The sequence below is a fragment of the Sorex fumeus genome, unplaced genomic scaffold (genome assembly GCF_029834395.1).
Source record: "Sorex fumeus unplaced genomic scaffold, SorFum_2.1 ptg000197l, whole genome shotgun sequence".
In the NCBI taxonomy this organism is placed as follows: domain Eukaryota; kingdom Metazoa; phylum Chordata; class Mammalia; order Eulipotyphla; family Soricidae; genus Sorex; species Sorex fumeus.
In genome coordinates this window covers 1,075,551-1,147,639 of record NW_026606254.1, presented here as the reverse complement: position 1 = coordinate 1,147,639, position 72,089 = coordinate 1,075,551, and the positions used below count along the sequence as shown (strand labels likewise).

The 72,089-nt window shown below is 45.9% G+C and overlaps 1 protein-coding gene across 1 annotated transcript; it reads right to left on the bottom strand.

Annotated features, from left to right (window-relative positions):
- Positions 1–12,505: 12,505 nt before the first annotated feature.
- Positions 12,506–50,045, bottom strand: LOC130017471 (targeting protein for Xklp2-like). The gene is made up of 16 exons (XM_056108174.1): positions 49,943–50,045; positions 44,682–44,801; positions 42,025–42,148; positions 39,102–39,180; positions 38,965–39,026; positions 37,888–37,989; positions 36,354–36,452; positions 33,811–34,027; positions 32,134–32,206; positions 21,807–21,838; positions 20,622–20,717; positions 18,595–18,807; positions 18,088–18,234; positions 16,945–17,053; positions 15,800–15,951; positions 12,506–12,616 (listed from the first exon to the last, which is right to left on the bottom strand). The coding sequence occupies exons 1-16, from the start codon at positions 50,043–50,045 to the stop codon at positions 12,506–12,508; spliced, it is 1,839 nt and encodes a 612-aa protein (XP_055964149.1).
- Positions 50,046–72,089: the final 22,044 nt, after the last annotated feature.

Genomic DNA, 72,089 nt, shown 5'->3' with positions numbered 1-72,089 from the left:
GAATCCCTCTGTTCTCTGAGGGAAGCCCAGAGCACGGGTCCTCCCCCCTGCCCCGCACCTGTGTCGGTTGCCTAGGAGACGGGCAGCATCCTGGAGAGCGGCAGCTGCGCCGCGGCCCCGCCTCCTAGTTCTCCGGCTCGTAAAGCGCCTCACCTGGACTCACCTGGGCTCGCCTAGTCGCCGCTGCGTCCCTTTCCGCCCCGTGGCTCTGTCTCTCCCGGTCCCGCCAGACTCCAGGCTGAGGCCAGCCTCGCACGCGCTCGCCCCGGACCGCTCGGAACTGCTACCGTGGAGCCAGCGTGAGTGTGAGGCGGCGGTGCGGGGAGGGTGCGCGTTGCGGGGTGCGTGGTGCGCAGTGCCGGGAGCGCGGTGCGAGGTGAGGGGTGCTCCTGTGTGGGTGGGGATGCGCGGTGCGGACTGGGGGGTGCGGGCTGCGAGCTGGGGGTGTGAGGTGCGGGTTGCGCGGTGCGGGGAGCTTGGTGCGGGGTGCGAGGTGAGGGCTGCGCGGGGCTGGGTGGGGGTGTGCGGTGCAGGGTAGGGGTGCGGGGTGGGGTGAGGTGGGGGTGCACCGTGCGTCCCGGGCCGGGTTCCCGTTAGCCATGCCCCGCGCCCGTCCCGTGGGTCCCCCCCATTGCACCTTCCAGGCTGTCGCGGTGCGGGGGTCGCAAGGGGGCTGAGTCCCAAGTTCCCGGCGCGCGCCGGGATGGTGGGCGCCCCCAGTTCTTGGTGTGAAACTCGATTCCCCTTGAGGAGAGCCCCGCTCGGGGTTGCGGGGCGGAGGTTACTTTTGCTCTAATTTCGAAAGGCCGGGGCGCCCCCGGCCCCAGCGCCCATGCCCACATTCCCCGCTGGGTCACTGACTTTTCCGCTGCGCGGGTCAGTGGCCGCAGCCGAGCTGTGGACGCGCCCGGGGAGGAAAAGGGTTTTGGCCACATTGATTCTTACCAGCACCACGAGGAATCACTCCTGGTGGTGCTCTGGGAACCATATGGGGTGCCAGGGATTAAACCTTGGTTGGCCACATGCTAGACAAACTCCCTTCCCTCTGTACTCTCTCTCCCACTCCAGCTGGTACAGCTAGTAAGGTGCTTGCCCTACACGTGACTGACCTGGGTTTTACCCCCAGCATCACATATGGTCCCAGCAAGCGCCACCAGGAGTGATCCTTGAGCACAGAGCTGGGAGTAAGCCCTGAGCGCTATGGGGTGTGGCCCCAAACCCTAAATAAATAAAAATGGAAAGTTATGCATTTATGTATTAGAACATACTCAGTATAAAATTTCATGTAGGAAAAGGTAGTCCCCTGACTTAGGCTTCTCATATTTCTCAATCCATATATTATTAATATTTTTGTGTCTCCTTTGTGATTATGTATGTATGAAGGTACCTATGAACAATATGTTGGCTTTTTCCCCTCATTTTAAAAAATATCTGATTTTGGGGTGGGTGCTTCCTAAGCAGCAAACAGGGGCTTTGGGGGCCATTCCTGGCAATATTGCCCACCTGTACCAGACTGCTCAGTGCTAAGGTTTGGCATTGTGGCTCTAGCCTGGTGGCACGTGGAGCTACAAGGGCTACCCCAGCAGTTCTCAGCGGGCCTCTGAACTACACCTGGGCGTACTAGGGGGTGGCAGTACTAGACTTGGATTCCTGGACATGCAAGTCTCCTACTCCAGCCACTTGAGCTATCTCCCCAGCGACTTCTCTCTCTGGAGTGTGGTTTGGGCCACACCCTGCAGAAATGAGGAGCTATTCCTGGCTCTTGGCTGTAGTGACCCCAGGCGGTGTTCAGAGAATTAATTATATGCTAGGGATCAAACTGGGGATCAAACCAGGCCTGGCCTCATGCAAGGGTGTTTTATCTCCTGGTACTATCTCTGTTTCTTCTCTGTTTTGTTTTTGGGCCATTCCCAGTGTTGCTCAGGGTTCACTCCTGGCTCTGCGCCTAGGGCTCATTTCTGGCAGGTACAGGGGATCATCTGGGGTGTGGGGAATCAAATAATGCGCTGGCTGTGTGTTGTAGTATCTCTCTGGCCCCACTCTCTGTTTCTTTTGAACACAAATGGAAATGAGCTCCAGTGAACTTTCTTTTACTTACATATGCATAAATACTAAGCCTCTCAGAGAGCCTGGCAAGCTACTGAGAATATCCTGCCCACCCGGGCAGAGCCTGGAAAGCTCCCCATGGTGTATTCAATATGCCAAAACCAGTAACAACAGCAGGTGGCATTCCTCTGACCCTGAAAGAGCCTCCAATTGTTGGGAAAAGTTGAGTAAGAAGAGGTTGTTAAAATCTCAGAGCTGGGAGGGATATTACTGGCACCCACTTGAGTAAATTGATGAACAGTGGGATGACAGTGATACAGTGATGCATAAATATATAACTAAGGTAAATTTCTGTGTTTGACAATATCTATCAAAAGGAAAAATGTGGGGGCTGGAGCACAGCAGGTAGGGCTTTTGCCTGGCACCTGGCCGACCTGGGTTTGATTCCCAGCATCCCATATGGTCCACCGAGCACCGCCAGGAGTAATCCTGAGTGCATGAGCCAGGAGTAACCCCTGTGCAACGCCAGGTGTGACCCCCAAAAAGAAAAAAATGCAAATTGCCATTTGGATGAGCTAGAAGTATAGTTCCATAATTGGGAATTGGGAGGAAGGGTATGAGGTATTAAATTTAAATACTTTCCAGTGGTTTTCAAGCAGCATGTGGGTTTTTTGGAATTATTTATTTATTTTTATTTATTGAATCACTTGGGAAAAGTTACCAAGCTTTCAGGTTTAAGTCTTGGTCATACAATGATCAAACACCTTTCCCTTCACCAGTACTTGTTTTTCACCACCAATAACCCCACTATAACCCCCTCCCACCCCTCCCGATGCCTGTGAGGTAAATGATTTCTACTTTATCTACTTTGATTACATTCATTATTTCAACAAAAGATGCACTGTTATTGTTTAGCGTTTCCACCCAACAATCAGAACTGCTGAAAAGGCATTGTGAAATAATTTGTTTTCTATAGCTGGTTATGAGAATCATATGATGTTGCGCGGCCGCAATAGTGGCCTGCGATTTTGGATTTCTGATATTTTATTTACTAAGTCTGGAGGGATTTCTGCCAAGAGCCAGATAATTACGAGATTGGTTTCTGTGGCTCTGGAGCCATGGCCGTGCCGGAGAGCCCCTCATGGGGGGCAACTCGTGACCTCGGTAGGGCCAAGCAGCATGTTTTGGTGCAATTATGGTTTTTAGGAGGCGAAGTAGATTGCTCATATTACATTCCTGCCTTTGCTCTCCCCCACTTTTAGTTGTCTTCGTACATTCCTGCCTGGGAAGTGTTCCCAGTGACCTGGGTTAGGAATGGAGATCATGGAAATCCAAGATTTTCCCATGTCTTCTAGCATGTTTGTTCCAGAGCAGGGGGATTTTATTTATTTACTTATTTAGCCTCCTCTTTGTTGATGACTCGGGGCTGTACACACATGAGGTTGTGGTGCTCACACACTTGGCCTTGGAGACTCCTTGGGGGTCACATGCTTTAGTTGTGTTTGCTGGGGACTGCACATTTTCTTTGTGGCTTGTGGATACATTGCTCTCCAGGGGTCACACTCATTAAGTTTTGGTGCCGGTGTACATTCTGGTTGAAGTGCTCGCCCTGATTTGTGATGCACACACACATAATCTTTTAGTAGGGACGTACACACACTCCTGACTGCAGTGCTTGTACATTTTTCAGTTACAGTACTTGTTGGGGTTCAGTACTTAGCTTGTAGTACTTATATATGCTTTCCTTATACCAGGTGCATACTCTTTTGTGGTACTGGGGGTCCCATTCAGCAGAGCCTCTAGTATGTGTGGGGGGCACCAGGGAGCAAACTTGAGACTCCATGCTTTGGAAAATTGATCCATTTTTCTAGGCCTCCAACAAGGAAATTTAAATCATTACTTGCTGGGAAATCTTTCATTAAAGGTTCTTGAGTAGAAGTACGGTGAGGGAAAGAAAGGTATCAATAGATGCAGAAGCAGTGTTCATACCACTTGAAATACCTCTTCTCTTTGGTTTTTGAGAAGCAGATAGGCAGAGAGGTTGGTAGACTTGTGTGTTGTTATATACATCGAATGAGTGCCAGAGATAGGTCAAGAATTTTGGACTTCTTAGCTGGGTTTATTTTTGGCGATATGTGACAGAAAAATGTGACTAATGACTTAAAGAGAAAATTATTAGCATGTGAAACATTTGCAGATAGGTTGTTAATTTTTTAATCATTTAATTTTTTTTTTTTTGCTTTTTGGGTCACACCCAGCAATGCACAAGAGTTATTCCTGGCTCATGCACTCAGGAATTACTCCTGGCGGTGCTCGGGGGACCATTTGGGATGCTGGGAATTGAACCTGGGTCAGCTGCGTGCAAGGCAAACACCTTACCCACTGTGCTATCACTGCAGCCCCCAATCATTTAAAATTTTTTAAAATTTTATTTTAATTTTTTGAAGTAAACTTTTTAAAAAATTTTAATGTTTGATGATGTCAGGTATAATATCTGTTATTTTCTTGATGATCCACTCATACAAAATTTGTGCTATAGCTCTGCTATTAAATCTACCTTCAATAAAAGACAAATAGAGAAGGGAAAGGGGCAGGAGCTAGGCAATAATGACCAAGAAAATAAGAGGTTTTCCTCTGAATTTCTTAGCGGGTTCCTATTCATTCTTTTTGTTTTTCTTTTCTCCTACTTTATTCTTATTGGCCAAAACTGTCTGTGATTTCTCCAAGTGTAGAGAGTTTCTATCCACGAGATTTCCTCAGTAATGGCAGTGCTGAAGTATACCTGTGAATCACCTGTGAATCATGTTCTGTAAAGCTCTTGAGTCACATCCCTCACCCCATTTTATGGACTTTGCTAGGGTATATTCTTTTGCTTGAGATGGTGTTTGAAATTTAAGTTTTTTTTTTTTTTTTGTCAAATTGATTCTTTGTTTTTTTGGGCCACAATCTGGTGGTGCTCAGGACTTACTCCTGACTCTGCACTTAGGACTCACTCCTGGTAGTCTTGGGGCACCATATGGGATGCCAGGTATCAATCTTGGGGCCTTAGGTATGCAGTGATACCTTGACCGTATCACTCTCATTCTGGTGTTCATCAATTTACTCGAGCGGGCACCAGTAATGACTCCATTCGTCCCAGCCCTGGGACTTTAGCAGCCTCTCCTTACTCGTCTTTCCCAACGCTGTGGTATTGGGAGCTCTTTCAGGGTCAGGGGAATGAGACCTGTTGTTGTTACTGTTTTTGGCATATCAAATACTTCACGGGTAGCTTAACAGGCTCTGCCATGCGATAAAGCAGTACTAACCAGAAATATTTATTGTACCTTCGTCACTGGTGTCATGTACCACCATTAAAAGATCAACCTTACCATTCTATTATTTCTCCAGCTCCTGACTTTAAGGGAATATTTTTCTCTTCTTGGGGGTCATACCTGGTGGTGCTCAGAACTTACTCTTGGCTCTGCACTCAGGTATCACTCTGACAAGGCTCGGGATCAAGAGATGCTGGGGATTAAACCCATGTCAATTGCATGCAAGGCAAGCACCCTACTCACTATGCTATCATTCTGGTCCCTCAATTTAAGTGGATTTTTTTTTTTTTTTGCTTTTTGCGTCACACTCGGCGATGCACAGGAGTTACTCCTGGTTCATGCACTCAGGAATTACTCCTGGCGTTGCTCGGGGGACCATATGGGATGCTGGGAATCGAACCTAGTTCAGCTGCGTGCAAGGCAAACGCCCTACCCACTGTGCTATTGCTCCGGCCCCCTCAATTCAAGTGTTTTAATTGAATTTTTGGTGGCAAGCTTTCCAACAGGAAGCCTCATAGACCTGACAACGGGTCTTGGTGATGTTTGGCCTGGCATTGTGCACCACCCAGTAGTATTAAGGGCCAGGTGGTAGTGGGGATCAAACTTGGGATCCTAAGCATGCAAGGTGTGTGCTCTACCCCTTTGAGATATTTCCTCAGCTCTTTATATAAGAAAATATTTCTGAAGAATGAAAATTTAAACTAGCAAAGTTACATTGAGCCATTATACAAATTTCTAAATACCTAACGAATGTGGTATCTAAATAAAGTTGAAAATTCATACTTCCCTTTAGGAACTTATAGTCTACAAAGAGTGATTTTCATATTTAAATAATAGATAATTGGGTGGTCAACAAAGCATGATGACTTTGGAAAGCAATAATTATATGGAGAGAGGAAAATTGAAATAAAATACCATGTAGCCGAATTGGACTTTGATGAGTAAGATTTGGGTTGGTAGGGTAACAAAAGTTAATGGTATGTTTTAGAAATTGGATTATTGAGGGCAGAACAAGCAAATTAGATGGGACTGAGACTAGAAATGAGAAAATGACAGATTAAGGGAGAATAAAAATAATATAAAAACACCTACCAGTACAATCAATGACATCGTGAAGATACTCAATTAAACTTTGTATCTTTGGATTCTAACTCAGAGTGTCTTCAAGTTACCAAAAAAGCAAAGTCAACTTTACTTTGACTTGAAAAGTAAATTTTGTTATTGAGGTGCATTCTACACTGGCCATATTTAGGGCCTGTTCTTGTCTTGGTGCTTGGGAGTCACTTCAGGGATACTGTGACGTTCCAGGAATCGAAACCAGGCTCTTGCCTGCAAAACAGATGCTCTAGCCTATTGCGCTCTCCCTTTGACATCCTCCCACTCCCTTCCTCAGTTCATTTTTAAGTGGAGGGATTATAGATCACTTTTCCAAATGTAACCCAGTCCCCGGACAGAGTGATAGGACACAAACCATAAGACTGGGCTAAGAATGAATAGGAATATGGTTTGGTTGTTTGTAGTACTTTAGAATACTATAAAGTGAGATCAGTGCTAGCAGGGTAATAGTTGATTGGGATATCTTAATTTTAGCTTGCTTTCTCTTTCTTTCTTTCTTTCTTTCTTTCTTTCTTTCAACAATGTAGGAGTACTGCTATTTGTTCTGCCATTGATTATGCTGAATAGGGCATGAACTCCACGTTACTTTTTTTTTTCCTCCTGGATCTCCTACCGTTTATTTTTATTTTTATTTTTTTACTTCTTTTTTCTTAATTGGATCACCGTGAACAGAGTTACAAAGCTTTCATGTTTGAGATTCAGTCATACAATGACAGAACACCCTTCTCTCCACCAGTGCTCATTTTCCACCACCCACTTCCCAATCCTCACCCTCCCTCTGTGGCAGACAATTTCCCCAATACTCTCTCATTTTGGACATTATGTTTTGCTCAAAATTTCCCACCACCATTCCAGCCTACCTGCCAGGGGCAGACGCTAGATAATTTATTCTCCGTTGCTCGTTTTTAGTGTCCTAAGAGTTCGCACAGCCACGATTGTAAATGTAAATTTCTAGATTGTAAATGATTGGGTATCAGGGACATCTCTGTATGGCACTAATACATATTTTGGGATTCACTTGGGACACTTGGGAGTCTCTGGGCCAGGGCTGTTGGTGCACTAAGATGGTGCTGGAGGCAAATTGTGGGCGTGACAGTCTGAATGATACTTCAAGAATGGTTACTTGACAGAGCACATTATGTATAAGATGCTGTATAAGACTGTGTTCTCTTATTTGATCTTTGTAACGTGAGTTTTAGGTAATAAGCTGAAATTTTTATGTAAGGACTAAGGGGTACTAAGCTGCTCATTAAAGGTAAGTTTTATTTCAGAGCTATGATTCACCCCATCGATTCGATTTCAAAACCTTTGTCTACCATTAACATGTTTGCAATTGTACATTTACTTTAACAGATCTTCGTGGATCAATATTAACTGTTGTATGTTTTAAAAATTGGAATTGTCTATAATGTTCTTTTATATCTCATTATTCATTCTCCAGTAGATCGATAGTTGAGTTGTTTCCATTTTGGACCATTATGGTTAAAGCTGATATGAATACATGCCTGTAGGTCTTTGTGAGGGCAAGAGTTTCTCCCGATTGAATTACTGGGCCATCTGGTTAAGTGTGTCTTCATAAGGAGCAGCCGGAGTATTTTCCAAAGTGACTACCACTTTCTACTCCCACTAGTGCTATATGAGAGTTCAAGTTGCTTCACATCCTAGCTAACCCCTTGGTATTCTCAGTCTCTTTAATGATAGTTTATTATATTTTATTCACATACTTATTTTGTCTTTTGGGCCCCACCTGGCTGTGTGGTCTGGAGTTGCTCCCAGCAGTTCTTAGGGATCCTAGGATTCTGGGGATCAGATTTACCTGCTTGTAAAGCATGTGCTCAGCTCATTGAACTTTCTCTAACCCCTGTCCACTGTCCTCCCGTTGTTCGTCTATTTGCTCGAGCGGGCCCAGTAACATCTCCATTTTTGAGATTTGTTGTTACTGTGTTTGGCATATTGTCACAGGTAGCTTGCCAGGCTTTGCCGTGTGGGCAAGATACTCTCGGTAGCTTGCCGGGCTCTCTGAGAGGGGCGGAGGAATTGAACCTGGCTGGCTGCACGCAAGGCAAGACAAACGCCCTATGGCTGTGCTATTGCTCCAGCCCTCTCTAACCCCTAGGCATGTTTATTATTGGGTTGGGGGGTTGGTTGGCCCATATCTGGCGGTACTTGCCAACTCCTGGCTCTGCATTCAAGGATCTTCCCTGGCTATGATGTGTGACTTCAAAGGTGATGTGTGACATAATACAAATAGGGTTGGTTGCATGCAAGGCTAATGAGTGCTTTATCCCCTGTACCATCTCTGGTCCCCTTTAGTGCCTTTTTTTTTGAGAAAGGGAGATTAGACTGCATCCATCTGTGCTCAGTGATTACTCCTGAGTTCAGGGGCTTGGACAGGAGGTACAAGACAAGTACTTTATATCCACTGTACAGTATCACTGTACTATCTTTCAGCCCTGTGTCGAAACTTTTTGAAACAGAAAGAGCACCCTAGCGGTCCATTATATAATTTTTGTTTTCCTTTTTTGGGTCACACCCAACGTTGCACAGGGTGTGACTCCTGGCTCCTGCACTCAGGAATTACTCCTGGCGGTACTTGGGGGACCCTGTGGGATGCTGGGAATCAAACCCAGGTCAGTTGTGAGCAAGGCAAATGCCCTACCCACTGTGCTATCACTCCAGCCCCACATTATATAGTTATAGGAAAAAGACTCGTATATACAGGGGCCAGAGCAATAGTACAGGGTGTAGGGCATTTGCTTGCACACAGCCAGTCCAGGTTTGATCCCTGGCACCCCATATACTCCCCCGAGCACCACCAGGAATGACCCCTGAGCACAGCCAGGAGGAAGCCCTGAGCACAGCCAGGTGTGGCCCAGAAACAAAACAGAGAACCCAAACAAAAATATTGGTGACACTACATCATGTTTATGGATTGGGATACCCAATACTGTAATTAAGTTCTCCTTAATTAATCTATTGATTCAATATTTTAAGTGCTTTTTATTTTGAAGTACTAAGTTGATGTTAAAATATATAAACAAATGCGAAATTTTGAGAATGGTTAATTTTTTTTTGTTTTTTGTGGGGCCACATATCTTCGACCCATTTTTAGAGTTTTTGACATATGTAATTTAATTGTAGTTTCATGTTTCCCAGAACACTTTTCTGTTTGTGGTAGATATATTTGTTACAGATCATGGTCATGGTCACGGTCATCCTATTGTTCATCGATTTGCTCGAGCAGGCACCAATAATGTCTCCATCCTAGCCCTGAGATTTTAGAAAGTGCCATATTCAAGGCCCTTTGAGGGTCAGGAGAATGAGACCCATCATTGCTACTGGTTTTTGGCATATTGAGTACACCATGGGGAGAATTTGCCAGACTCTGCCGTGCGGGCAGGATACTTTTGGTAGCCTGCCAGGTGCTCCAGAATAAGAACTAGATAATAAGATGTTGCATGGCTGCAAATGCGGCCGTGCACTTCGGGGAGCTGGGTTTTATAGTCTCTGAGTCTTGGCCGTTGATGGGATTACCTGGTGCTGGGGGCAGTTGGTGGGTGTAGCGCCTACCTCCTGGAAGATGGGGGTCTAGGTGGAAGAGGCCCAGTCCCAATCCGAGCAGGCTTGGAAATCTCAGCCCCGGGACCCGCATGCCTGGGTTCCTCTGCTGGTTCCTTCATGCATGAGGCTTGTCCGAACGTGTGGAGAGTGGTCTTAGCATGGCTGTGGCTGGTTCCGGAGGTCTTTGGCTGCCTGGGCTCTGCTTGGGGTGGGGAGGGAAACTCAACTCGCCCCCCTCAAAGGGGCCCAGGTGAGGACAGCCAGGTGCAGGGGAAGAAGACTCTGTGCTGTTCTCTTCCGGCATAGTTACAGATAAATTTTGTCAATTCCTCTATCATAGAAGATCTGTTAGACTCTCTGCTCAGAAGGCTTTGGAGCAGAAAGAAAAGCAACATGTTAAAATGAAAGCCAGGAGTGGAGTTCATGCCCAATTCAATCAGCCTAATCAGTGGCTGAATAAATAGCAGCTCCTGGACGAGACCAGTGCAGTCTCCTGCCCCTGCGCCTGGCTGTTCCTCACCGGGGTCCCTTGGAGGGGAGCGGGTTGAGCTTTCCTCCCCGCCCCGACCAGGGCTCCGGCAGCCGAAAACCTCCAGGACCAGCCATCACCATGCTGAGACCACGCTCCGCACACATGAAGGTACTGGCAGAGGGACAAAGCCACGCGGGTTACGGGGCCGAGATCTCCAAGTCTACTCGGATTGGAGTCGAGCATCCTCCACCCAGATCCTCCAAATTCCAGTAGGCGGGGGTCACACCCACCACCTGGCCCCCTGGCGCCGTGTAATCCCATCAACGGCCAAGACTCAGAGACTATAAAATCCAGCTCCCGGAACCGCGCGGCCGCATTTGCGGCCGCGCAACATCTTATCAAGACATCTTTTTATGACATCTTATTATCTCATTCCTACTTTGGACCAACTTGCAGGCTATCAAATGTAGCCTGCCCACAGGGCAGAGTCTGGCAAACTCCCCATGGTGTACCAAATATGCCAAATACCAGTAACAATGATGGGTCTCATTCTCCTAAAGAGCCTTGAATATAATCTCAGGGCTAGGATGAAAGAGACGTTACTGGGGCCTGCTCGAGGCAATCGACGAATAGCAGTACTCCTACATAAAAAAAAAAAATGAAAGCCAAGAGATGTGCTACTCCTGTAATCCATGAAATTCCACCCTCCAAGAAAATGAGAGTGTAAGTAACTACAGCTTTTGTCAGCTGGCATAGGTTTAACCCATTAGTATAAGTGTCTAATAGCAAACAGAATACATGATGTTTGTTTTGAGTTTTATTAGTTAGGAATGTATTTTGCTTTAATAGCCTATTCAGCTAGAGGTTTAGAGAACAGTGATTTATTTGCTTCGCAGAACTCTAAAAGTCTTTTCCCTTGGTTCAGTCTTTGAATAATGCCAGAACAGTATCTCTGAGTCTTTTTCTTGTTGGAGGGGGTAATGGTGTTAGGCCACACTCAGTGATGCTCAGAACTTACTCCTGACACTGAGCTCAGAAGTCACTCTTGGCAGTGATTAGGGACCACTTCTTGGAGGGCTCATGGGGACCATATGTGGTGCTGGGAATTGAACATGGGTTGGCCGTGTGCAAGGCAAATGCTCTATTGACTGGACTACCTCTCCGGCCCAGAAATGAGAAAATTTTATTTTTTACTTTTTTTAGTGAAACAAGGTAGTTTGTATTAAAATTTATTTAGAAAAATAGCCTGATTAGAGAGAGAGAGACAAATATATTTTTTTCCAGTCTGGAGCACTGGAGGACCTACAATGCATACTGCACCATCCCATTTCTTATTAGTGTCAACAAGGAAGGATGGGACATCACAGGAGCTTTGCCTGAAACTGCCAATAGCTGAGAGGTCACTATTAGTCTATGACCTCTTCCTCTTCACTGGTGTGGCTCAGGATTTTCCAGCACTCAGTGAAGACATGCTCTTGAACTCTATTTACTTTGTGCAGAGAGAGGGTAGGAATCTGATAGACTAATTAGACCTCTCCAAGTCATGACTTAAGTTCTATCTTCCAATTTAAGTTTATTTTCTGATTAAAATAAAAAAGGGGACAGGGTAAGGAGAAATAGAAATCATACTATTGATACAAAGGACCCAGGAGATAGTTCATCAGTTTGAAAACATGCAACGGTCCCTGAGCACAGAGCTGGGAGTTGCCCTCAGCGACTCACCTGGTATGGCAAAAAAAGAGAAAAAAAACAGTAATAATAAAGGTCAACTGATGGTTCAAAGCAAATAACGATGTGAATCGTGACCAAAATAAATGAAGCTGAGTCTTATTTGCCTCAATAATGTAAACAAACAATTCTCCAAAACTGGAGTCCAGAGTTGTCAGTAATGCCCCACTGGTTATGCAGGTAAGTTTGCAGAAATGAGCTTTTCACACCGGGTAACGTCGGAAGAAAGCGCCAGATCGGATGTGAAGAGCAGCTCCTGCTTCTAGATGGCTTAGCACTGGAATCGAGTAGAGAACTTGGGAGACAGTGGCATAGTCAGAAGCTGGCCACTTGACTTTATCTTCACACCCCAGTACTTGCGTATTGGATTAGCTTTGTGTACCTGCAGAGTACAAAAATAAAAGTCACCACCCACTCACCTAGAGTAGTGATATTGTTTTTTTGGGGGGGAGAGGCAGGGCGTAGTGGGAGGGTGTTGGGTCACACTCAGTGATGTTCAGGGGTTACTCCTGGCTCTGCACTCAGGAATTACACCTGGCGGCACTCGGGGACCATAGAGGATGCCGGAGATGGAACCTGGGTTGGCTGTGTGTAAGGCAAATGGTCCTACCTGCTGTGCTTTCATTCTGGCCCCCAGAGTAGTGATTTTCAACCTTTTCTACCTACCACTGGTGGTTGAAAACCATTGCACTAGTCTGAACCAGATAAGTGGCTTTCAAATTTTCACACTATTTTCAACCAGCAGTTAAAAAATATGATCTAGAGCCTGGCTTCTTAAACTGTGAGGTGCAGCAGTTTGGAAAAACATCTACTTTTGTAAAGATTATCCGAAGTAGGGGGGTCATACTTTTTCCCCCTCATCCAAATAGCAGATGGTAAATAGAATTTTTCCCTTGAACAGTTTGTACCTAGAGCCACCAACACTCCTGCCAACACATGTATCAGTAGTGAGTCTAAAACTTTTACACTAACTCTCAAGTACTTATATATTTCCAAAGTCATTCTTTTAATAATCATATGAAGTTTTATTTAAAGCTGTCTTTTTCCCCCTCATTAATGCACTAATACAGTTTGCACCCTTTTTACTAATGAAAAAAATCATTATTAAAAATTAAGCTTCCTGGGGCTGGAGTGATAGCACAGAGTGTAGGTCGTTTGCCTTGCATGCGGCCAACCCGGGTTCGATTCCCAGCATCCCATATGGTCTCCCGAGCACAGCTGGGAGTAATTCCTGAGTGCAGAGCCAGGGGTAATCCTTATGCATCACCGGGTGTGACCTAAAAGAAAAAACAACAACAAAAAATTAAGCTTCCTGGGGCTAAAGCAATAGTACAACAGTTAGGGGTTTGCCTTACACATGGCATATCTGTGTTAGATCCCAGTATCCCATATAGTTCCCTGAGCACCACCAGGAGTAATCCCTGAACACCAAAAGGCCAAAAACAAAGGGAAGAAAAAAAAGAATTAAGCTTCCTTTTGAATAATATCTAAATTATTAAACATGCATTAGCATGTACAATTACCTTGACTGATATGCTCTATAAATTAAAAAAATAAAGTTACAAATTCTCATGTCCTTTACTACCTCTGTATACTTGACTAATTGTAAAACACCTTTTTTTTTTTTTGGCTTTTTGGGTCACACCCAATGAGGCCCAGGGACTACTTTTAGCTCTGCACTCACAATTACTCCTGAAGGTGCCTGGGATCAAATCCAGGTTGACCACATGCAAGATAAATGCCCTACCTCCAGTTCTAATGCATTGATTTTTTTTTTTTCGCTTTTTGGGTCACACCTGGCGATGCTCAGGGGTTACTCCTGGCTCATGCACTCAGGAATTACTCCTGGCGGTGCTCGGGGGGACCCTATGGGATGCTGGGAATCGAACCTGGGTTGGCCATGTTGGCTGCATGCAAGGCAAATGCCCTACCCGCTGTGCTATCGCTCCAGCCCCAAATGCATTGATTCTTAACTCCCACAGGAAATAATAAAAGCTAAATTGAAAGGGATCCAAGGAATGCATCACTTTGCAAGGTTATATCACATAATATCCTCCAGAGGAAGACACCTCGGAGAAATTCAATATGAACCCAATAAAAGATAATATATTTTTAAACTTTAAAAAAATTTGCTTATGGGCACACCAAGCAGTGCTCTGAGCTCACCCCTCTGATCTCTGTGCTCAGGAATCATTCCTGAGATGCACTGCACTGTAGCACTGTCCTCCCGTTGTGCATCAATTTGCTCGAGCGGGCCCAGTAAGGTCTCCATTGTGAGACTCTTTGTTACTGTGTTTGGCATATAGAATACATCACCGGTAGCTTGCCAGGCTTTGCTGTGCAGGCGAGATACTCTCGGTAGCTTGCCGGGCTCTCGGATAGGGGCGGAGGAATCGAACGGGGGTTGGCCAGGTCGGCCGCGTGCAAGGCAAACGCCCTACCAGCTGTGCTATCGCTCCAGCCCACTCCTGAGATGCTGGAGATCAAACCCGGTCTGCCGAGTGCAAAGCAAGTCCTGCACCTGCACCTGCTATACTGTTGCTCCTGCCCCACAACTTTTTTATATCTTATAAAAATTTTTAAGCTTTATAAAAAACTTTTTATAGTCTCTGGCCAAGACGCAGAGACTATAAAAACCAGCTCCCGGAAGAGAACAGTGCAGTCTCCTGCCCCCGCGCCTGGCTGCCCTCGCCGGGGCCCCTTGGAGGGGAGCGGGTTGAGCTTTCCTCTCCACCCCGACCAGGGCTCCGGCAGCCGAAGACCTCCAGGACCAGCCACCACCATGCTGAGACCACTCTCCGCACATGTGAAGGTACTGGCAGAGGGACAAAGCCACGCGGGTTCCGGGGCCGAGATCTCCAAGCCAACTCGGATCGGGGCCGGGCATCCTCCACCCAGATCCTGCAAATTCCAGTAGGCGGGGGTCACACCCACCAACTGGCCCCCTGGCGCTGTGTAATCCCATCAACGGCCAAGACCCAGAGACTATAAAAACCAGCATTTGCGGTTGCGCGACATCTTATTATGACATCTTATTATCTCATTCTTACTTTGGAGAAACTGGCAGGCTACCGAATGTAGCCTGCCCACACAGCAGAGTCTGGCAAACTCCCGGTGGCGTACCCAGTATGCCAAATACCAGTAACAATGATGGGTCTCATTCTCCTAAAGAGCCTTGAATATAATCTCAGGGCTAGGATGAAGGAGACGTTACTGGGGCCTGCTCAAGGCAATCGACGAATAACAGTATGGTTGTGATTCGTGATAAAAATTTTTGATTTTCTAACTTTGGTTTGGTTTCTAAAAAGGGCTAAAATCATGACATAAGTAGCAGGTACAATGAGTACAATGTATATACATCTTTAGCCTTATTTATGACTCAATTGTCACCATTTTTGGTTTATTGAAGAGAACACCATAAATTTGTGACTCCCCCCCCCCCCCCCCCCCATACACTGGACTTTGATGTGCCTTGATAGGACACATCTTCTCTGGAAAGAGGCATGAATAGAGAAAATACAACAGAAGATCTCTTGGGTTAGTTAGTGCTTGGGTGCCCGGTTACCAGTGCTTTCCGGATCCTAGCCAGCTCTTCCTTCTGTTGTCTGGCCTCCTCCAACGGCTGGCCTTTTTTGGCTTTGTCCTCCGCCACTTTCTTCTTCAGTTTCTGCCACTCCTTAGCTCGCCTCTCTGTGGCCAGCTGAAATGGTTCCTGAACTAGAGAACCAGAAAAGCCCTCTAAGTACAAGAGAGGAAAACATTGATGCACAAACAGGATGTGTATAATCCATGCATTAGTGGAGGTAGCAAGTAACACAGACATGCATAGCAAGCAACAGAGAATCTGAGCAACTAAAGAGTCCCAGTGAGAGACAGCATAAATCACACATAAAAACGCCTAGACGTTTAATAGCTAGGAAGATCTAGTTAGGAAAAAAGCAAGACTTCTCACAGCTTAAACAGCTTGCTCAGAATTACCAGGCTAATTTTAAACAGATGTAGGAGATGAATCCCAATTTTCTGATACCTTTATCTGGTATAGAAATGTACTGTATCTGAAGTTTGCTTCTAGATAAACTTCAGAAACAAGTCCTGCCCCCACCCACCTCACCCCATCCCCCATTTAGGTGCTATTCTTTGGGCAGGAAAACTTTTTTTTTTTATTAGTGAGACATCATGAGGTACAGTTATGGACTTACAAATTTTTGTGCTTGGGTTTCAATTATACCATGATCGAGTACCCATCCCTCCACCAGTGCCTATTTCCCACCACCACGGATCCCAGTATCCCTCCCACCCCCCATCCTCCCCTGACTCTGTGGCAGGGCATTCCCTTTTGTTCTCTCTCTCTCTTGTTGGGTGTTGTGGTTTGCAAAAGAGGCAATGGGTGACAATCATGTTTGGTCTATAGTCTATTTTCAGCATGCTTCTCCCATCCTGGGAGGATTGGGCAGGAAAACTTTTAACTTATTGAAATGCCAGATGTTTATGCCTAGGTTCTTATTCTATGAATTTGGCACCAATAAAATCTAGATTTCAGTGTCACTACTGAGTCCAAGAAAAGCAAAAGAATTGTACCAAGGAGGAAAAAAAAATTAGATCCTCTCCTCTAAAGGCAAATGTTTCCGTTTAACAGAACTGAACCCTAGGCACAGCCCTGGGAAGTCTGACAATTCTGTAATAATCTCCTAAAAGTATATATTATAATACCAGAAAGGTTTTTTTTCTCTTTCTTGGGAACAAAGGGCTCCTGGGAAGTGATGTTGTTTGGCCGAGCCTTAAAGCAAGTTGCTTCTTTCTGCTGTTTCAGTTCTTCCAGCTATTGGAAAGAAAGATCAACAGATAAACCACTACAGAATTTCCTCGGCTACCACCTCAACGACTCAAGTAATGTTTTTGCAATACTTATCAATAAAGATCATTTAATCTAAATTTTCTTTAGATCTGCAGATGATTTGATTTCAACTTTAGCTAGAAACCTCCGCTAGGAGGACATCAGACTGACAAAATCTAAATGCTCTGAGAACTAGAAGATATTAAGACTTATTCTGTATAAAAAGGGGGAATGAGCCTATGTTGATGCAGAGACAATAAGATCTCTTGGGCTTCAGCAGTGGGGACAGACCATGCGAAGCCGGGGATCAAATCCAGGCTCCTATATGAAGAGCGTGTGCTCCAGCCCTTTGTGCCATCTCCCCAATCCCTTAGGGTGACTCTACAAAGATTAGCTCCAATCTCCAAGATTCAGGGGATTCTTCTTTCTAGATGGGGCAGAATTAGATTCCAATTGAACTAGTCAACAATAACCATCCCATTGTCTTTAATTACCTGGCAGCTATATAAATAGCATACTATATCAACAGCACAGTAGTTCCACATTGAGAATCCTGCATGAGAATCTATTCTCTTATTACTGCTTCTACTTGATCTCAAATAAACCAAACAGGTGAGATCTTAAACTATGATGAAGTCAGTTCTCATGTTCCACAGATGATTACATAAGCAAGAATCAGCAAACTTCAGCAGATAGATAAAATCCAAATTATAGCCTTTATGCACATTCCTTGAGCTAAGAATGACTTTTTTAAATTATCCCCTATTAAAAAAAGTCTTCTCTTTTTCTTCTTTGATTTTTAATTTCTTAAAAAGGTCACACACACAGAGAAATATGTGACAGAGACCAAAAGTCACCTACAAAGTCTAAAATATTTACAGATAAAAACTGCTGACTCAATTTTTAATAAGAACTCCTGACATTATGTAGTGTGTTAACTCCCAGGCAAATTTCAGTGGAGTGGGACTACCTAGTGTTAACAAATCAACAATTTTTTAACTATTCTCTTCAACTCCTACCTGATGTTTCAAAGTTTGTGCCTTCAGAGCACCTCTTTTGTCTGTCTTCAGGGAGAAGGGCTCAATCTGGGTCAAGTTCTTCACCTTCTTCTTTGGTAGGTTAACAGTGTCAAAACGAGGCACAGGAAGTGCCTTGAACTTGGGCATCTAAAATGGAAAAAAAATACCCTTAAATTAAGGCCTCTCTGAAAATAAATCAGCAGATAATCCAGATATTTGAAAGACTAAAAAATAGGATCGGTTAGTTTTCAAAGCAGCATGTTCTAGAAGAGTAATGCACTCAAGGAAAAATATTTTCTCCTCTCAATATTGCCAATAACTGGCAGCACTGTTATGAGCAAGTCACTTAACCTCTTCATGCCTGGAGCAATTATTAAAATGAAGAACCCTGCTTATACTTTGTAAGGTTACCAAAGGAATCAATGTAGGGGCTAATTTCACGTAAAAGATTATCTTTGAGAAATCAAAAAGCAGCATTTGGCTACTGGTAGATATGAAAACACCTACCTCCTTCCCTTTTTGCAGTTCTTTAATTTTCTTCTCTTTCTGTAACTGACGTTCCTTGTCCCGAGAATCAAAAGAGAAAGGGCACATTTTCACCGTTCTTGCCTTTGGAATTTGGGGCTTAAAAGGCACCCCAGAATGAGGCACAGTTTGAGCTCTTGTTACTCTTCTTCCTCTTTTAGGAAGAGCTAAGACGTTCTTAAGAAGCTCTTCTTCCTAAGAGAAAAATTGTGCTTTAAAACAAACATCCCTGGGCTGGGGATCTGGATCAGGGCCTTGTTTATGTAAGACCCTGAGTTCAATTCCCAAAACAAGGCCCTGATCCATATCCCCAGCACTGTTGATGTGATGCTATTGGTCCTGGAACCACAGTATAGCCCTATAACAAAAGGAAATCCCTTTTTTCTCTCACCTCCTCAGAATATCAAGTCAAAAGTAGTTAAATGAGGTCTGGGAGATAACCCAAAGGGCAGGAGCACATTCCTTTCATGTTAGAGGCTGGGGTTCCATGTCCCCCAAACAACACTAGTAGTGACCCTTGGGGCATTGAGCCAGGAGTAGCTTCAGGGAACTGCAGGATGCAGTCCCAAAAGCCAAAACAAAAATTATTATTTTTAAAAAGACACACAGGCTGGAGCGACAAAAGGTAGGACATTTGCCTTGCAACTGGGTTCAATCTCTGGGACTATATATGCTTCTCCAAGCCCACATGAAATGATCTCTTGAGCACAGAGCCAGGAGTGAGCACTGTTTACTCTGGTGCAACCCCATCCCCCAAATTTAAAAGACATTATATGAGAGAAGTCAATCAAAGTCTTAGGAATTTAACTTTCTTTTCTACCAAAAGGGATAAAATCTAAGCCATCTACTGAATCAAAGGAAGAGACCAAAAAGAATGATAAAGGATGACAATTACTCCAGGTTTTGCTTTCTGTTTGTGAGGGTAGGGGTCTGAACCAAACTGGAGGTGCTCAGAAATACTCCCAGCTCTGTGTTTCGGGGACCAGACCAGGGTCAGTGGCATGTAAAATAAATACCATAACCACGTTATACTCTCGGTCCCCATAATAACTCTAAAAGGAGCTGAGGTTTGGGGAGTTTTTTCATTTTTGGTTTTGTTCTTTTGGCTGCTTGGGTCACACTGAGGTGTTACTCCCGGCTCTGCACTCAGGAATTACTTCTGGCATTACTCAGGGAACCACATGGGATGCCGGAGATCGAACCCAGGTTGCCACTTCAAGGCAAATACCCTCCCCGCTGTACTATTGCTCCGGCCCGGTGCTAAAGTTTTTAACAAGAAGGTTGTAAGAATCAGTGTGAATAAAATGATAGGCATAAAAGGGTAATACCCAAACTTATATCTTAGCCTCTTGTTTGACCTGGCCTCTGACTATGGGAAAACATGTGACTGGGAAACAGAGTTGCTAAATCCAGTAAAATAGGATCAAGTTGTTTGGGTAACTGGTAACATGAGAGTACCATGCATTCAGTTTCAAATGAACCTCTGAAAAGGTTTAGGCTTGAGATTTTATATAAAATCACCCAAACTTTGGGTATTTATAGATAAAATGAGAGATGTAACAAGAAGCTGGCCTGATCAGTGACAGTTTATGTATTCAACTTTCATGACTATCACACCATTAACTTTGCAACCCTTGGGTTAAAGGACCTAGGTCAAGGTGAATCTAACTGCCTACTGAGAATTTGAAATCCCCTCACTGAGCAGGGATGTAACTCAGAAGAAAAAAAAAAGAGGAAAGGGCTTGACAACTTTTTGACTCAAGTAATAAAGACAGGCACATTTTCAATTCAGTAATAACAAGTCTGCAATAAGTCATGACCAGTTACCACCAAAAGCCAGAAGACTGATACTCTTATCAGCTACTCTGTTCTTGGAAGAGCAAAAACAATGATCAAACATTCATACTTCGGCTGAAGACAACTCCACACACGATTGCCTTTGGATCCCATTAAAGAAAAACTATGTTCAGAGAGTGATTAACAGATAAGAATTTCTACTATGGACTCACTTCAACTTCTTTAGTGGGCATTCGAATTTTGTTCTTTAATGCAAAGGCTGGTGACCTGGGAACTGTGATTGGAAGGACTTTCTTTTCAGGAACACCCTGGAAAGAGTAAGTAACTGTATTAGATATCCCAGAACAACATCAGGGTATTGTCAGATTAAATTCCCTTTTTAAAAAGACATACACATAGCACTGTAGCACTGTCCTCCTGTTGTTCATCGATTTGCTTGAGCGGGCACCAGTAACATCTCACAACAAATTGTGAGACTTGTTGTTACTGTTTTTGGCATATTGGTTATGCCACGCAGAGCTTGCCAGGCTTTGAGATACTCTCAGTAGCTTGCTGGACTCTCTGAGATGGGCGGAGGAATCAAACCCAGGTCGGCCATGTGCAAGGCAAACGCCCTACCCACTGTGCTATTGCTCCAGCCCAAAAAGAAGTACTCATACCAGGAAAAAAAAAAGACTAGTAGTATTTAGGACATGCTATTTATCTAATGGAGAAAAAGACTTACATGGGACACAGTGGGACTCTAAAGCTGAATTATGATGGACAAGGCAGCAAATGATGAGAACATATACAGAGTTGACTATTTAGTAAAAATCTTATTCACCACATTTTGTTTTATGAAAATTATCCACAACGAAAAAATGCCAGGGCTGGAGCAATAGTTCAGTGGGTAGAGTGATTCCCTTGCAAACAACTGACCTAGTTTGGATCCCCAGCATTCCATATGGTCCCCCAAATCCCACCAGGAGTGACCTCTGAGTGTAGAGCCATGAGTAAGGCCTGAGCACTGCTGGGTACAGCCTAAAAACTAAAAATAAACTCCCAAAAAGCACCTAATGTTGATGTTCAATTTTTTTAAATCTTCCTTTTAATACCATTTCTCCTAAACAAAGGGAAATATATTTGGTTAGTACTAGTTTACTTTCCTTTTACCAAATAAAAGAATAAGCAATTCACAAATGTGTATAAGAGCTCAAATTCGATAGCACAGCGGGTAGGGCGTTCGCCTTACAGGCGGCCAACATGGCCGACCCGAGTTCGATTCCTCCGCCCCTCTCGGAGAGCCCAGCAAGCTACCAAGAGTATTCGATATGCCAGACACAGTAACAACAAAGTCTCCATTGGAGACGTTACTGGGCCCGCTCGAGCAAATCGACGATCAACGGGAGGGCCTTTACCTTACCTTTACCTATAACAAGATGTGTTTCACCTGTAAGACAAAATATATTTAGGACTGGGCAGTGTCTAAGTGGTATAGTACATGCCTTGCATGTGAGACTGTGGGTTCAATTCCCACCACAATAAAAGAGAAAGCAAAAAGGCCAAGTAGTGCTTAAAAGACTGATAAATACGTGTAAGGCTGATAAATACATGTGTTGGCATGTATGAAGAACACACAGGGGGAAAGAGCATAAGTTGGTAAACTTCAGGTGATTATTAAAATTTTTATATTGTTCATGCATTTTCACCCCATATTATATTTTCTAATACTTGATTTCTAGCTTTTGTTTTTATTTTTCGGGGGAAGAGAGTAGAAAGAGGGTGCTTGGTCTATATCCAGCAGTGCTCAGGAATCACTCCTAGCAGTGCTCATTCAGAGGGTTATATGCAGTGCTCGAACCAAACCAGGGTTAGCAGTATGCAAAGCAAATGCCTTAACCCCTGTACTATCTCTCTGACACCTAGTTTAGTTTTTAGGTTTATTTACATATAGCTTTTTAAAAATAATGAGAACTGCAAATTACTTGTCATGAACAGTTAGTTCAAATTAAGTCCTTTAAATTATGGGATAGCTAAACAGCAGGCTATCAGTAATTTTAAAAAGTGTTCACAATAATGAAGGGGGGAAAGAACAAGTTACTAAAGAGTTTTTAAAATCTTATTTTTATGGTTTTTGGATCACACGTGGCTGTTCCCAGGACTTAATGCTGGCTCTGTGCTCAGGATTCCCTTCTGGCAGTGATTAGCCAGGGATCAAGCCAGGGTCAGCTGCATGCAAGGCAAGCTCTTTACTCACTGTACTATCTCGCTGGCCCCAGAGATTATTTTTGAGTTTTACAAACTTATACACAAGGCAAAAAAAGAGATCAAGTGAGAAAACACATGTGTAATCTGGGCTAGGCCCTTAGCAAAACACCTGCCCATCCTTTAGCAATACCATTGGGACCACATCGGTAGGTCAAGCAATACCCAGTTTCCCCAGCAACTACTAAAAATTCCTCCAGTAGAAATTATATATAATTAAATAGAAAATGAAATCTGAACCATTTCTTGGTTTTTGGCTACAATCAACTGTAGAAAATACAATCCAGAAAGAACACCAAACAGCTCATCTCTTTGAGAATGGCTTGAGAGACATTCACTTTCTCTAAATCTAAGTCTAATAAATAAAATTACTCTGAAAATTTGTCCTTATTCACTTGCTATCTAGCACCAACTTAGAATCCATATGCCAATACGGTACACATCATTCGAAGCAGTTACAATTTAGGAGAGCTCTCCAGTGGAGAGCTCAGTGACTTAGAGCACGGATCTTGTCAACACAAGGCTATGAGTTCAATTCCACCTGGCCTCACAGAGCTGACCACACCACAGTTAAGTGTGTGCAAGCACTGGGGGATAAAAGCATCACAACTAAAAAAGATGTGGAAGCACCATGACCAAGAAGTGTGACCTTGGCATCAAGGCAACTTCTGGTGCCCACTACTGAAACGTGCATAAGCACAAATGTTGCACAGTCCCTAGTGAGCTAGTGACTGAATCTGGGCACGCCTGATGTTGGAGATGCAGCAAGCAGCACCACTAACTCCTTTTTTATTAACACATATCCATATGCTGTCTGGATCAGTCTTAGGTCCACATTATCTATTGCCCATGACGTTTCCTTTACCTGGTCTTCAAAAAGTCTTTCAGTGTCTCATCTTATTTCTCCCATGCATCTTTACGATGTAGTTAGAACTACTTCTATCTCACTTCCTTCTCCCTCAACCCCCTTCAGAGTAGTGAGAGTACAGTGAATAGAATCCTGGCCTTGCATACAGGACCTGGAACTTGAGGAATAGCTTGGCTTCACAGCACAGAAACAAATTCAGCGTGCAGCTGCCCATAGAAGTTCTGCAAAGGCAGCAGAAAAATACACTTTCCATGACTGCTTCCCTTTGGAAAACAGGTCTTTTCCTAAATATGTGTATTAACAAGAAAATGTGCTTTGAAAATGAATTAGAGCAACTTATAAGCAGAGTCTCCTGCCCCCGCGCCTGGCTGTCCTCGCTGGGGCCCCTTGGAGGGGACCGGGTTGAGTTTCCCTCCCTCCCCGACCAGGGCTCCGGCAGCCGAAGACCTCCAGAACCAGCCACCACCATGCTGAGACCACTCTCCACATGCATGAAGGTACAAAGGCAGAGGAACAAAGGCATGTGGGTCCCAGGGCTGAGATCTCCAAGCCTGCTCGGATTGGGGCTGAGAATCCTCCACCCAGGTCCTCCATATTCCAGTAGGCAGGGGTCACACCCACCAACTGGCCCCCTGGCGCCGTGTAATCCCATCAACGGCCAAGACCCAGAGACTGTAAAACCCAGCTCCCGGAAGAGAACAGTGCATTTGCAGCCACGCGACATCTTATTATCTCATTCTTACTTTGGACAAACTGGCAGGCTACCGATTGCAACCTGCTCACACGGCAGAGTCTGGCAAACTCCCAGTGGCATACCCAATATGCCAAATACCAGTAACAATGATGGGTCTCATTCTCCTAACCCTGAAAGAGCCTTGAATATGGCACTTTTTAAATTATTTCAGGGCTATGATGAAGGAGACGTTACTGGGGCCTGCTCGAGGCAATTGACGAACAACAGGATGGTCGTGATCATGATAAGTAGATTAACAGGAGGCTGGAGTGATGAAACAGTGGGTCTTGCATGCGGCCAACCCAGATTTGATGCCTGGCATCTTATATAGTCCTCAGAGCACCGCCAAGAGTAATTCCTGAGTAATTCCTGAGTGCAGAGCCAGAAGAAAGTCCTGAACATCGCTGGGTATGACCCAAAACTAAAAATAAATAAATGAATAAAATAAACAGGAGCCAGAGAGAGAACTCAAAAATATATAATCCTGAGTTCCACTGGGAGAGATTCCCAAGCACAGAGCCAGGAGTTGCCCCCAAGCACTGCCAGGTGTGGTCCAAACACCATTTCTAAATAAATTAACAAGATAATATTTAGTAAATAAAACACATCCAGTCGTGGTACTTTCTAAATTTCTCATATCAATACCTCTGCTTGTGTTCTTGCTGTCTGATAAGCCCAAGTGCTCTGAAAGCCCCTAACTCATCTTTTTAAAGCCTCCACTGAAGAGCTGCCTTTTTAAAAAAATTTTTATTAGTGAGACACCATGAGGTACAGTTGTAGACTTACAAATTTTTGTGCTTGGGTTTCAATTATACAGTGATCAAATAAGAGCTGCCTTTTAAGAGAGGCTTTCAAAAGATTTCTCCACCCAGAGAACTGACTTCCCTTTTCTGTATATAACTTTATCACAGTTTATACAAAATTTCATTGCACTTATTTAAATATTTTCCATGTGCTAGGATTTGTGTGTGTGCTTCAAGAATAGGGACAGACTTTTACCCCATAAATCCCTAAGCTTGGCAACCCCAGACCTTGGCATTGTAAGGCATTCAGTAAATATATGCTGAATAAATATAGTAATATTGAATAACAGAATTATACCTTGGACTCTTAGGACTCTTCGTTGGACTCTTCAATTTTTTTTTCTTTTTGGGTCACACCCAGTGATGCACAGGGGTTACTCCTGGTTCTTCACTCAGGAATTACTCCTGGCAGTGCTCGGGGGACCATATGGGATGCTGGGAATAGAACCCGGGTCAGCCACGTGCAAGGCAAACGCCTTACCCGTGGTGCTATCGCTCCAGCCCCTGGACTCTTCAATTTGGTAGACTACTTCTGAATCCCAACAGTGCTACAGCAATGCATGTTTGGAACTTCTTCCTGAAAGTGGCTTTTAAGTTCAGTTTTAGGAACTTGCAGGTAGTCACTCAGTCAATTTCTAATTGCATTAGAAAAAAATTGTTTCCTGCTCTTATTTAACTATTCAGAGTTTTAGTTTCAAAGGATTTTAGACTAATTTCAAAAAAGCAAATTAATCTTTGAAAATCTGCCACGCTGAAGGAATGTAAGACACATGGCTTTTCCAAACTGTCATCAACGTTATCAATCATTGGAAATAATTTAACCTCTCCCAAGGTGGTGGGTGCTGTGAAAGTTCTTATTTCCTAAAGAAAAGTGTATTTGGGAGTAAGGGGTTGTAGAGGTAGGTCAATGAGATAATGAATTCTAACATAGTAGGACTCGTAATTAGAAGACGTTCGTAATCAAAAAACCCACCTCAGACATTCATGAAATGAGTTTTCAGATAATGTTTACCATAAAACAACAAAAATCTATTCCCCAATACTTGGACAGGTGGACAGTAGCCTGTTGACATGGGAGAAGGAACACTGGGCAACAAGTTGGGGACACGTTCTAGCACAGCTCCTATTCAAGCTGTGTAACCTTAGGCCATGGTCTTAGAAGCCTTGAATTTTTTGTCCATTAGAACAGTAACAATACACATCCAAAGACTCAGTTTTGAAATAATTCCTCCTTTTTTACCCTGTTTCTACCTAATAGAAAAATGTGCATTTGACTACTTTGTGGGTATTTGTGTGGGTAGGGGCACTACACCCAGCTATGCTCAGAGATCACTCCTGGTGGGGCTCAGGAAAACAATACGGGCAGCTGGGGATCAAACCCCGGTTGGTCATGGGCAAGGCAAGCTCCCGACCTGCTGCACAATCGCTCCAGCCCCCAGAGAAATATGCATTTGAAAAGGGAAGTGGTGGGGTGGAGTGACAGTACAGCAAGTAGGGCATTTGCCTTGCATGCCACAGACCCAGGTTCGATTCCTGCACCCCACGTGATCCCCTGAGTCCACCAGGAGTGGCCCCTGAGCACTTCCAGGTATGGCCCAAAAATAAAATCAAAAAATTAATTTAAAAAAAATTTAGAGGGTGGGGATGGAGCAATAGCACAGCCGGTAGGGCGTTTGCCTTGCACGTGGCCAACCCGGGTTTGATTCCCAGCATCCCATGTGGTCCCTTGAGCACCGCCAGGAGTAACTGCTGAGTGCAGAGCCAGGAGGAACCCTGGTGCATCGTCAGGTGTGACCTAAAAGCGAAAAAAAAATTTTTTTTAAAAAAAGATCCAAAAATAAAATAAAAAAATTAATTTAAAAAAAATTAGAGGGTGAGGATGGAGCGATAGCACAGCGGGTAGGGCGTTTGCCTTGCATGCAGCCAACATGGCCGACCCGAGTTCGATTCCTCCGCCCCTCTCGGAGAGCCCGGCAAGCTACCGAGAGTATTCGATATGCCAGACACAGTAACAACAAAGTCTCCAATGGAGACGTTACTGGGCCCGCTCGAGCAAATCGATGATCAACGTGAGGGCCTTTAAAAAAAGATCAACAGAAGACCAGAAAGACAGTACAAGAGTTAAGGTGCTTGCCGTGCATGTAGCCAACACCAGTCCAATCCTGAAAACCTTATATGGTCACCCTAGCCTCACCAGGCATGACCCTGAAGCACACACAATGCTAGGATTAAGCCCTAAGCACCATCGGGAGTGGCCTGGAACCCAAAAATAAACTGTAGAGATTTCTCAAAAGGTAAGTCATGAAAGAGATATTCACAAGGAGGCCCAGTGCTAACGAATTGGAAAGTGATTTATAAAAAGCACTTTACAACTGCTGTCCATCCATACTTCATCTCCACTACTATTATGAGGGAATCATGAAAAAATAAAGGAAATTGAGCTCATGGAAACAGAAAAAGCTCCTTGCTCTGCTATTGAGGTTTTTAAATTACAAGGGCTTGAAGGGCAGAGAAAAACATTCCCTTGTATTATGCAGAACAACTGAAAAACTGTCGTTTTCAAATGTCAATGGACATATGCTGATTAATATCAGTGTCCCTATTTAATATTAGTGTCCCTATTTGTTTAGACATCAGTCTGCTCTACCAGACTGCAAAAACTTTGAGCAAATAGGCTACATCTCCTTTCAACTTTAAATTACCAATATAGTGATAGTACAGCGGATAGGACATTAGTACCCCACACGGTCCCCCAAGCCAGTCAGGATAATTCCTGAGTGCAAAGTCAGAAGTTACCCCTGAGTAGTGGCCCAAAAACCAAATAAATCTTAAAACATTAATTACCAATGCAGGCTAGAACACAGGCCAGCGCTTTTCAGTTTATATTGTTATCCATTTCTCCCATACTATGCCCACACTGTGATTCTAGGTACTAGGGCTACAGAAGTGAACAATAAAGACATACAGCCTCCCTGCTCTCAGGTAACTCACATTCTAATTGGTTAGAAAATAAAAAGAGTGGGGGCCGGAGCAATAGCACAGCAACTAGGATTTGCCTTGCACACAGCTGACCCGGGTTTGATCCCTGGCATTCCATGTGGTCCCCTAAACACCATCAAAAATAATTCCTGAGTGCAGAGCGAGGAGAAACCCCTGAGCATGGACATCGCAGGGTATGACCCAAAAAGAAAAAAAAAAAGGCGATGAATTAATCAAATGTTTCCTGATTTTCACTAGTGTTCTGGGGGCTGAAGGAGGGAAATTGGGAAAGATATTAGCAAATAGTTGAAGTGTCCTTAGAAGTGGGAAGTGTGAGTAGACAGATGATACATTTAAGAAAAGTATCCAAAGGCTTGCTTTTCAAGCCTGTGCTCTCCCTTGAACGAGTATCTCACTCTCTTGTCTTTATGTTGTTTTGCTATTTCCACTCTGGAGAAACCTGTGTTCTCGCTGAATAATACTCCTTCCTCTCCCCTCATATCCTTCTAAATTAGTTTCAATAAAAACGTCCTTGCTTGGGGCTGGAGCGATAGCACAGCGGGTAGCATGTTTGCCTTGCACGCAGCAGACCCGGGTTCGATTCCCAGCATCCCATATGGTCCCCCGAGTACCACCAGGAGTTAATTCCTGAGTGCATGAGCCAGGAATAACCCCTGTGCATCACCGGGTGTGACCAAAAAGCAAAAAAAAAAAAAAAATCCTTGCTTCATAAAAAAAGGAAGAAAGGAAGAAAGGCGGGAGGGAGGGAGGAAAGGAAGGAAGGAGGGTAGACAGGGAATAGAGGGAAAGAGGAAGCAAGGCAGGGAGGGAGGGAGGGAAAGAAAGGCAAGCACCCAACGCAGTGCTGGAGAAACAGTATAATGCGTAGGGTACTTGCCTTATACTTGGTCCAACCAAAGTTGATCCCTGGCACCACAGTCACCTGAGTGATCCTTGAGCACAGAGCTAGGAGTAAGCCTTGAGAACAGCCCCCCCCCCCAAAAAAAAATAAAGAACTCAACTGGCTGAGTGACTGTATTCCATCACCAGCATCACATGGTTCTCTGACCATAGAGTGGGAGTAGCCCTGAGAACTGCCAGGTGTGGTGAGAGAAAAGAGATTGATGTTGCAAATGTTTAAATCAGCTGTGATGATGATGACTGCCTAACTACTCTGCAAATATACTTTTAAAAATCACTAAAGACACAAAAGAATCTCCGAACCGAGCAGCTCGCTGCAGAGATGCCTCCCGACCTTGTGCCAGGCCGATTTCACCAGGGTGCCTCAGATGGGAGCAGGCATTGTGGCAGTACCTGCCCCCTAGGGATCCTGGCAGCTGCCAACTTCCAGAACCCAATGAAAAGCCCAGGTATGCGGGAGCAGTGACTGTAAATTCCAGGTCTCAAGGAATAGGGAATGGGGAGCAGCTCGCTGGAGGGATTTCTCCAGACCCTGATTATCTAAAAGTTTAGAATTTTAGGAGTGTATGGCCGCTCTCATGGCCACGCAACATCTTAAACTATTCATAACAAGCAATACAAAATAAATTATCTAGCATCTGCCTGTTCAGCAGGTTTGAGTGGTAGCAAGTAAGTTCAAAATAATGGTGGGACTGGTGTTGAAATATTGAATGCAATCCATTATTGTGAACTTAATAAAAATAAATAATAAATAAAGGCCCTCCCGTTGATCATCGATTTGCTCGAGCGGGCCCAGTAATGTCTCCATTGGAGACTTTGTTGTTACTGTGTTTGGCATATCAAATGCGTCACGGGGAGCTTGCCGGGCTCTGCCGTGCGGGCGAGATACTGTTGGTAGCTTGCCGGGCTCTCCTAGAGGGGCGGAGGAATCGAACTCGGGTCGGCCATGTTGGCTGCGTGCAAGGCAAACGCCCTACCACTGTGTTATCGCTCCAGCAATAAAAATAAATTTTTTTTTAAAATGCGCTAAAGGCTAGAAAGACAATACAACAGATAAGAAAATCTGCCTTGCCTACATCTGACCAAGGATCTATCACCAGCAACACATATGATTGATCCCCCGAGTGTAGAACCAGGAATGATCTCTAAGCACAGAGCCAAAAGTAAGCTCTGATCACAGCTGGGTGTGGGAACCCCTCACTGCCCCCCTATCCAAAAAGAAAGAAAAAGAAAAGAATGCGAGAGAGAGATAGAGATAGAGAGAGAATATAAAAGCAACCTAAAATAAACCATGGGAGTGTTATGGGTGAGTTCCCCAAGGCAACAGAGTTCTCAGGCCTGTCTCAGAGCAGTTAGGAAAATCACAGTGAAAAAAAAATTATCTCAGGGAAGAGAAGAGGTGGAGAGGAAGAGGGTAGAGGAAAGGAGAATTAAAAAAAAAAAGAGTGGAGGGCGGGGGAAGGAGAGGGAAGGAAAGACGTCACTGATCTGCTGATCCCCAAGTCACATCTAAAATATTGCTAAAATTACTCACTGGTCTCATGACAGCACCTCTATGGCTGTGGTCCCCCAGCACCCCACTAGATGTCGGCATCAGGTTCACACTGCACATCCCTGGGCTCAAGGCTTTCATCACTCCCCCTCTTTCACACACTCCCGTGTGTCTTTTTCCATCTATGGACCACTGCTGCCCAGGCCTGTCTCATCAACCCTGCTGTCTCTTCAGCATCTATCAACCACAAGTGGATGAGCACAAGAAACACGGGAAGGACGTATGGGATGGAGCTTCAGCATCAGGAGGACAGATGGGGACGAACCGAACACACAGGCAAAGCTTCATGTGGGTTCTAGGAGGAAGGCTTTTCTGTCCTGCTGTGAAGAAGTCCAAGGCTGGAAACCAAGGTATCAAATCTCAGGTCTGCCGTCAAATTTGAAAAACATTTCGATGGCCAAGCCACAATTCTCCTTTTAAGCCTCCCTTTATGAAACCCTAAGAGGGTAGATGAGAATTCATCTATGCTTTACTTTTCTAAAACCAAGAGTTCAAGTGAAATCACCAGAATCTTGAGTAGGGAGATCTGTGAGCAGCTAGCATCAAATTCAAAAACCACAAATACCGAAAAAAAAAAAAAACAACAGCAGCGTAGCAGATGAGAATAAAGTGATTAAAGAGATGAAAGGTTCAGATCCTTGCTAAGCATACTAAATAATTCTTAATGACTATTTCCTCATCTGCAAGGAAGGAATAATATGAGAACCTACCCCTTAAAGAGTTGTTGTGAGAAATTAGGTAGACTACCTAAAACTCTAAAGGTAAAGGTAAAGGTAAAGGCCCTCCCGTTGATCGTCGATTTGCTCGAGCGGGCCCAGTAACGTCTCCATTGGAGACTTTGTTGTTACTGTGTCTGGCATATCGAATACTCTCGGTAGCTTGCCGGGCTCTCCGAGAGGGGCGGAGGAATCGAACTCGGGTCGGCCATGTTGGCCACTTGTAAGGCAGACGCCCTACCCGCTGTGCTATCGCTCCAACCCTAAAACTCTAATACAAGCAAAAAATGACAGCTACTCTGTTAGAAAAGACGAAGTCATGAAATTTACATACAAGTGGTACTACGTGGAAAGTATCATGTTAAGTGAAATGACTCAGAAAGAAAGGGATAGACATAGAAAGATTGCATTCATCTGGGGAACATAAAGTAACGAAATAGGAAACTAACACCCAAGAATGGCCGAGATTAGTGCCAGGAATTTTACTCCATGACTTGGAGGCCAACCACACATACTAGGGGAAAAGGGAGCTCAGATAAAGAGGGGAACACCAAATAAAGGTGTTGGGAGGATCCTCCCAGGATGGGAGAAGCATGCTGAAAGTGGACTATAGACCAAACATGATTGTCACCCATTGCCTCTTTTGCAAACCACAACACCCAAAATGAGAAAGAGAACAGAGGGGAATGCCCTGCCACGGAGGCAAGGTGGGATGGGGGGGGAAGGGGGGTGGGAGGGATACTGGGAGCCATGGTGGTGGGAAATGGGCACTGGTGGAGGGATGGGTATTTGATCATTGTATAATTGAAACCCAAGCACAAAAATGTGTAAGTCTGCAACTGTACCTCATGATGTCTCACTATTAAAAATTTTTTTAATAAAAAAATGACAGCTACTACTACTGTTACCAAGTAGGCTGCTTATTGTGTTCAGGTTGTACACTAAATTCTTCACCAGGTTCACAATCATCTGTGCAGCACCCTACAAATCAACACTCCAGAGTTGAGGCCCAGAAATCTGTTTATGTGCTAAAATCCCCAGAGGATCTGAGAACGACTTGGATTTGGCACATAATTTCCCTATAGCATACCACATCGTATCTAACACACCTGACTTACTACAGCTTCGTTGTTGATCTGTTCACCCAAAAGTCTCAATAAGGATAGGTTTGGTTTTGTTTCGTTTGAGCAACTCCTGGTTGTACTCAGAGCTTACTCGTGGTTCTGCACCCAGGGATCCCTCCTGTGGGCTCAGGGGACCATATGGGATGCTGGGGATCTAACCTGGGCAGGCGACATCTCAAAAAGACAACATCTAAGACCTTATTTCACTCATCTTTTTCCCTTTCTTCATTTCTCTCTTTTTTCTTTCTGCCCTGCCAACCTCCTATTTTTTTTTTTTTAGCAGCACCAGGAATCAAACCCAGATCCTATGGTCTGAACCACCTACCTCGACATTCACTCCTGTTACAGAAGGCTCCCTCATATTTGCCACCTCTCAGAATTTTGTTATTTTATTCCCCCCGCCTGGACTGCTAAACTACTAGATTTCATTGTATTTCTAAAAGTTAAAACCCTACCGTATAATGGAAAAGCACACACACCACCTACCACCCCTCCCCCAGCTCTCTCTCACAGCCCTCTGCAATCAAAGTGCCTGAATTCTTGCTTGATCATTTACTAGCTTAATTCCCCAGGAATGTTATTTAACCCATCTGTGCCTCATTTGCCTCCTAGAAATCTGCTGATAATTAAAGTGACCACCTGAAGGATTATGGTCAAAATGAATGAGCCGTAGTGCCTGGGATGTTGCTCAGTGGTACAGCCCTTTCCTTGCATGAGTAAAAGCCTTGGGTTCAAGTCCTAGCACCACCGAAAAATAAATATTAACAAGAAAACAAAAAAGGGTTAGGCACTTATTAAATCTCAGCTATTATGGTGACAATTTCACTACACCTTGGGAGGATCAGATCAAATGTTTCCTCTTCCATCAAGCATTCCCTGTTATGGCTGTTCATTTGTTTGCATTTAAGTTCTATTTTACTTGGTTGGAAAGTACTCAATCTACTAATTTTTGTCTATGGGTGTTGAGTCGCTAGTCCTCAGGCACAGGGCCAGAAATGAAGGTTCTAGCAAAAGGGCACCTACACCTGGAAAAAATCATTACCTCCTTTAAAGCACTTTTTTTTTCCTTTTTGCTTTTTGGATCACACCCGGCGATTCACAGGGGTTACTCCTGGCTCTGCACTCAGGAATCACTCCTGGCAGCTCTGGGGACCATATGGGATGCTGGGGATCGAACCTAGGTCCACCGTGTGCAAGGCAAATGCCCTACTCGCTGTATTATAGCTCCAGCCCCCTTTAAAGTACTTTTAATCCTGAACCTCAGAACATTTTATATTTTCTACATAATGCGTTTTTCTTTACTAGATTACAGGGTCCTGACAGCAAAATTCACCTATTATGTCTCTTTATTGCCTACTGCTCCTAATATGATGCCTTAATTACAGTGTCCGTCTACCCCAACATTTGTGACCAATGGATATTTGGTGAAGTATAGTTACAGCACACATCAACTGTTCTTACCACAACATCTTTCAAGATCTTAGAGGGGCATGGTATGGAACGAAATTCAAAATGTTCATCCTCTGATTTCTTCTTTGACCTTCGTTCCTGGATTCTTTTCTCAATTTCTAAATCAAAGCCAATAGGCTGAGTGGGTGGTTTCGCCGGTGGTTTTTTAGGCAAGATGGGCCCCCTTTCAAGAATCCTGGGATCAAGTTCCCGTGCTTTGAATTTATATCTGTGAGTTCATAGAACAACAACAAAAAATTTTTTTTACTGAAAACCAATCAACAAAGTAGGTCGAAAACAAAAGTATAATAATAATTGGTTACTGATCATAAAATTCCCAAAACAAAATTTCAGCTCTTACCATAGCTCTTAACTTATCTCTGTTTCCAGAGCAAAGAATAAACGATAGTTCTTACATTTCCATCACTTTAAAGAACAATTCTCTTCACAAAGGAAGTTCCCTTTTCAAAAGGACAGAAAAAGGAATAGAAGGGCATCAAAGAGATATCCCAGTGCTAATCACAACTAGACTAGAAAGGACACAAGGCCAGTAGGGGGTCTTGAGCGCTCTGGTATTGGTGAAGATGCATTAACTGTGAACACCAAAATCATAAATGTGAATACAACTGTAACCATGTTACCTAAACTATTAAAAATATTTTAAACAAAACAAGGACAGAGAGCTTAATGGGATAGGTGTATGCTTTGCCAACAGGAGACCTGGATGTGATACCCGGCACTGCTGGGAATAGCCCCTGAACCCTGCTGTATGTGGCCTAAAAACAACCAAACCAACCAAACACAAACTACTTCCTATAAATGGGTGGAATCTTCCTAAACAAACTTCAGAAGACACCCCTTTAATAGAATCATAAATTCTTCCACTTCTGCATTAGTTTTTCATCAGCTGACACAGTAGGTCATGACACGGCTTCGAGTCTATAGCTATTCAGTGCCATAAATCCCCAAGGCGAGAACAGCAACTTCCTCTTACAAAACTGAAAAGAAAATAGATTCTTCCTCAAATAATAATAGTGGGGACTTACTGTTGTTGTTTCTCAAGTTCCTCAGCCTCTTGATCTGCTGTGCTTTTATAGGTCACAGGCCTTGCATGATGTTTGGTTTGCAGGACAGGGGTCTGTAGGTTTCTGAAGAGCTTGGCCACAGCACGTTTAGAAGGCCACAGAACTACAAACCAAGACTACAGATATTCACTTTGTTCACAGGTAAATTATTTTCCTGACCAACTGTAATTATCTTGATATTTATGCTTTGGTGTGTGGTGTTTTCTAAATATGTATATATATATATATATATAATTTTTTTTTCTTTTTGGGATCACACCCAGCAATGCACAGGGGTTCCTCCTGGCTCTGCGCTCAGGAATTACCCCTGGCAATGCTCAGGGGACCATATGGGATGCTGGAAATTGAACCCGGGTTGGCTGCGTGCAAGGCAAACGCCCTACCCGCTGTGCTATTGCTCCAGCCCCTGTATTTGACTTTTTTGAGAGATTTGCTTGATAATTTGAAAGAATGCTTTTAGGGAATTCCTAACATTGAGAATTAGTGCTGAGTCTTTAGAAAGTTTTTATTCATAATCTCTGTGTATTTGTTTATTGATGGTTTTGGAGTCATATCCCACATCACTAAAGGATTGCTCCCAACTTGATGCTCAGTGCCTATTCACTGTCGGGTAGGGGATCCAATCTGGCCTCCTGCATGTAAACCATGTGCTCCAGCATTTGAGTGATCTCTCTCGCTAACCCCGAGAAGATGTTTTGAAGCTGGAATAAGCAAGTCTTATTTTTCAAAAAAGTTGGCATTTCCAATAGAAGGAAAATAGGGGCTATGATAAAGAGTTTGTCAGATACAAATAGGCTTTGCTTTCAGGGGGTCACTGTCACTGTCCTCCCGTTGTTTATGGATTTGCTCAAGTGGGCCCAGTAATGTCTCCATTTTGAGATTTCTTATTACTGTGTTTGGCATATCGAATACGTCACAGGTAGCTGGCTAGGCTTTGCCGTGTAGACGAGACACTCTCGGTAGCTTGCCGGGCTCTCTGAGAGGGGCAGAGGAATCGAACTCGGGTCGACCATATTGGTCACTTGAAAGGAAATGCCCTACCCGCTGTGCTATCGCTCCAGCCCTGTCAGGCGGGGTAGAGCTTATTAAAGTCTACCTTCATCACACTCCTTAATGCCTGGTTGGGAAAAGGGGGTGGAATGCTTGCTTCTCAGGCTGGCAGCTGATTGGAGTATGGTAGGCCAGCCATTCTGTGGTTTGGCATCTCTGCACTGATTCGTGAGGTAGCACGTATAGGGAGATGGATTTTTGTGAACAAAGTGAATATCTGTAGTCTTGGTTTGTAGTTTTGTGGCCTTCTAAACGTGCTGTGACCACGTTTCTTCAGAAACCCACAGACCCCTCTCTTGCAAACCAAACATCATGCAAGGCCTGTGATCTACAAAAGCACAGCAGATCAAGAGGCTGAGGAACTTGAGAAACTACAACAGTAAGTCCCCACGGTTATTATTTGAGGAAGAACCTATTTACTTGAATTCTTCATTCTTTTTCTGCATCTCCATCACCTCCTGCTGCATCTTCATTCTCTTCTCCGACTTTTGCTCCTCAGTACTTTTTAGAATTTTCTGCCTGAAGGGCAAAAGAATACAGGAGATAGGAGAAAAGAAAAGGAGTCAATGATTCAAAATAATCTAATGGCATTTTATAGACTGTTTTAGTCTAGGTAATAGGTAAAGGTAAAGGCCCTCCCGTTGTTTGTCGATTTGCTTGAGCGGGCCCAGTAACGTCTCCATTGGAGACTTTGTTGTTACTGTGTTTGGCATATCGAATATGTCACGGGGAGCTTGCCAGGCTCTGCCATGCGGGCGAGATACTCTTGGTAGCTTGCCAGGCTCTCCGAGAGGGGCGGAGGAATCGAACTCGGGTCGGCCATGTTGGCTGCGTGCAAGGCAAACGCCCTACCGCTGTGCTATAAACAATTAGAACAACAACAACAAAAAGGTACTTACTGGAGCAATAGTACAGTGGCTAGGGCACTTGCCTTGCATGCAGCTGCCCCAGGTTGGATCCCCCACACCCTACATGGTCCTCCACACGGTTCTCCACACTCTATATGGTTCCTGAGCCCCACCAATCGTGATGCCTGAGCATGGAGCCAGGAGTAAACCCTGAGCACCACTGAATCTGGCCCCCAAACAAAACAAACAAACAAAAACCTATTTACTCAGAATTAGACCAGAAGGGAGCTTGTCATAATTAAAATGTTTAGGTATTAGGAGATTTCACAGATTTCTTTCCCTCTTATTCTTTACATTTGCTATGAAAGTAAATTTTTCTCAAGATTTTAAGAGGAGGACCTACTAAGAAAGATTTCACCTTTTAAGTATCATGCTAAGCGAAATGAGGCAGAAAGAGAGGGATAGACATAGAAAGATCGCATTCATCTGGGGAACATAAAGTAACAAAGTAGGAGACTTACACCCAAGAATATCCGAGATAAGTACCAGGAGGTTTACTCTATGGCTTGGAGGCCAGCTGCACATGCTAGGGGAAAAGGCAGCTCAGACAGAGAAGGAAGCACCAAATAAAGGGTGTTGGGAGGATCCTCCCAGGATGGGAGATGCATGTGAAAAGTAGACTATAGACCAAACATGATTAGCACTGAATGCCTCTTTTGCAAACCACAGCACCCAAAAGGAGAAAGAAAACAAAAAGGAATGCACACAAGGCAGGGTGTGATGGGGGGAAGGGGGTGGGAGGAATACTGGGATCAGTGGTGGTGGAGAATGGGCACTGGTGGAGGGATGGATACTCAATCATTGTATAACTGAAACCCAAGCACAAAAATTTGTAAGTCTACAACTGTACCTCATGGTGTTTCACTAATAAAAATTTTTTAAAATAAACAAATAAAAAAGAAATATTTCACCTTTTGAGGGTTACAACTTTGGCAAATTCCATATGCACCATGGTGACTTCAGGTGTACTATTTGCAATTTTACTCTACTGGTTCTCATTTAAATTCAGCCGGGGGAAATAAAGAAATTTAGGAGAGAAAACATACCTTCCTGGCACATTATGTCTGCCCTTAGCTTTTTCTGGAGCAGACTTGTTCTTTTCTTGTTGAGCACTGCATCCTTTCTCTTCCTCTGGCTTCTTTCTGCTACTAGAACTTGAGTTCAAAAGAACAAAAAAAAGTATTTTCTCCATTCTCCATTCTCTAAAGCACATTCTACACAAACCTCCTACCACGCATGGCACTCAAGTTTCCTCATTTCTAGCTTGCTTTTCAAGCCCATGTTCTCCCTTGAACACATATCTTGCTTGCTTGCTTCTTTGCTCATTTCCACTCTGGAGAAGTCTGTGTTCTCTCTCAAACATGTACTTCTCCCTTTCTCTAGCCTCACATTTTTCTAAATAAATTTTAATACAACTACTTTGTTTTACTAAGTAAGTAAAAGTCAAGGCCCTCCCGTTGTTCATCAATTTGCTCGAGCGGGCCCAGTAATGTCTCCATTGGAGACTTTGTTGTTACTGTGTTTGGCATATCGAATACATCACAGGGAGCTTGCCAGGCTCTGCCGTGCGGGAGAGATACTCTCGGTAGCTTGCCGGGCTCTCCGAGAGGGGCGGAGGAATCGAACTCGGGTCGGCCATGTTGGCTGCGTGCAAATAAAATAAAATTTTCTCATTTCTGGGCCAGAGAGGTAGTCCAGAAAATAGAGCATTTGCCTTGCACACGGCCATCCCATGTTCAATTCCCACCACCACATGCGGTCCCCATGAGCCCTCCAAGGAGTGATCCCTAATCACTGCCAAGAGTGACTTCTGAGCTCAGTGTCAGGAGTAAGTTCTGAGCATCACTGAGTGTGGCCTAACCCCTTTATCCCCTCCCACAAGAAAAAGACTCAGAGATACTGTTCTGGCAGTATTCAAAGACTGAACCAAGGGAAAAGACTTTTAGACTTCTGCGAAGCAAATAAATCACTATTCTCTAAACCTCTAGCTGAATAGGCTATTAAAGCAAAATACATTCCTAACTAATAAAACTCAAAACAAACATCATGTATTCTGTTTGCTATTAGACACTTATACTAATGGGTTAAACCTATGCCAGCTGACAAAAGCTGTAGCTACTTACACTCTCATTTTATTGGAGGGTGGAATTTCATGGATTACAGGAGTGGCACATCTCTTGGTTTTCTTTTTTTTTTTTTTTATGTAGGAGTACTGCTATTTATTCAGCCACTGATTAGGCTGATTGAATTGGGCATGAACTCCACTCCTGGCTTTCATTTTAACATGTTGCTTTTCTTTCTGCTCCAAATCCTTCTGAGCAGAGAGTCTAACAGATCTTCTATGATAGAGGAATTGACAAAATTTATCTGTAACTAACTGTCCCGGAAGAGAACAGCACAGTCTCCTGCCCCCGTGCCTGGCTGTCCTCACCAGGGCCCCTGGAGGAGGGCGGGTTGAGTTTCCCTCCCCACCCCGAGCAGAGCCCAGGCAGCCAAAGACCTCGAAACCAACCACAGCCATGCTGAGACCACTCTCCACATGTTCGGACAAGCCTCATGCATGAAGGAACCAGCAGAGGAACCCAGGCATGCGGGTCCCAGGGCTGAGATCTCCAAGCCTGCTCGAATCGGGACTGGGCCTCCTCCACCCAGATCCCCCATCTTCCAGTAGGTAGGTGCTACACCCACCAACTGCCCCCAGCGCCAGGTAATCCCATCAATGGCCAAGACCCAGAGACCATAAAACCCAATTCCTGGAAGCACGCAACCACATTTGCAGCCATGCAACATCTTATTATCTAGTTCTTATTCTGGAGCACCTGGCAGGCTACCGAAAGTATCCTGCCCACATGGCAGAGTCTGGCAAACTCCCCATGGTGTACTCAATATTCCAAAAACCAGTAACAATGATGGGACTCATTCTCCTGACCCTGAAAGGGCCTTGAATATGGCACTTTCTAAAATCTCAGGGCTAGGATGAAGGAGACGTTATTGGTGCCTGCTCGAGCAAATCGATGAACAATAGGATGACTGTGACCATGACCGTGATCTGTAACAAATATATCTACTACAAAAAGGAAAGTGTTCTGGGAAACATGAAACTATAATTAAATTACATATGTCAAAAACTCTAAAAATGGGTCGAAGATATGTGGCCCCGCAGAAAAAAATAAAAAATTAACCATTCTCAAAATTTTGCATTTGTTTATATATTTTAATATCAACTTAGTGCTTCAAAATAAAAAGCACTTAAAATATTGAATCTATAGATTAATTAAAGAGAATTTAATTAGTTACAATATTGGGTATCCCAATCCATAAACATGATGTAGTATCACCAATATTTTTGTTTGGGTTTTCTGTTTTGTTTCTGGGCCACACCTGGCTGTGCTCAGGGCTTACTCCTGGCTGTGCTCAGGGGTCATTCCTGGTGGTGCTCGGGGGAGTTTATGGGGTGCCAGGGATCAAACCTGGACTGGCTGTGTGCAAGCAAATGCCCTACACCCTGTACTATTGCTCCGGCCCCTGTATGTACGAGTCTTTTCCCTAGAACTATATAATGTGGGGCTGGAGTGATAGCACAGTGGGTAGGGCATTTGCCTTGCTCATGGCTGATGTGGGTTCGATTCCCAGCATCCCATAGGGTCCCCCAAGTACCGCTAGGAGTAATTCCTGAATGCAGGAGCCAGGAGTCACACCCTGTGCAACGTTGGGTGTGACCCAAAAGGGAAAAAAAGAGAATTATATAATGGACCGCTAGGGTGCTCTTTCTGTTTCAAAAAGTTTTGACACAGGGCTGAAAGATAGTACAGTGATACTGTACAATGGATAAGGTACTTGTCTTGTACCCCCTGACCAACCCCCTGAAGTCAGGAGTAATCCCTGAGCACAGATGGATGCACTCTAATCCCCCTTTCTCAAAATAAAAGGCATTAAGGGGGACCAGAGATGGTACAGGGGGTAAAGCACTCATTAGCCTTGCATACAACCAACCCTAGTTGTATTATGTCACACATCACCTAGGAAGTCACACATCATAGCCAGGGAAGATCCTTGAATGTAGAGCCAGGAGTTAGCAAGTACTGCCACATATGGGCCAACCAACCCCCACCCCAATAATAAACATGCCTAGGGGTTAGAGAGGGCTGGAGCGATAACACAGTGGTAGGTCGTTTGCCTTGTGCGCAGCCAGCCTGGCCAAGCCAGGTTCAATTACTCCGCCCCTCTCGGAGGACCTGGCAAACTACTGAGAGTATTTCGCCAGCACAGCAAAGCCTGGCAAGCTACCCGTGACGTATTCAATATGCCAAACACAGTAACAACAAGTCTCAAAAGTGGAGATGTTACTGGGCCCGCTCAAGCAAATAGACGAACAACAGGAGGACAGTGGACAGGGGTTAGAGAAAGTTCAATGAGCTGAGCACATGCTTTACAAGCAGGCAAATCTGATCCCCAGAACCCTAGGATCCCTAAGAGCTGCTGGGAGCAACTCCAGACCACACAGCCAGGTGGGGCCCAAAAGACAAAATAAGTATGTGAATAAAATATAATAAACTATCATTGAAGAGACTGAGACTACCAAGGGGTTAGCTAGGATGTGAAGCTACTTGAACTCTCATATAGCACTAGTGGGAGTAGAAAGTGGTAGTCACTTTGGAAAATACTCTGGCTGCTCCTTATGAAGACACACTGAACCAGATGGCCTAGTAATTCAATCGGGAGAAACTCTTGCCCTCACAAAGACCTATGTATTCATATCAGCTTTAACCATAATGGTTCCAAAATGGAAACAATCAAATATTGATCTACTGGAGAATGAATAATGAGATATAAAAGAACATTATAGGCAATTCCAATTTTTAAAACATACAACAGTTAAGATTGATCCATGAAGATCTGTTAAAGTAAATGTACAATTGCAAACATGTCAATGGTAGACAAAGCAAGGTTTTGAAATCGAATTGATGGGGTGAATCATAGCTCTGAAATAAAACTTACCTTTAATGAGCAGCTTAGTACCCCTTACATAAAAATTTCAGCTTATTACCTAAAACTCACGTTACAAAGATCAAATAAGAGAACACAGTCTTGTACAGAATCTTATACATAATAGTGCTCTGTCAAGTAACCATTCTTGAAGTATTATTCGTCTAACCTCCACATTCAAACCCTGAAAGTCTTACCTCTGAGGTTGGTTTGGAGTACTTCTTGTCTTAGTTCCCTTGACTTTTGGGAAAGAACGAGAATTTAATGAAATGGACTGTTCCACCAGATTTTCTTTTTCTGCCTCTTTGTACATATTGTTAACTGCAAAAGAACATATACTAGTCAGCATTAAAATGCCAAGTGAGGGGGCTAGAGTGGGTAGGCTGACCCGGGTTCCATCCCTGGCATCCCATATGGTCCCCCAAGCACCGCCAGGAGTGATTTCTGAGTGCAGAGCCAGGAGTAACCCCTTGGCATCGCTGTATGTGACCCCAAAAGCCATACATATGTCAAGCGAATGAATTATAAATAGAAAACACACACACACACACACACACACACACACACCCCTTAATACAGGATCCTAGGTTGAAAAATTATCCTCAGCAACAGAACTTAGTTGCAGAGAAATCTTAAGGAGAAGGCCAATTTATAAAAGCTTCTTTAGTTGAAGCAGAAATGAAACATCAAGATACCACCTTAGGAAAAAAGTATCCCATACACATCCTCATATCATATCCAAATATAAACAGATAAAATTCTGGAAGTTTCTACTTCCAGAAGATAAAAATAAAAAGAATAAGATAAAAAGATAAAAGAATAAAAAAATAATTCTAAGATAAAAAGAATCACCTAAGAATCAACCAATGTGATAAGCAATGAATCCCTTATCAGCAATACAGTATCACTAAAATCTGGGGCCAGAGCAACAGTACAGCAGACACGGCACTTGCCTGGCACGTGGCCGACCTAGTGTCGATTCCCAGCATCCCATATGGTCCCTCAAGCACTGCCAAGAGTGATTCCTGAGTGCAGAGCCAGAAGCGACCCCTGAGCACAACTAGGTGTGGCCTAAAAGCCAAATAATTACAACTATCATAATAATAGGCTTGCTCTCTCAGCAGGAATTCTCCCCTGAACATGAATATCACTTGCTTGTCTCTTTCTTCTTTTTTCTACTGTGGAGCCCATGTAGAAAGAGGGTTCTTGAGCATGTTTTCTCTCTTTCTGTAAGTCATGTCTAAGTAAATTTGTTCAATTAAAAGGTATCCTGTTTCACTAAATATTAATAAGAGGGGTCGAGTGATAGTACAGGGGGTAGGGCACTTGCCTTCCACACAGCTGACCTGAGTTTGATCCCCAGAACCCCACATGGTCCCCCAAAGCCTTGAGGAGTAATCCCTAAGTGCAGAGCCAGGAGTAAGCCCTGAACACAGCTGCGTATGGCCCCAAACCCAAAATAATAATGTCTTTTTCTTCTATCATTCTGTATGGATGATGAAATAAACTTGTCCCGAATAAGCAAGGCAAATCATCTTTATGTGGCCCAGGGGTTGGACGTGGAACTTAAGGAATCGAGGAATGCAAATGCATCAAACTAACCTGAAATCAAACAGTACTCGTATATCAAACTGCAAATAGTGCTGATATAACTACATTAGTGTGTATTGTGCCAAGAGTTCAGTTAAAAATAGTATGAAGACCAGAGAAATGGATCAAAGGACTGAACAGAACGTTTTGCAGGCTGGAGACCCAGCTTTCACTGGCACTACATAGTCCCCTGAACACTGCCAGGTGTGGCAAACAAAACAATAAGGGTTCGAGCCGGAAATGTGGCTCAACTTGAGCACAATACTAACACATGCAAAGCCCTGGCTTTCATCTCCTGCACTGCATGTCCTCAGCCCCTAGCACCACCAGGAGCTCCACAGAGGCTGGCCAAGAGATGAAGTACCACCCTCCAAATGTGTGGCTCTAATGGCTCCGGAACCTTGCTACAGGAGTTCCCACCACAATAGCAACAACAAAATAAAAACTGTTTATTAATAAAGGAGGCAACATTTGGGGGCTGGAGCGACAGTACAGCAGGTAGGACATGCTTGCCCTACAGAAGACCAACCCCAGGTCCAATTCCTGGCACCCCAAACCCTGCCAGGAGTGATTCCAGAGTGCAGAGCCAGGGGTAAGCCCTGAACACTGACGGGTATGCTCCCCTCCGCTCCCCCCCAAAATAAAACAAGACAAAAAAGATACACAACATTCGAGAAAAGGATATTGCAGTAGGAAAAAGGAGATATTTTATCACAAAGAATTCTGATATTACCAAAGTCATATATCTCTGACACTACATACGGTTCCCCAAACCCCCCCAAGAGTGTCAAGTTCAGAAGCAGGAGTAGTCCAGGGTATGGCCCAAGATATCCACAAAAAAAATAACCCCAAAAAATCCGAAAGAAAAATTGTTGGGCCAGAGATAGTACAGGAAGCTGACACTGATTTAATCCCCAGCATTGCATATGGTTCCCCAAAACTGCTAGAAGGGACCCTTGAGCATGAAGCCAGGAATATCCCCTGACCATTACCAGATATGGTCCAAACCCCACTACCACAAACACAAAAAGATAACAACAGACCTAAATACATGAGGGTGAAAAACAGAAATTCAAAGAAAGAGAAAATTCAACAATAATAGTTGGAGGCACATAATTTCATAGTTTTCATAAAATGAAAACTGTTTCACAACAATAAATCAAGGTGTATGGCATTTAGGTAATTTCCCCAGATCCTTCAAACTCCTAACACACTGTTCTATGATTTTCCCAGGGAGCATTTTAAAAAAGATGTTCTTTCTTACCTGTTCTCAAAGGAGTAACAATAGCTTTCTGGAAATTAGTCTTTCTCAAAGGAATTTTCTGAGGTAATCCTCTTGCCCAATTCTTCCCCAGAAATTTATTCTCCAAATTGGCCTTCTCATCTGTGAAAATGTAAGATTATTCTCATCTACACAGTCAATAAGGAAGCAAAATAAATCAGTAATGGACTTAAAAGACAGTGATAAGCCCCTTCTAAGTCATTTGGCAAACTTCAAGTGATCCAAAGTAAATAAAAACAAATGATATGTCAGAGACAGAAACTTAAAAAAAAAAACACAACTAATACACTAACAATACCGAACAATGTGTTACAGAAAAAAAGAAGTGCAGCAGACACAGAGAACCAAATCAAACAAAATTAGAAATTGAGCTCCCATTTGACCCAGAAATACCACTTCTGGGAATATATCCCAGAGATGCAAAAAAGGTATAGTAGAACTGACATCTGCACCTATATGTTCATTGCAGCATCGTTTACAATAGCCCAAATCTGGAAAAAAACAGAGTGCCTGAGAATAGATGACATCTACTCAGTGGAATACTATGCAGCTGTTAGGAAAGATGAAGTCATGAAATTTGCATATAGGTGGTTCAACATGGAAAGTATCATGTTAAGTGAAATGAGTCAGAAAGAGAGGGACAGACCTAGAAAGATTGCAATCATTTGTGGAATAGAAGGTAAGAGAATGGGAGACTAACATTCAATAGTAGTAGAGATAAGTACCAAGAGGATTACTCCACAGCCTAGAAGCCAGCCTCACATGCTGGAGGGGAAAGGCAGCTCAGATAGAGAAGGGACCACCAAGTAAAGAGTGCTAGGAGGGCCCACTCGGGATGGGAGTTGCGGGCTGAAAGTAGACTACAGACTGAACATGATAGACACTTAATACCTCTATTGCAATCTACAACACCGAGAGAGAGAGAGAGAGAGAGAGAGAGAGAGAGAGAGAGAGAGAGAGAGAGAGAGAGAGAGCGCGCGAGCGAGCGAGCAAAAGGGAATTCCCTGTCACGGAGGTGGGGTGGGGGGAGGGAGACTGGGATCAGTGGTGGTGGAGAATGGGCACTGGTGGAGGGATGGGTGCTTGATCATTGTATAATTGAAATGCAAGCACGGAAGTTTGTACCTCATGGTGTTTCACTAATAAAAAAATTAAATAAAAAATTGAAAAGTTAAAAAGTTGCAGGTTCTCCACTACAAATAGCGCCTAATCTTTATTTAAACACATTTAAGATTATCCAACCATAAATCGGCTTTAACCCCACGTGAGTACATCATTTTCATTTTATTATTTATTTATTTTTAAATTTTTATTAGTGAAACACCATGAGGTACAGTTGTAGACTTACAAATTTTTGTGTTTGGGGTTCAGTTATACAATGATCGAGTATCCATCCCTCCACCAGTGCCTATTCTACATCATTTACATTTAAAAAAAATTTTTGTTAGTGAAACACCATGAGGTACAGTCGTAGATTTACAATTTTTTGTGTTTGGGTTTCAAGTGTACAATGATCAAACACCCATCTCTCCACCAGTGCCCATTTCCCACCATCCGGGTCCCAGTATCCCTTCCCCCCTGCCTCCCCCCCCATCCCACCCTGCCTCTGTGGCAGGGTATTCCCTTTTGTTCTCGCTCTCATTTTGGGTGTTGTGCTTTTCAAAAGAGGCATTGAGTGGCAATCATGTTTGGTCTGTAGTCTACTTTCAGCATGCTTCTCCCATCCTGGGAGGATCCTCTCAACACCCTTTATTTGGTGCTCCCTTCTCTATCTGAGCTCCCTTTTCCCCTAGAATGTCTGGCTGGCCTCCAAGCCATGGAGCAAAAGTCCTGATACTAATCTCGGCCAATCTTGGGTGCTAGTCTCCAATTTTTTACTTTATGTTTCCCAGATGAATGCAATCTTTCTATGTCTATCCCTCTCTTTCTGACTCATTTCACTTAACATGGTACTTTCCATGTTGTACCACTTGTATGTAAATTTCATGACTTCCTCTTTTCTAACAGCTACATAGTACTCCACTGTGTAGATGTACCAAAGTTTCTTTAACCAGTCATCTGTCCTCGGGCACTCAGGTCTTTTCCAGATACATAGAGCTATTGTAAAGAGTGCTGCAACATCATTTTCATTTTAAAGAACATTGCCCACCAAGCTCTTACAAGAGACATAATAGTTGGACTTCTTAAGTTCTGGGAAATTTGAGATATGTAAGGCTGGAATGGAGCTAATCTCTCATGAGGAATTTTTACCTTAGATTTTGCTGTGCCCAAACATCAATGCAAAGAAGTCAAGGTTTTGTTTTCCCATACTTTTTTCCTTCTTCTTCCCATACTTAAATAGACATTTTTAGGAATACAGTGAGCCTCAGAAATAAATGTAATACTCTGACTGCAACTATGTTTTTTAAAAGTGATTATTTAGAAAAAAATTACAAGGTAATACATTAGAATTAAGGTCATTTTTAGAAAGTGGGCTTAATTTTAAATGCAATATTAGTTGGAAAAAAATTAGAAACTAACAGAACTTAGATAATTTTGAAAAAATGGAATTTTAAACAGATTTTTAATTCTTCAGATTATATTTGGTAGTGTTATTAGCTAATATCTTTCTTGTGAAAAAATTTGATAGCCATTCCTCAGCATTTTGTAGAACAGAAACAGATTCGGAGTGGTGATGTATCTCAGTGGTAGAGCACTTACCTTGCACCTGTAAGGCTCAGGGTTTGATCCCCAGCACCACGAATGTGAGAAAGAGAGAGTGGGCCAGTGAGAGAGAATAAACCAGTAGGGCTGTTGAATCACAGATGGTCATCTTATCCATTCTTCCAACTGCATTGCTTCCGTAAGACACTCCTTTCTCAGGGTCTGAGAAGCTATCCCCACTGGATACCATTAAGTCCATTTCCAGGCAAATGATACCTGCTATCACTGCATTATAAGTGACAAATGCAGCTTCTAATTAACTCATTTTTGGTCCCGATTATGAATTATCCTAACAAAGAAGACAGAATTTGAGGGGCTGGAGCAGAAACAGCGAGTAAGGTGCTTGCCTTGCAAACAGTTGACCTAAATTCAATCCTCACTATACATGCGTATATGTGTGTATATGGTCCCCTGAGACCTTAGGAGTGCTCCCTGAGCACAGAGCCAGCAGTAAGCCCTGAGTACCACCAGGTGTGGCCCAAAAACAAAACAAAATTTTAGAAAACTAAAACGAGGCCCCATACTGGGCCAATTTCACCAGGGTACCCCAGATCAGCAGGTGCAGTCTCCCTGCTTACTCCAGAAGGGATCTCGGTGACCAAGAGCTTCAACAGCAAGGTCCAGGTATGCGGGTTCCGGGACTGAATCTCCAGGCTGCATGGCGGCAGAGAACCTGGGCTGTCCCTCCCAGGGTCCCCGCCCACCCGGCAGACTGGCTGTCACGCCCATGATTTGCCTCCAGCACCATCTTAGTGCACCAACAGCCCTGGCCCAGAGACTCCCAAGTGAATCCCAAAATATGTATTAGTGCCAGAGATGTCTCTGAAACCCAGTCATTTACAATCTAGAAATTTACATTTACAATTGTGGCTGTGCGAACTCTTAGGATTTTAAAAACGAGCAACGGAGAATAAATTATCTAGCGTCTGCCCCTGGCAGGTAGGCTGGAATGGTGGTGGGAAATTTTGAGCAAAACATAATGTCCAAAATGAAGAAAGTATTGGGGAAATTGTCTGCCATAGAGGGAGGGTGAGGATTGGGAAGTGGGTGGTGGAAAATGAGCACTGGTGGAGAGAAGGGTGTCCCATCATTGTATGGTTGAATCTCAAACATGAAAGCTTTGTAACTCTGTTCACGGTGATCCAATTAAGAAAAAAGAAGTAAAAAAAAAATAAAAATAAATAAACGGTAGGAGATCCAGGAGAAAAAAAAAAGGAAAAAAAAAGTAATGTGGAATTCATGCCCTATTCAGCTTAATCAATGGCAGAACAAATAGCAGTACTCCTACATTGTTAAAAGAAAGAAAGAAAGAGAAAGCTAAAATGAAGATATCCCAATCAACTATTACTCTGCTAGCACTGATCTCACTTTATAGTATTCTAAAGTACTACAAACAACCAAACCATACTCCTATTCATTCTTAGCGCAGTCTTACGGTTTGTGTCCTATCACACAACCCAACATCAGTCCATCCTCACTCTGTCCAGAGACTGGGTTATATTTGGAAAAGTGATCTATAATCCCTCCACTTAAAAATGAACTGAGGAAGGGAGTGGGAGGATGTCAAAGGGAGAGCGCAATAGGCTAGAGCACCTGTTCTGCAGGCAAGAACCTGGTTTCGATTCCTGGAACGTCACAGTATCCCTGAAGTGACTCCCAAGCACCAAGACAAGAACAGGCCCTAAATATGGCCAGTGTAGACCAAACCCAAAAATAAAAAGCCAATACAAGGATTCTTGTGATTTTAAAACTAATACCTTGACTGTGGTAGTAGCTATAACAAAACTACACGGGTGATAGTAATTATATAGAATGTAATATCCTTAAACAAAAATGAGAAGAGAGAAAACCTAAAGACACCTGAAAAAGTCTAGGACTGTCTCATCACCAATCCCCTATTGTGGATTGTACTGCACTCAGTGCCCAATGGCAACAGAGCACATTTTATGTGGCGGCTACTACCACAGACATGTTGAGCGAAGAGTTTCACACAACTATTTAATGAATTATCCCCATGTCCCTACTTTTTTTGTTTTTGGGGCCACACCTTGCAGTGCTCAGGAGATTACTCTTGGCTTCATGTTCAGGGGTTATTTTCAGGTGTTTAATCAGGAGGCCATGTGGCACCCAGGATGAATCCAGAGATTCTGCATGCAAATCATGTCCTCCTGCTCTCTGAGCCATCTCGCTGGCCCCAGTTATGTCCTAACAGCAAACTAATATTGACTTTTACTAATAGATCATCATTTTCATGGATAACAAAGCATCTTGGTGCAGTGGGTGGGATAGTACAGCAGGGAGGATGCTTGCCATGCATGTAGCCAGGTTTGATCTCCAGCATCCCATAAGGACCATGAGCCCTGCCAGGAATATTTTCTGAGTGCAAAGCCAGGAGAATCTCATGAACATCTCCGGGTGTGGCCCCAAAATAAAACAAACCAACAAAAAAGAAACTTGGTGCACAAATTTTTTTTTTTCAGTTTTGTGTTCATTCCCTTTCGTTTCACTGACCTAAAAATGAAGAGAAAACAGACACTTACCAAACCAAGAATCTACGTTTTCTGTATCTTCATCATCCAAAGATGTAAAATTAATGAAGTGCGAGGGAGCATCATAGGAATAAGAGGGTTTTAGTTGCGACATTTTCTCCCACTGTCCCACAGAACAAGTTTTTGCCAGTTCTCTTTGTCACTCTGTCAATCAAGTCGCCTTCTAAAGAAAGAAATTATCCAGAAAATTATTTTATAATACTCCGATACACTAACACCCTACCAATTACTTTGCTTTTACAACGACATTTGCAGTTCTAGAATGCACCTCAATAACAGAATTTACTTTTCAAGTCAAAGTAAAGTTGACTTTGCTTTTTTGGTAACTTGAAGACACTCTGAGTTAGAATCCAAAGATACAAAGTTTAATTGAGTATCTTCACGATGTCATTGATTGTACTGGTAGGTGTTTTTATATTATTTTTTATTCTCCCTTAATCTGTCATTTTCTCATTTCTAGTCTCAGTCCCATCTAATTTGCTTGTTCTGCCCTCAATAATCCAATTTCTAAAACATACCATTAACTTTTGTTACCCTACCAACCCAAATCTTACTCATCAAAGTCCAATTCAATTACATAGTATTTTATTTCAATTTTCCTCTCTCTATATAATTATTGCTTTCCAAAGTCATCATGCTTTGTGGACCACCAATTTTCTATTATTTAAATATGAAAATCACTCTTTGTAGACTATAAGTTCCTAAAGGGAAGTATGGATTTTCAACTTTATTTACATACCGCATCCATCAGGTGTTTAGAAATTTGTATACGAACTCAGTATAACTTTGCCAGTTGCAAATTTTCATTCTTCAGAAATGTTCTTATTTGAAGAGCCAAGGAAATATCTCAAAGGGGTAGAGCACACACCTTGCATGTTTGGGACCCCAAATTTGATCCCTACTACCACCTGGCCCCTAATATTACTGGGTGGTACACAATGCCAGGCCAAATATCACCAAGACCCATTGTCAGGTCTATGAGGCCTCCTGTTGGAAAGCTTGCCACCAAAAATTCAATTAAAACACTTATATTGAGGGGGCTGGAGCAATAGCACAGTGGGTAGGGCGTTTGCCTTGCATGGAGCCAACCTAGGTTCGATTCCCAGCATCCCATATGGTCCCCTGAGCACCACCAGGAGTAATTCTTGAGTGCATGAACCAGGAGTAACCCCTGTGCATCGCCAAGTGTGAACCAAAAAGCAAAAAAAAAAAAAACCCACTTAAATTGAGGGGCCAGAATGATAGCATAGTTAGGAGGGTGCTTGCCTTGCATGCAATTGACATGGGTTTAATCCCCAGCATCTCTGGACCCCTGAGCCTTGTGAGAGTGATACCTGAGTGCAGAGCCACGAGTAAGTTCTGAGCACCACCAGGTATGACCCCCCAAAAAAGAAAAATATTCCCTTAAATTCAGGAGCTGGAGAAATAATAGAGTGGTAAGGTTGATCTTTTAATGGTGGTACATGACACCAGTGTTGAAGGTACAATAAATATTTCTGTTTAGTATTGCTTTATTGCATGGCAGAGCCTGGCAAGCTACCCATGATGTATTCGATATGCCAAAAACAGTAACAACAACGGGTCTCATTCCCCTGACCCTGAAAGAGCTCCCAATCCCACAGCGTTGGGAAAGATGAGTAAGGAGAGGCTGCTAAAATCCCAGGGCTGGGACGAATGGAGTCATTACTGGCGCCCGCTCAAGTAAATTGATGAACAACAGAATGAGAGTGATACGGTGAAGGTGTTTGCATACCTAAGGCCCCATGTTTGATACCTGGCATCCCATGTGGTCCCCCGAGCCTATCAGGAGTGAGTCCTAAGTGCAGAGTCAGGAGTAAGTCCTGAGCACCACCAGATTGTGGCCCAAAAAACAAAGAATCAACTTGACCAAAAAAAAAACCCCTTAAATTTCAAACACCATCCCAAGCAAAAGAATATACCCTAGCAAAGTCCATAAAATGGGGTGAGGGATGTGACTCAAGAGCTTTACAGAACATGATTCACAGGTGATTCACAGGTATGATTCACAGGTATACTTCAGCACTGCCATTACTGAGGAAGTCTCCTGGATAGAAACTCTCTATGTTTGGAGGAATCACGGACAGTTTTGGCCAATAAGAATAAGTAGGAGAAAAGAAAAACAAAAAAGAATGAATAGGAACCCGCTAAGAAATTCAGAGGAAAACCTCTTACTTTCTTGGTCGTTTTTGCCTTGCTCCAGCCCCTTTCCCTTCTCTATTTGTCTTTTATTGAAGGTAGATTTAATAGCAGAGCTATGACAATAATTGTGTATAAATGAGTGGATCATCAAGAAAATAACAGAAATTATACCTGACATCATCAAACATTAATGATGAAAATTTTAAACATTTAAAAATAAATAAAAATAAGTTTACTTCAAAAAAATAAAATTAAATTAAAAAATTTTTTAAATGATTAAAAAATTAACAACCTATCTGCAAATGTTTCACATGCTAATATTTTCTCTTTAAGTCATTAGTCACATTTTTCTGTCACTTATTGCCAAAAGTAAACCCAGCTAAAAAGTCCAAAATTCTTGACCTATCTCTGGCACTCATTAGATGTATATGACAACACACAAGTCTACCAACCTCTCTGCTTCTCATAAACCAAAAAGAAGGGGTATTTCAAGTGGTATGAACACTGCTTCTGCATCTATTGATACCTTTCTTTTTCTCACCGTACTTCTACTCAAGAAGCTTTAATGAAAGATTTCCCAGCAAGTAATGATTTAAATTTCCTTGTTGGAGGTCTAGAAAAATGGATCAATTTTCCAAAGCATGGAGTCTCAAGTTTGCTCCCTGGTGCCCCTCACACATGCCAGAGGCTCTGCTGAATGGGACCCCCAGTGCCACAAGAGAGTATGTTCCTGGTATAACGTAAGCATATATAAGTACTACAAGCTAAGTACTGAACCCCAACAAGTACTGTAACTGAAAAATGTACAAGCACTGCAGTCAGGAGTGTGTGTACGTCCCTACTAAAAGATCATGTGTGTGTGCATCACAAATCAGGGCGAGCACTTCAACCAGAATGTACACAGGCACCAAAACTTAATGAGTATGACCCCTGGAGAGCAATGTGTCCACAAGCCACAAAGTAAATGTGCAGTCCCCAGCAAGCACCACAACTAAAGCATGTGACCCCCAAGGAGTCTCCAAGGCCAAGTGTGTGAGCACCACAACCTCATGTGTGTACAGCCCCGAGTCATCAACAAAGAGGAGGCTAAATAAGTAAATAAATAAATAAAATCCCCCTGCTCTGGAACAAACATGCTAGAAGACAGGGGAAAATCTTGGATTTCCATGATCTCCATTCCTAACCCAGGTCACTGGGAACACTTCCCAGGCAGGAATGTATGAAGACAACTAAAACTGGGGGAGAGCAAAGGCAGGAATGTAATATGAGCAATCTACTTCGCCTCCTAAAAACCATAATTGCACCAAACCATGCTGCTTGGCCCTACCGAGGTCACGAGTTGCCCCCCCACGAGCGGCTCTCCGGCACGGCCCTGGCTCCAGAGTCAATGAAACCAATCTCGTAATTATCTGGCTCTTGGCAGAAATCCCTCCAGACTTAATACGTAAAATATTAGAAATCCAAAATCGCAGGCCACTATTGCGACTGCACAACATCATGTGATTCTCATAACCAGCTATAGAAAACAAATTATTTCACAATGCCTTTTCAGCAGTTCTGATTGTTGGGTGGAAACTCTAAACAATAATGGTGCATCTTTTGTCGAAATAATTAATGTAATCAAAGTAGGTAAAGTAGGAATCATCTGCCTCACAGGCATTGGGAGGGGTGGGAGGGGGGTATATTGGGGTTCTTGGTGGTGAAAAATAAGTACTGGTGAAGGGAAATGTGTTTGATCATTGTATGACCGAGACTTAAACCTGAAAGCTTTGTAACTTTTCCCACAATGATTCAATAAATTAATAAAAATAAATAAATAATGCAAAAAATGCTGCTTGAAAACCACTGGAAAGTATCCAAATTTAATACCTCACACCCTTCCCCCAATTCCCAATTATGGAACTATACTTCTAGATCATCCAAATGGCAATTTGCATTTTTCCTTTTTTTCCCCTTTTTTGGGTCACACCCAGCGTTTCACAGGGGTTACTCCTGGCTCTTACACTCAGGAATTACTCCTGGCGGTGCTCGGTGAACCATATGGGATGCTGGGAATCAAACCCAGGTCGGCCAGGTGCCAGGCAAAAGCCCCACCCGCTGTGCTATCGCTCCAGCCCCCGCATTTTTCCTTTTGATAGATACCGTCAAACACAGAACTTTACCTTAGTTATGTATTTATGCATCACTGTATCACTGTCATCTCACTTCGTCAATTTACTCAAGTGGGCGCCAGTAACGTCGCTATTCCTCCCAGCCCCGAGATTTTAGCAACCTCTTCTTAATCATCTTTTCCCAATGATTGGGGGCTCTTTCAGGGTCAGGGAAATGACACCTGCTGTTGTTACTGGTTTTGGCATATTGAATACACCACGGGGAGCTTGCCAGGCTTTGCCCGCGCTGGCAGGATATTCTCAGTACCTTGCCAGGCTCTCTGAGAGGCATAGGATTTATGCATATGTAAGTAAAAGAAAGTTCACTGGAGCTCATTTCATTTGTGTTCAAAAGAAACAGAGAGTGGGGCCAGAGAGCTAGTACAACACACAGCCAGCGCATATTCGATTCCCCACACCCCCAGATGATCCCCTGTACCTGCCAGGAATGATCCCTAGGCCCAGAGCCAGGAGTGAACCCTGAGCAACACTGGGAATGGCCCAAAAACAAAACAGAGAAGAAACAGAGATAGTACCAGGAGATAAAACACCCTTGCATGAGGCCAGGCCTGGTTTGATCCCCAGTTTGATCCCTAGCATATAATTAATTCTCTGAACACCGCCTGGGGTCACTACAGCCAAGAGCCAGGAATAGCTCCTCATTTCTGCAGGGTGTGGCCCAAACCACACTCCAGAGAGAGAGAAGTCGCTGCGGAGATAGCTCAAGTGGCTGGAGTAGGAGACTTGCATGTCCAGGAATCCAAGTCTAGTACTGCCACGCCCTAGTATGCCCAGGTGTAGTTCAGAGGCCCCCTGAGAACTGCTGGGGTAGCCCTTGTAGCTCCAACTGCCCCCAAAGCCCCTGTACGCTGTTTAGGAAGCACCCACCCCAAAATCAGATATTTTTTAAAATGAGGGGAAAAAGCCAACATATTGTTCATAGGTACCTTCATGCATACATAATCACAAAGGAGACACAAAAATATTAGTAATATATGGATTGAGAAATATGAGAAGCCTAAGTCAGGGGACTACCTTTTCCTACATGAAATTTTATACTGAGTATGTTCTAATACATAAATGCATAACTTTCCATTTTTATTTATTTAGGGTTTGGGGCCACACCCCATAGCACTCAGGGCTTACTCCCAGCTCTGTGCTCAGGGATCACTCCTGGTGGCGCTTGCTGGGACCATATGTGATGCTGGGGGTAAAACCCAGGTCAGTCACGTGTAGGGCAAGCACCTTACTAGCTGTACCAGCTGGAGTGGGAGAGAGAGTACAGAGGGAAGGGAGTTTGTCTTGCATATGGCCAACCAAGGTTTAATCCCTGGCACCCCATATGGTTCCCAGAGCACCACGAGGAGTGATTCCTCGTGGTGCTGGTAAGAACCAATGTGGCCAAAACCCTTTTCCTCCCTGGGCGCGTCCACAGCTCGGCTGCGGCCACTGACCCGCGTAGCGGAAAAGAGTCAGTGACCCCGCGGGGAATGTGGGCATGGGCGCTGGGGCCGGGGGCGCCCCGGCCTTTCGAAATTAGAGCAAAAGCAACCGCCGCCCCGCAACCCTGAGCGGGGCTCTCCTCAAGGGGAACCGAGTTTCTCACCAAGAACTGGGGGCGCCCACCGTCCCGGTGCGCGCCGGGAACTTGGGACTCAGCCTCCTTGCGACCCCAGGAAGGGGCAGCCTGGAGGGTGCAATGGGGGGGACCTACGGGACGGGGCGCAGGGCACGGCTGACGGGAACCAGGCCCGGGACTCACGATGCACCCCCACCTCACCCCACCCCGCACCCCTACCCTGCACCGCACATTCCCACCCAACCCCGCGCAGCCCTCACCTCGCACCCCGCACCTAGCTCCCCGGACCGCGCAACCTGGACCGCGCAACCCGCACCGCACACCCCCAGCTCGCACCCCGCACCCTCAGCCCGCACCGCGCATCCCCACCCAGACAGGAGCACCCCTCACCTCGCACCGCGCTCCCCGCTCTGCGCACCCCGCACCCCGCACCACGCACCCCCCCTCCAGCACTGCCGCCTCACACTCACGCTGGCTCCACGGTAGCAGTTCCGAGCGGTCCGGGGCGAGCGAGCGCGAGGCTGGTCTCAGCCTGGAGTCTGGCGAGACCGGGAGAGACAGAGCCACGGGGCGGAAAGGGACGCAGTGGCGACTAGGCGAGCCCAGGTGAGTCCAGGTGCCGCGCTTTACAAGCTGGAAAACTAGGGGGCGGGGCCGCGGCGCAGCTGCCGCTATCCAGGATGCTGCCCGTCTCCTAGGCAACCGACGGCGGGGGTGTGGGGGGGGGAGGACCAGCGCGCTCTGGGCTTCCCTCAGAGAACAGAGGGATTCCCTTCCTACTGTGCAGCAAGACCAGTGGTGATTTGGTGTTGGCAGTGCTCTGGAGTCCGTTGAGTGTGCTCTGACTTTCGCTGTGCCCTGAGCAGGCTCACACTCACTCCCTGACTGCCATAATCATCACTAAATTTCATGAGTTCCTCTTCCTTCAAAACAGCTTCTTGCTCCCCCGGCTCTGGTCCCTCCAGCTCCATCTGATACAGAAATTGTTTTTGGTTTGAAGGTCACACCCAGTAGAGCTCTGGGATAACTCCTGGTTCTGCACTCAGGGACCGTTTCTGGCAGGTTCTGGGGCCGTGTGGATGCCTGGGATCGAATCCTGGTCCATAGCGTGCAAGGCTCCTTCTCCAGCCCCTTAGACATGCATTGTTTTACCAAACATTTTCTTTGTAAGCTCAGGATCTCACGCATGCGAAGCATGCACCCACCCACAGCTCCAGCACCAGCTCCAATGTTATTTGATTTAAAACTATATTATGAGGGGGTCAGGCAGCATTGCCTTGACCCAGCTACAGTGCGGTCTTCCTTATGGAGGGTCTCAGTGTGTGTGTGTGTGTGTGGGGTGTCTCTGAGTATGGACAGACCTGGGAAGCAGGTAACTGGAAACTGCAGACACTGTTCACCCATTTTGCCCATCTGCTCTGCTCACCCATTCTGATTTCTCCTCTGGATAGTAAGGCCCCTCGTTCCATCTTTATAAGTATTTAAAGATAATTAGAGACATAAGTGTGTATCTAGATCACTTGTCATCCCGTTAATCTTTGATTTGCTCGAGCGGGCACCAGTAATATCTCCATTTGTCCCTGTCGTGTGCTTGTGTAGTCCAATGGCATCTGCTCACTTCAGAAACACTAGGAATATAAATATTTCTGTTTACTAATCTCAGGCTGACTCTTGTTCTGACATCACACACCCATGCTGTGATGTCCCCAGGGGTTCGGGGGCCATCGGATCCAGGTTCTCCATCTTGCTGGGGCTGTGGCTTGGCAGGACAGATTGATGAAGAGGTTCTGCTTCCTGATTCCCTTTGTGCTGAAGGAGATTATTATGTGAGTAACTGGACTTGGTGGACACCGGGACAGGTGTTTGGAAGACTTGATGGCAGGCGGGCCAAACGCAGGTGGAACCAGTTTGAATGATGTCAGGAAAACCCAGAGCTTCGAGTCGTCCAGAGCCACAAAGAGTGATGGCTGAGCACAGAGCCAGGAGTAAGGCCTGAGTATCGCCAGGTGTGGCCCCCAAACCAAAAGAAATAGTTTGTTCAGAGGTGGTTGGTGGAGGGACTCGGAGCAATAGCATAGCGAGAGGGTGCTTGCCTCGCATACTGAGGGCCCATGTCCACCCACAATATCACATGGGGTTCCTGGAGCCCTGCCACGTGTTATTCCTGAGTACAGAGTAGGAGTCGGCCCTGAGCACTGCCAGGTGGAATTAATTCTTGGGTTCAGAGCCAGGAGCCTGCCCCAATCACCACCAGGTATGACCGAAACCAACAAACCAAAAAAACAGATGAAGGAAAGCTCTGGGAGGAGGGGGGGGGGCAAGCCAGTGAGTGAGAATACAGTGAGAGAGCACTGGCCAGGCACGCACACAGCTCAGATAGACCCCGGCAACACATGGGGTCCCCAGAGCCCACCAGGACTAATTCCTGAACGCAGAGCAAGGGACCCTGAGCACCATCAAGTGTGATACAAAGCCAAAAAAGGGACAAACACAGAAATTAACTAGACAAAAATCTTTTTAAAAATTATTTATTTTTAATTTTTAATAGTGAGACATCATGAGGTACAGTTGTAGACTTACAAATTTTTGTGCTTGGGTTTCAATTATACAATGATCAAATACCCATCCCTCCACCAGTGTCCATTTCCCACCACCACGGATCATAGTATCCCTCCCACCCCCTATCCCCTCCATCCCACCATGCCTCTGTGGCAGGGCATTCCCTTTTGTTCTCTCTCCCATTTTGGGTGTTGTGGTTTGCAAAAGAGCAATGGGTGACAATCATGTTTGGTCTATAGTCCACTTTCAGCATGCTTCTCCCATCCTGGGAGGATCCTCCCAACACCTTTATTTGGTGTTCCCTTCTCTATCTGAGCTCCCTTTCCCCCTAGCATGTGTGGTTGGCCTCCAATCCATGGACTAAAATTCCTGGTACTAATCTCGGCCATTCTTGGGTGTTATTCTCCTATTTTGTTACTTTATGCTCCCCAGATGAATGCAATCTTTCTATGTCTATCCCTTTCTTTCTGAGTCATTTCGCTTAACATGATACTTTCCATGTAGTACCGCTTGTATGTAAATTTCGCGACTTTTAGACAAAAATCTTGGGGGGAAATTGAGAGCGGCTAGGGACAGAACAGGGGAGAGGGGGGATTGCCTTTCACACAGATGACTCAGGCCAGAACTTGGCAGACATAGGGTCCCCTGAGCACCGCCAGGAGTAACTCCTGAGCACAGAGCCAGGAGTAATCCCTGAGCACTACCAAGGGTGGCCCAAAAGCCTAAACAAGCTCCAGGGTAAGTGGTGACCAGATGAGTCCTAGAGCAGTAGGAGGGGACTTACCTTGCAGGCAGACCGCCCAGATCGACACCCTGCAACCCCCAGGATTTGCCCAAGACCTCCCCCCCGCCCAAGTAATATCTGATGGAAGAGCCATTTTGGGTGTATGCACAACCGATATGTGTGTAGAGCCTGAAGGTGAGTCACACCCACTTGGCACGGGATCACATGGTTATGGTGTGTAGACTGTATTACAGTACATGTATGTACATCATTCATGGGGAGACTATGAGGAGTTGCACACTCATGTATGTATAGTGTGTCTAGTCTCTGTACACTCTACGGAGCATGAAGCATGGACAGTGTGAGCTGTGAGACAGCACGTGGGCACTAGCATGTCTGCAGAGGCAGTGTGTTCATCCCACGTGTGTGTGTGACGGTGCGTGTTGAGCGCTCATGGAGATTGTTGGTCTCCACATATCAGGCACATCCTTGGCAAACACCCAGAGGCTTGGTGTGTCTTGTGCTTTGCTGTACCCTGGACAAAAAGGAGTGTGTGGGATGATGGGGACGGGGTGAAGGGGTGTTACACCCTGACTGTTCCCATGTCTGGAAATGGTCACTGTCATCCCCGGAAGCAACTCCCTGCGGGCTGGTGGCTGGGTGCTGAGCATCAGCTGTGTCTTACAGGCCATGGGCTGCAGCTGTGTGGGGTGGCACCAGTGAAAGTGGGGGGCAGCCAGGGGGTGCTCAGGGTGACAAGCCACATACTGAAGTCACAGAGAGCCCTTAGGGGACAGCTTGGTTTCTGATAAACAGCTCATGTAGAAATATAAATATATATATGTAAAATATTTTTGTATATTTGCTGTTTTTCTATTTGGGGGCCTCACCTGTCCATGCTCAGGGCTTACCCTTGGCTCTGTTCAGGGATTGCTCCTAGCAGGCTGGGAGACAAGATGGGGTGCAGGGGATCAAACCCAGGAGCACCACATGCAAGGCAAGTGCCCTCTTCGCTGACCCATGGCTCTGACTCAAAGAGCTAATAACTTAGGTAATCAGTCATGAAATTAATAGGCCTTTATTTGTGGTTCTTGGGGCACACTGGGTATTGCTGAGGGGTCACTCCTGGCTCTGCACTCATAAATTTCTATGGGTGGTGCTTGGGGGACCCTATGGGATGCTGGCGATTGAACCTGAGTCAGTTGTGTACCGGGAAATGCACTCCCCGCTGTGTTACCACTCCAGCTCCAATAATCATATTCTTTTTATAATTTTATTTTTTGAATCACCATGAGAGCAGTTACAAAGCTTTAGGGTCTAAGTCTCGGTCATACAATGAAACACCTGTACCTTCACCAGTGCCCATTCTCCACCCCCAACAACCCCAGTATACCCCCATCCCACACCTTCCCCCTACCTGTGGGGCAGATGATTTCCACATTACTCTCCACATTGATCACATTCAATATTTTGACACCAGACCCACCATTATTATTTGAGATCTTACCCCAACACTCAGATCTGCTATAAGGCAACAGTAGACAATTTGTTTTCTATTGCTGGTTATGAATAACATATGATGTCGCATGGCTGCAGTAGTGGCTGCGTGATTTTGAAATTCTGAAATTTTAACACTTAAATCTGGAGGGATTTCTGCCAAAATCTCCTGGGTTTTGAGATTTGCTCCTGAGTCACTGGGATCATGGCCATTAAGCAGCTTGATCAGGAGCCAGAAATCATTTAAAAATATATATTTAGTTATATAGGGCTGGAGCGATAGCACAGCGGTAGGGCGTTTGCCTTGCACACAGCCAACATGGCCGACCCGAGTTTGATTCCTCCGCCCCTCTCGGAGAGCCCGGCAAGCTACCGAGAGTATCTCGCCCGCACGGCAGAGCCTGGCAAGCTCCCCGTGACGTATTCGATATGCCAAACACAGTAACAACAAAGTCTCCAGTGGAGACGTTACTGGGCCCGCTCGAGCAAATCGATGATCAACGGGAGGGCCTTTACCTTATTATATATATATATATACTTAATATATATTTAATTGAATCACTGTGAGACTATTCAGATACACAGTTACAAAGTTGTTCATAATTGGGTTTCAGTCAAGCAATTATGAACGGGTCCAAACCTGATTGTCCAATGGCCTCTGGAGGATGTCAGCCACTGAGCCACCGGGGGAAGCAGGTGGAGGAACAACACCCTTTACCCACTGAGGTGGCCCAGCAACAGTAACCTACTGCGGGGTCCAGACGCATTTCTGCCAAAAGTTTCTAGGTTTTGAGATTTGTTTTTGAGTCTCTGGGATCATGGCCATTAAGCAGCTTGATCAGGAGCCAGAGAGGCTGTTCGTGGGCGATGACTTGGGGTCTCGTTGGGACTGGGAAGACAGGACCGCCTCCACCCCCATCCCTTGAGGCCCTGCATGTCTCGTCACTGCAGGCTCAAGCCTGACTGTCCAATGGCCTCTGGAGGACGACGGCCACCGAGCCGCCAAGGGGGAGCAGGCAGAAGGACAACACCCTTTCCCCCCTGGGGCAGCCAGGCGGCAGTAACCTACTGTGGGGTCCGGACTCATTTCTATGCATAGGGTATCTGCCTTGCATGTTGCTGACGGGGGTTCAATTTCCGGCATCCCATAGGGTTCCCAAGCACCAGGAGTAATTACTGAGTGCAGAGTCAAGAGCAACCCCTGAGCATTCCTGGTGTGAACAAAAAAAGCAAAAAAGGGAGGGAGGGAATGAGAGAGCCAGCGAGTGAGCAATAAGAGAGAAAATCTGGAGATATTGGTGGTGGAAAATATGCAAGGGTGAAGGGATGGGTGTTGAAACATTGTTTGACTGAAACCCAATTATGAACAACTTTGTAACTGTGTATCTGTGTATTGCATCACAGTGATTCAATTAAATATATTTTAAGTATACATTTATATATAATAAATATATAATTAAATATATGTATTTTAAATGAGAATACCATTTAAATGAGAATATATCCCGGCGATGAAAAAAAGTGTAGTAGAAATAACATCTGCACTTGTATGTTCACTGCAACCTTGGTACATCTACTCAATGGAGTACTATGTAGCTGTTAGAAATGATGACGTCATGAAATTTACATACAAGTGGTACTACATGGAAAGTATCAGGTTGAGTGAAATGAGTCAGAAAGAGAGGGATAGACATAGAAAGATTGCATTCATCTGGGGAACATAAAGTAACAAAATAGGAGACCCAAGAGTGGCTGAGATTAGTACCAGGAGTTTTGCTCCATGGCTTGGAGGCCAGCCACACATTCCAGGTGAAAAGGAGCTCAGCTAGAGAAAGGAGCACCAAATAAAGGGTTTTGGGAGGATCCTCCCAGGATGGGAGAAGCATGCTGAAAGTAGACTATAGACCAAACATGATTGCCTGGCCAGCTTCTCGGATCCAAGAAAGCCGGGCCTCCCTTTCCATCACGATCCAATCCTGCTGGCCTCCTGCCTCAAGGTCAAGTCCATACAGGAGGTGTCTGGGGCAGCATTTCAGCCTCTCTCTGGGGGGAAGTATCCCAAAGCAGTGCTCAGAGAGCTAGGGAGACTCACTCCACAACCACACTGGATCAGTCACTGCCCACGCCAGCCTGATGACAAGTGTCTCTGGCCCTTTGGGGCCTCATTGGCTGTCCCAATCACAGGAACACTTTCTCTCCCAAAAGCTCTCCCCTCCCCAATTTCAGTCGTGGCGAATAGGGAATTTTAATGTGGAAGATGACTTGTAGGCAATTCTGGGCCTGTGAATGGGTTTGTAGAATGGGAAATTGAAGGCTGGTCTCCCAGGCCAGGGACAGGGGAGTGAGCCCAGAAACATTTCTCCTTCTTGTTGATTTCGCCTCCATGAAATTCACCTGAAATCCAGGTGAAGATGAGCTGAGGAAGGAGCCAGTCCAAACTGCCTGCTAGAGCACACCCGCAGCTGTTCTCCTGTTCCCTGTCCCTCACCGAGGCCGTTTTGTCACTATTGATTTCTTTCTTTTTTTTTTGCTTTTTGGGTCACACCCGGTGATGCACAGGGATTACTCCTGGCTCTGCACTCAGGAATTACTCCTGGCGGTGCTCAGGGGACCATATGGGATGCTGGGAATTGAACTTGGGTCGGCCGTGTGCAAGGCAAACGCCCTACCCGCTGTGCTATCACTCCAGCCCCCACCATTGATTTCTTTGTCCAACTGTTGTGGGAACCAAGAGGCCAGGGCTGAGCGTCTTGTGGAAATGATGGGGCCTCTGGGCAAGTTTCACCCATCATTCCCGGCTCTTTGTGCGGTAAAGACCCAGGAGAGGAGGCAGAACCATTCCCTGCTGCACCCTGACCTTCCCACACCTTCTTTCGGTACCATCCTGCTGGCAAGGGGTCCCCTGCCCTCCACCAGGACTCACAAGCACCAATGTGAATTCCAGGCTCTTGAAGCAGACTTGCAAATGACTTATTCTCATGACAATGTAGGAAATGATCTGTAAATACATATTTTAACATGACGGACTTTAAATATTATCACTCGTCATTCTCCATGTCACATGGTGTTAGATGCCAGCTGTGGTCGCAATTTGCAAAGGTCAGCAAGGTGAAGGCAGAGGAGACTGTGAAAAAGGACAGCTCTATCTAAAAATCTTTCTCCCCGCATGTCTGCAGCTCCGATAATCCTGCTTTCTTCTAAGAGCCCCTGGCTCCCCCCAACCCCCCACCCAACTTTTCAAATGAGACGTTCATGAGCATCATGTGGATACACACTTTGCAGAGGTTTGAAAAGATCCAGAGAAACACTGGGGGGCGGAACAAGCAAACCCTTTGGGATCAAGTCAGAAACCATTTGAATCTGAACTCAAGAGTTTTCAAGTCGAGCCTCTTAGCTCCCTCCTCCAGCCGGGAGGTTTTTTTTTTTTTCTGCATCTTTTTTCTTTCTTTCCTCTCTGGCATGGTCAATAGAATGTTCTAGACATTGCTCGATTGCTATTCATGCCAGTGCAGGGGAACACAGAGCAACCTACTTCCAGAGGCATCCTGAAGGCTTTGTTGCTTTCCATTAAATCTGATTTAGACATCCCCCACTCATGTCCCACAGTTTGAGCCCCCCCTCACCGCCAAGAGGGCACATCCTCTGGACCACTTAGAGCCCTTATTTCCCCCCTCCCCTGCATGGTCCCCCAAGATTCAGACCTTTGCTTGGTGTGGCCCAGAACACGCTAGGGTGATCCCGGGAATCCCTCGCACACATGGCCCAAGAATGTCCATATCCTCCAAGCTCTTGCACTGAAATATTGAACTGTTGAACCCCATGACTGAGCTTCCCCAGTGGGGTCCCTCAGCCTCTTGGCAGCCCCCCCCCCAAAGAACAGCTGAAGAGAAGGAGGTGTTGATGTCACAGCTCTCCCTTGGATAGCCTTCATGATCGTTCCCTTCCGGGTTGGGTGAATGGTTTCTCATTCCCTGTTTTGTCTGAAAGCTTCCAATGGCAGCTAAGACAGGCTGGGGTAGGAGGAACTGGGCTGAAAGTCTGTTTTTAGAAATGTTGCTTTTCCCTCTGTGCTCTGGGTTTTAGGAATCCAGGCGATTTGATTGATAGATTCGGGAAAACAATCATGCAGGCCTCATAGCAGCCCAGAGACCTTGCCACCTTCTTCTGCTAGTGGCAGAGACCCACATGCTGAGAGTCCGATATTCCCTGCGTGCCATCCTGGGCTGGCCCCTGGCCTCACCCTCTAGAGAATAGTTCGATACGGTTTGGAGAAAGGGCTTCTTGGATTAGCAGCAAGTGGACAGATTGTCTCTGCAAGGTACTTCATGGTCAGCTCTGGGCAGGATGTGAGGGCGAGAGGTTGACCTCATCCTGCGGGACCCTGGGTGTCCTTTCCGGTGGCCCTTCCTGAGCTTGAAGTTGAGGAGGTACAGGAGAAGCCCCCCTAAATCCTGGCCTGCCTGAAGCCACGTGAGCCAAGGCATCTCGGCCTTTCCCATCTGTCTCCCTCTGTCTGACTCAGCACCTCCGTCCTGTGGAGAAACCTTGGGAGGTGTGTGGAGCATATGGGATGAACATTGTAGACTCACCACGGCCTTCTCTCCAGCCGACACATATCCCTCTCCAATCTAAGCTAAAACCTAGTTGTGTCTGCATCTTAGGTAAAGGTCTCGCTTTCTCTAGAGAAAACAAGAAGGCAGTCCTTCACGAGCAACTGTGTTATGGGTAGTTAGTAAATGCATCTTATGCAGCAGGTGACCCCCTCAGCACCAGTCATCACCAAGCCCCTGGACGATGTCAGCAAATTCTTCGTGTGTGTGTGTGTGTGTGTGTGTGTGTGTGTGTGTTCCTGCTGCACTTACTGCCATCTACCACACGTTTCTGGATGAGAAAATGAGAGCACAGGATGTCCAATGTACCTGCCCAAGTTCATGGTGTCCTTGGTGGCTAACTTGAAAGGGACAAGGTGTTCCTTGCGCTTGCAAGACAAATGTCCTCCCTGCTGTTCTATCACTCTGCTCTGCATCCCCCCCCCCTTCCAAATTTTTCAAAAAAAAAAAAAGTTTGGGCCATACCAGCAGTGCTCAGGGATTATACCTGGCTCTGTGGACAGACATCAATTCTCTTGGAGCTCGGGGGACTTCAGGGAGTGCCAGGGATTGGACCTGGGCTGGCTGCATGCAAGGCAAGCACCCTCCCCATTGTACTATTGCTCTAGCTCCTATTCCAAATCTTGATCTTACTATTTCATGCTTTACCAGTCTGGCCTCTGGCCACCAGGGGAAGCTGCTAGGCAGTTGAGGATAGGCAGCTACGGTACTGGGTTCAGCATCACCCCAGCCCACACTGGGGGCCCCAAGCAGTTTCACCTGAACAGCCCTCTGTCCTCACCGTTTTTCAATGGAAACAAGATCCTTATGCTTCTGGGGTGACTGTGAGGACCTCTGAGATCAAGGCAGAAACCTTCTTCTGCACAGACCCCCGATGGCCTCCCTGGACCCTCCCCCAACCCCCACCCCATGCAGCTGGCCTGCTTTCCAGGCAGGTGCACACAGATCATTGTCCTTGTTGCTGGGACCTTCCAGCTCTTTCCAGAACACAGTTCCAGGTTGTCTCTGATTAGCAGGTGTGGTTCAAGTTTTGTTCAGGGTCTGCCTCTCCAGTGGCCTCTCTGGCTCGCTCTTGGTTGTCCCCATTTGTCCTGAGCTGGAAGTTTGAGCTGGGCAGGCAGGGACAGGTCTATGAAATCTCACGTGCTTAGTTCACCTCCTTTTCTACCTGGGTTCAGTTTTAAGCCGATGTGTCTTCCATGGACCCTGTGAGAAATCTACAGGAGGACCCAGAGATGAGCAAGGGCCCCCTTGCTGTTTCCAGAGGGAGAAATGGAGGCACAAAGGCATGTGCTGAACTGGCTTCCCTGCCTCCTGCCTTCCAGGCGTTGCCTGTGGGCTCTGCCCTCCTTGTCCTTCCGGGAGTCTCCTTTGATTCCCCAGACATCACTATTTTCACAGTGCCCGGATTTCAGTCCCGAGGAGGTGGGCTAATGGTAGTTTTTAAGCAAGAAAGCTTCTATTGTGTTTATATATTATTTCTGTGCAGAAGCAAAAGGCCCAAGACACCCCTCCCTCCACCCTCCTCAAACTGGTCCTGCTGAGGAAGGATGCTGCATGGACCATAGCCCAGCACAAACTCCACGTGCCGCTATTCATCCGTGACAGGGAGCCCTGACTTGGCTGCATCTTTTGCTCTCATGCCCAGGTGCCCCCGATCTTCAGTCCTAGGATGCCGTGTGTGGCTGAAGAACATCTGGGGTCTTGTTCAGATTCTCTCTGTGCCCTTGGGCTCTGTCTGCTCATCTGTTCAAACAGTGCTGTGCCAGGAAATATAACAAGGACAAGGATGTTGAAAGTGCTTCAGTTGGGGTCAGACATTTAGTACATTTAGTACAGTGGATAGGCTTGCCTTGCCCAGAGCCAACCTGGGTTCGGTCCTTGGCACCATGTATGATCCTCTGAGCTAGGAGTAAGTCCTGGGCACTTCCAGTTTATGTGCTTCACCCTCCCCAAATAAAAGCAAAGAGAAAGTACTTGAGAAGGAGAAAGTGAGTGGTGGGAAGAGCATCTGCCTCGCATGCATGAGGTCCCAGGTTCTATCCTGGCACCGCACGAACCACCTGAACCCCAACAGCACCAGGATTCTTTCTGTGCTGTGAAGAAGTCAGTGGCATCTGGAAGCTGGTGATGTCAAAGCAGGTGCGTGGTTGGTGGGGCCCAGGGAAGCTGTGAGGACCTTCTCTTGGGGGAGCCAGGGAGAGAGTGGCGGGCCTGGCCTCGCATCCTGTGTGCAAAAGAGGGAGGACATACTCCTCTGGCCTCAGATTCCTCTGGTGCTCCCCCATTTCCGGAGCTCTGAGGGTGCCCAACCCCCTTCTACAAGGAAGAGGCGGCATGGATACGGCAAGACACAGCTCAGAAACCCCCAAGTTGGGGTGAGGGAATCCTCCAGTAAGGGACTGAGGCTGTTTTGGTTTTATTTGGTTTGTTCGTGATTTGGGGGCCACAAACCCAGCAATGCTCAGGGGTTCTCCTGGCTCTGCACTCAGGAATCACTCCGGCATGACGGTGGGACTGTATGGGGAGCCAAGGAAAGAACCAGGGTCCTGTGACTGCAAGGCAAGAGCCCTAACAGCTGTGCTCCCGCTGCAGCCGCCCAAGCTGAGTGAGCGATCCTTAATCATCCTACTCCTAACATTGAAGCCAAGTAAAGGGCAGGAAATCTTCAGCGTGGGAAAAGTCGGGCCGCGGTAGTTCTGCTGAACCGCCACGAGATGGCGCTGTGGGCGTTTCCCTCCCTTCCCAGGCCCAGTTCTCTAAGAATTTTCCACCCTTGGGTTTGCTTCAGTGTTCAGTACGGGTTAGTTAAGGATCAAGCACGCAGCTTCGACAGGTACAGCGGGAGGAGAGCCGTGCGGGTGCTTGTCTTTCACGCGGGTGACCAGGGTTCGATTCTCGCCTTCAGACCTTTGTGGGGTACAGAGCTGAATCTCCTCATGGGGTTTCGGGTGGGTGGCCCCAGCTTGGTCTTTGTACAACAAGGGGTTCAGAGCTTTGGTCCTGGCCTGGAATGTGCAAGGTTATTTTATTTTCTTTTTGGGTCACACCTGGCAATGCACAGGGGTTACTCCTGGCTCTGCACTCAGGATGGGCTCAGGTCCTCTTGTCTCCCCCCGCAGGGCCCTCTGGGAGAGAAGGGCGCCAAGGGGTCCCTGGTCAGTACCGGCCATGCCCCCCAGTCCAGCCCGTCACTGTCTCCCTGGCCCGGAGCTGCGGGGGCTTGGGCAGAAGCACTGAAATTCCCACGCGTCAGAATGGGTGGGGGGCGGAGCCAGGGCATGGCGGGCAGCTGCCCGGGTTCCATCCCTGGCACCCCGTAGGGTCCTCCGAGCCTGCCAGGGGTGCTCTGTGAGCACTGAGCCGGGAGGAAACGTGAGCAGCTGGGGGTAGCCCCAAAACAAAACAAAATGAGGACGAGAAACGTGCGTCAGACACGATGCTGAGATCTGTGCGTGCGTGTCTGTGTCTGTGTGAGAGTGCATGTGCGTATCTGTGCGGGAGTATGCATGTGTCTGTTTGTACATATATGCATGTCTCTGCATATGTGCATCTCTGTACACGTGTGCTACATGTCTGTGTCACATGTGTATGCACATGTATGTGCGTCTGTGGGAGTGTGCATGCATCTGTATGTACACGTGTGTGTGCAATTTTGTGCACGTGTGTGAACATATGTCACTGTAGGGGTGTGTGCACGTGGGTCTGTATATGTCTGTGTGTGTACACGTGTGTCTCAGTGTGCTGTGTGTGCACGTGGGTCTGTGTGTGCATGTGTATTTATGTGTGTCGGCAGGAATGAGGTCTCACACTACGTCCACCGCCCCAAATAATTTCTCTCCACAGGGAGCACTTGGTCCCTGCAGACACATGGGCCCTCCAGGGCCCCCGGGCCCCCAGGTGATTTGCTCAGTGCCATTCTGGACTGTCCCCCACCGGGGCCCCCAGACCCTAGGGTGGGACAGGAGGGTCTGGTCTGGGGTGAGGTGTTGGGGGGCCTCTGGGCTTGGTTTTGAGTCCCCCCTGCCCCATGTCACACTCAGGGGCTGTTTTCTGTATAATCTCAAACCCTGTCCCCCCTTTATCTTTCCCTTCCTCACCCCCTGCCCCACCCCTGCGTCTCCACACTGGGCAGTCCACACCCCAGGGGCCCCGGGCCAAGCTGCAGGCACTGCTCCAGCGCCACTGCCAAGGGGCTCCCCGTCCTGGAAGACAGCCTGGAGGAGGTGTTGGCCTCTGTGTCCTCGATGAGCCAGGAGCTGGAGCAGCTGCTCTGGCCACCAGGCACGGCTGAGCACCCAGGCCTGGCGAGCGGTGAGCTCCAGTGGAACCACCCACAGCTGCCTGAAGGTGAGGCAACCCCCAGGGCCAGTGGGGGATCCCAGGTCCACAGCTCACTCACTGGCCATGGCCCTCAGGGGAGTACTGGATCATCCCCAATCAGGGCTGTGCCCAGGATGTGCTCAGGGTTTTCTGCATCTTCCTGGCTGGAGGCCGGACCTGCCTCTACCTGGACAAGAAGTTTCAGATGGGGAGTACCGGGCTGGGGGCGCTGCCTCCCCCCTCCCCCGCCCCAGCACGCACCCACTCCAGGCTTGCTGCAGATTTGTGGGGTTGGTGAACGTGTGTTGCCAGCTCGCACACATGCTGCCCACCAGCTCCCTTCTATTTTTGTGGGGAGTGGCACACCTGACAGTGCTCAGGGGTCACTCCTGGCACTGCACTCAAGAATCGCTCCCGGCAGTGCTTGGGGGGACCCTGTGGGATGCTGGGGATCAAACCCAGGTCAGTTGCATGTACATCTAACGCCCTGCTCTCTGTCTCTGTGCCGTCACTCTGACCCCAGGCTCCTGAGACAAGCCCTTCTACTGAACAGCTGCGTTTGGGTACCAGGCCCGCTCTCCTTGGGACCAAAGTGCTCTCTCTCTCTCTCTCTCTCTCTCTCTCTCTCTCTCTCTCTCCCTCCCTCCCTCCCTCCCCCTCTCTCTCTCTCTCCTTCCTCATAGTGTCCAGATAAAAAACTATTTTTACTTCAAAGAACAAAGATATGTGAGGCTGGAGAGAGAGTTCAGTGGGGAGGCATTTTCCTCCCACGCAGCTGGTCCAAGTTTGATTCCCGCTACCCTGTTCAGTCCCTCAGACCCGCCAGGAATCAGCCCTGAGCACTGCCAGGTATGGACGGCAAACAAAATTAGTAATAATCATTGTTTGCCTTCGGGCCACATGTAGGAATGCTCAGGGTTCACTCCTGGCAGGGCCCTGGGGACCAACCCCCTGAGATAGCAGGGATGGACCCTGTGTCGGCCATGTGCCAGGCAGGAGTCTCCAGTATTATCTAGCCACCCCGAGGGCAAGAGGGGATGGTGGGTGGTGACAAGCTGGGAGATGTGGCCCCAAGGGAGCTTGGTGACACTGTCATCATTGGGCGCAGTTGCCTTCATTGGGGACATCTGGGAGACGATGCGAGGCAGGCAGCCCTTGGGCATTGCCCCCCACAGGCTGAGAGGGAGCCGAGAACCAGGGGCATTTGCCCACCGACTCCATCCACCCATTATCGCTTGAAGAGTGTGTGCTGGATCGAACCTCTCCTGAAGCCCAAAGCACTCTGGGAGACCCAGACGCCTCCAGTTTCCAGCCTGGGACGACAAGGCCACAGGGGCCAGGGCAGGGACTGGGGAGGCAGCTCAGGAGGCGAGGTGCATGGCTTGCACGTGCAAAGGCCGAGTTTTGATCCATGGCACCACATGTTCCTCACACACAGGTGGCCCTGGCGGTCCTCAGCACCTCAGGGCCCGAGCACCAACTCTCACCAGGAGGGGCCCCCAACCCCCTGAGCACAACTTAGATAGTTGACACCCCAAGTAAAAAACGACACTGGCGGGAGGCACCCAGGCCTGTGTTCCACTGACCCTCTGTGTCCCCCAGGGGGTGAAACTGGCCTCGTGGTCCAGGGAGAAGCCAGGAAGCTGGTATAGCTCCTTCCGACGAGGGAAGAAGGCCAGTCATGGCGTCGGGCCATGGGCGGGCTGGGAAGAGAGAGGCTGGCTTGCGGGAGACGGCGGGAACCCACAGGCATGGTGTTTGGGGGCTGTGCGTGCTGGAAGGGCCCACCGGCCTCCCGGGGACAAGATGCAGGCTGACAGAGGCCTGAGCTATGACTGGGGTCAGTGACTGGGAGAACCGGGACAAGTGTGCCAGCAGCAGGAACAGACTCTACGGAAGCTCAGAGTCAAGAGAGGCTCAGCTGGATTTTTAAAAATTGTGGTGTGTGTGTGTGTGTGTGTGTGTGTGTGTGTGAAGCAAGATAGTTCTCTATTTTTCTTTTCCCTTTTGGGCTACACCCAGCGATGCTTAGGGCTCACTGCTGGCTCTGCATCCTGGAATTACTCCTGGCTGTGCTCAGAGGAATGCTATGGGATCCCGGGAATTGAACCTGGGTCTGCCGTGTGCAAGGCTGTGTGCCCTGTACCATTGCTCGGGCCCCAACAAGATAATTTTTATAGAAACTTCATAAGGTTTAGAGAGAAGCACCCGCTGGGGAGAGAGCACAGGCGTCTCCAGAGGGAAAGAGGCTCAGCTGGGCCGCAGCGATGTCCAGAGGGGACGCGCTGGGCTTGCACGTGTGGATCAGGGTTTGATCCCGGGCACCCCATTGTGCCCCTGAGCCCTGCCAGGAGTGATCCCTGAGCACCGCCAGGTGTGCAAAGACAAAACCAAGTGCAAAAGGGAGCAAGAGCTGGAGCTGACCGGCCTGCCCCTGGCGGCCCGCGGGCCCCGACTCCTGTCCGGGCACCCGCAGTTCTCCTGCGTGGACGCTGACGGCGCCCAGTGGGCGGCGAGCAGCGGACCTTCCTGTCCC

Bases quoted from the DNA above. Each gene is read 5' to 3' on its own strand.
- LOC130017471 (XM_056108174.1), bottom strand. From the start codon at position 50,045: ATGTCGCAACTAAAACCCTCTTATTCCTATGATGCTCCCTCGCACTTC. The intron at 21,839-32,133 runs GTAACAGTAGTA...TTTGTCTTACAG, and splicing joins CACAATAAGCAGCCTACTTG to GTGAAACACATCTTGTTATA. The intron at 20,718-21,806 runs GTAAAGGCCCTC...TACTCTTTCCAG, and splicing joins TTGTTATAGGTAAAGGTAAG to GGTGTTCCTGAAAAGAAAGT.